The 72,089-nt window shown below is 42.9% G+C and overlaps 1 protein-coding gene and 1 long non-coding RNA gene across 7 annotated transcripts; both read right to left on the minus strand.

Moving 5' to 3' along the window:
- Positions 1–15,161: 15,161 nt before the first annotated feature.
- Positions 15,162–32,881, minus strand: ANP32E (acidic nuclear phosphoprotein 32 family member E). Of its 6 annotated transcripts, none has more exons than XM_065420335.1 (7): positions 32,644–32,881; positions 29,152–29,301; positions 27,542–27,664; positions 25,901–26,066; positions 24,174–24,331; positions 21,231–21,282; positions 15,162–18,375 (listed from the first exon to the last, which is right to left on the minus strand). In XM_065420335.1, the coding sequence occupies exons 1-7, from the start codon at positions 32,695–32,697 to the stop codon at positions 18,308–18,310; spliced, it is 771 nt and encodes a 256-aa protein (XP_065276407.1). In that variant the 5' UTR covers positions 32,698–32,881; the 3' UTR covers positions 15,162–18,307. The 6 variants fall into 6 exon arrangements, with proteins under 6 accessions (XP_065276407.1, XP_065276402.1, XP_065276403.1 ...); XM_065420330.1 differs by having other exon boundaries at positions 24,174–24,328; positions 32,644–32,777; XM_065420331.1 differs by having other exon boundaries at positions 15,162–18,372; positions 32,644–32,777.
- Positions 32,882–50,472: 17,591 nt separating this feature from the next.
- Positions 50,473–61,592, minus strand: LOC135892681 (uncharacterized). Its single transcript, XR_010562296.1, has 5 exons — positions 61,450–61,592; positions 57,189–57,260; positions 53,710–53,837; positions 51,955–52,065; positions 50,473–50,651 (listed from the first exon to the last, which is right to left on the minus strand). It is a non-coding gene; the product is annotated as an uncharacterized LOC135892681 (long non-coding RNA).
- Positions 61,593–72,089: the final 10,497 nt, after the last annotated feature.

Here is a 72,089-nt window from a genome sequence, read left to right on the forward strand (position 1 = left end):
TAAAATCGGCCTTTCCGGGTCGGACTTGGGGTAGTGTGGACGGAATTCGACGGTATTGGCCTCCGGGAGCTATCCCAGAGTGCTTCATTGTGACCGCTCTGGACAGCACTCTCAACTCAGATGCACTGACCAGGTAGACAGGAAAAGCCCCGCGAACTTTTGAATTTCATTTCCTGTTTGCCCAGCGTGGAGAGCACAGGTGACCACACAGAGCTCATCAGCACAGGTAACCATGGAGTCCCAGGATCGCAAAAGAGCTCCAGCATGGACCGAACGGGAGGTACGGGATCTGCTCGCCATATGGGGAGACGAATCAGTGCTAGCTGAACTCCGTAGCAGTAAACGAAATGGCAAAATATTAGAAAAAGTCTCAAAGGCCATGAAGGACAGAGGCCATAACAGGGACGCACAGCAGTGCCGCATGAAAATTAAGGAGCTAAGGTAAGCCTATCACAAAGCCAGAGAGGCAAACAGAAGGTCCGGGGCAGAGCCGCAGACATGCGCTTCTACGCGGAGCTGCATGCCATGCTAGGGGGTGCAGTCACCACTACCCCAACCATGTGCTTTGACTCCATCAATGGAGAAGCACGCAACAGGGAAGCGGGTTCGGGGTATGAGGAAGATGATGATGAAGACAATGAAGATAGCTCACAGCAAGGAAGCGGAGAAACCGGTTTCCCCAACAGCCAGGATATGTTTATCACCGTGGACCTGGAACCAGTAACCCCCGAACTCACCCAAGGCGTGCTCCCAGATCCTGAGGGTGCACAAGGGACCTCTGGTGAGTGTACCTTTGTAAATATTACACATGATTTAAAAGCAAGCGTGTTTAATGATTAATGATTAATTTGCCCTGGCAATCGCGGCCAGTACAGCTACTGGAAAAGTCTGTTAACGTGTATGGGGATGGAGCGGAAATCCTCCAGGGACATCTCCAGAAAGCTCTCCTTGATGTACTCCCAAAGCCTTTGCAAAAGGTTTCTGGGGAGGGCTGTCTTATCCCGTCCGCCATGGTAGGACACTTTACCACGCCAGGCCAGTAGCACGTAGTCTGGAATCATTGCATAACAAAGCATGGCAGCGTATGGTTCCGGTGTTTGCTGGCATGCAGACAACATCCATTCCTTATCTCTCTTTGTTATCCTCAGGAGAGTGATATCATTCACGGTCACCTGGTTGAAATGGGGTGATTTTATTAAGGGGACATTCAGAGGTGCCCGTTCCTGCTCAGCTGAACAGAAATATTCCCCGCTGTTAGCCACGCGGTGGGGGGAGGGGTGAAGTGATCATCCCAGAGAATTGGGTGTGACGGGGGGAGGGGAGTTAGTTGGGTTTGTGCTGCATGTTAACCCGGAAACCGCAGCCCCTCCTTTTACATTGCAAACCCATTTTAAATGGCCAACCCAACGGGTGCGTGGTATGGGAAATGAGGGCGCTGCTGTTTGAAACCATTCCCATCTGTTATGAAGGTTAAAAAAGCCAAAAGACTATGGCTTACCATGGCTGCCTGCAAGCCGAATTCTGTTGCCTGGCACTGCGTGAGTGATCTCTCACACCAAACCGGCAGGCCCTCAATATAAGAGGAAAAATGCGGCCTTGTAACGAAAGCACATGTGCTGTGTAATGTGAACAGCAAAATTTAACGTGAAAGAGTGTACCCATTGTTCTCTAAAATGTGTCTTTTTTAACCACCTCTCCCTTCTCCTCCACCAGCTGCAAATGTTTCTCCTTCGCAGAGGCTAGTGAAGATTAGAAGGAGAAAATGGCGGACTCGGGATGATATGTTCTCGGAGCTCCAGATGTCCTCCCACGCTGACAGAGCACAGCAGAATGCGTGGAGGCAGTCAATGTCAGAGTGCAGAAAAGCACAATATGAACGAGAGGAGAGGTGGCGGGCTGAATCGCGGGATGAAGAGAGCAAGTGGCGGGCTGAAGAGGATAGGTGGCGTCAGCTTGCTGACTGAAGGCAAGAGTCGATGCTCCGGCTGCTGGAGCATCAAACTGATATGCTCCAGCGTATGGTTGAGCTGCAGGAAAGGCAGCAGGAGCAGAGACCGCCGCTACAGCCCCTGTGTAACCAATAGCCCTCCTCCCCAAGTTCCATAGCCTCCTCACCCAGACGCCCAAGAATGCGGTGGGGGGGCCTCTGGCCACCCAGCCACTCCACCCCAGATGATTGCCCAAGCATCAGAAGGCTGGCCTTCAATAAGAGTTAAAGTTTTAAAGTTTTAAACTGCAGTGTGTCCTTGTCCTTCACTCCTCCCCCACCCCTCCCAGGCTACCTTGGCAGTTATCCCCCTAGTTGTGTGATGAATTAATAAAGAATGCATGAATGTGAAGTAACAATGACTTTATTGCCTCTGCAAGCAGTGCTCGAAGGGGGGAGGGGAGGGTGGTTAGCTTACAGGGAAGTAGAGTGAACCCGGGGGGGGGGGGGGAGGGAGTCATCAAGGAGAAACAAACAGAAGTTTCACACCATAGCCTGGCCAGTCACAAAACTGGTTTTCAAAGCTTCTCTGATGCGCACCGTGCCCTGCTGTACTCTTCTAACCGTCCTGGTGTCTGGCTGCGCGTAATCAGCGGCCAGGCGATTTGCCTCAACCTCCCACCCCACCATAAATGTCTCCCCCTTACTTTCACAGACATTGTGGAGCGCACAGCAAGCAGCAATAACAATGGCGATATTGGTTTCGCTGAGGTCTATCCGAGTCAGTAAACTGCGCTAGCGCGCTTTTAAACGTCCAAATGCACATTCTACCACCATTCTGCACTTGCTCAGCCTATAGCTGAACAGGTCCTGACTACTGTCCAGGCTGCCTGTGTACGGCTTCAGGAGCCATGGCATTAAGGGGTAGGCTGGGTCCCCAAGGATCACGATAGGCATTTCAACATCCCCAACAGTTATTTTCTGGTCCGGGAAGAAAGTCCCTTCCTCCAGCTTTTGAAATAGACCAGAGTTCCTGAAGACGCAAGCATCATGTACCTTTCCCGGCCATCCCACGTTGATGTTAGTGAAACGTCCCTTGTGATCCACCAGGGCTTGCAGCAGCATTGAAAAGTACCCTTTTCGGTTTATGTACTCAGTGGCTTGGTGCTCCGGTGACAAGATAGGGATATGGGTTCCGTCTATCGCCCCACCACAGTTAGGGAATCCCAATGCAGCAAAGCCATCCACTATGACCTGTACGTTTCCCAGAGTCACTACCCTAGATATCAGCAGGTCTTTGATTGCGTTGATTACTTGGATCACACCAGCTCCCACAGTAGATTTGCCCACTCCAAATTGATTCCCGACTGACCGGTAGCTGTCTGGCGTTGCAAGCTTCCACAGGGCTATCGCCACTCGCTTCTCAACTGTGAGGGCTGCTCTCATCCTGGTATTCTGGCGCTTCAGGGCAGGGGAAAGCAAGTCACAAAGTTCCATGAAAGTGCCCTTACACATGCGAAAGTTTCGCAGCCACTGGGAATCGTCCCACACCTGCAACACGATGCGGTCCCACCAGTCTGTGCTTGTTTCCCGGGCCCAGAATCGGCGTTCCACGGCATGAACCTGCCCCAGTAACACCATGATTTGCACATTGCTGGGGCCCGTACTTTGTGAGAGGTCTATGTCCATGTCAATTTCTTCATCACTCTCGTCGCCGCGCTGCAATCGCCTCCTCGCCTGGTTTTGCTTTGGCATGTTCTGGCTCTGCATATACTCCAGGACAATGCGCGTGGTGTTCATAGTGCTCATAATTGCCGCGGTGATCTGAGCGGGCTCCATGATCCCAGTGCTATGGCGTCTGGGCTGAAAAAAGGCGCGAAACTATTGTCTGACGGAGGGAGGGAGGGGCGAGTGACGACATGGCTTACAGGCAATTAAAATCAACAAAGGTGGCTGTGCATCAGGGAGAAACACAAACAATTGTCACACAGAATGGCCCCCCCAAAGATTGAACTCAAAACCCTGGGTTTAGCAGGCCGTTGATTTCACGGAGGGAGGGGGAAGCAAATGAATACAGAACAAATCTGGTCCATCTATCTTTTACATCTTAGGCTGGCAGCAGACGGTGCAGCATGACTGATAGCCATCGGTATCTTCTGGGTGCTTGGCAGAAGATGCTGCATTACGATTGCTTGCCATCATCGTCAAGACGGTGCAATAGGACTGCTGGCAGGACTGAGTCTCCAGGAGACAAAACATGTCTGCCCAGGCGCCTCTGACCGAACTCACTGAGGAGTACGACGATGATGGATATCAATCATAATACACCATCTACTGCCAAAAGGAAAGGAGCTGCTGCTGTATAGCAATGCAGTCCCACGTCTGCCGGCACCCAGATGACATATGGTGACGGTGAACTGACCTGAGCTGAGCGGGCTCCATGCTTGCCGTGGTATGTCGTCTGCACAGGTAACCCAGGAAAAAAGGCGCGAAACGATTGTCTGCCGTTGCTCTCACGGGGGGGGTGGCCAGACGACATGTACCCAGAATCCCCCGCGACACTGTTTTTGCCTCATCAGGCATTGAGATCTCAACCCAGAATTCCAATGGGCGGCGGAGACTGCGGGAACTGTGGGATAGCTACCCACAGTGCAACGCTCCGGAAGTCGACGCTAGCCTCTGTACTGTAGACGCGGTCCGCCGACTTAATGCACTTAGAGCATTTTATGTGGGGACACACACAATCGACTGTATAAAAATGATTTCTATAAAACCGGCTTCTATAAATTTGACCTAATTTCATAGTGTAGACATACCCTTAGACTGTATTAGATAAAAGCTGCAGTCCGGATTTACAGACTAAGGGCTTGTCTTCACTACCCGCCTGGATCGGCGGGTAGAAATCGATCTCTCGGGGATCGAATTATCGGGTCTCGTCGGGACGCGACAATCAATCCCCAAATCGACGCGCGTACTCCACCAGCCCAGCGGGGTAAGTCACCTCACAGCGGGGTAAGTCGGATCGGATACGTCGAATTCAGCTGAATTTGCGTATCTTAAATCAATCCCCCCCAGTGTAGACCTAGCCTTAGGCGCTTACTCCTACCCCGCTGTGAGGACGGCGGCAAATCGACCGCCGCGGCTCCCACATTGACGGCGCTTACTCCTACCTGGGCTGGTGGAGTACACGCGTCGATTCGGGGATCGATTGTCGCGTCCCAATGAGATGCAATAATTCGATCCCCGAGAGATCGATTTCTACCCGCCGATCCAGGCGGGTAGTGAAGACAAGCCCCTAGATTAAGACGTCACAGCAGGGCGTCCAGAACCCCTGCCTTCATACCCCATGGCTGTCCTTGGCATCTTCCCCAGCTGTTCCATCTCCTCCTGTCAGAAGGCTTACCTCACCCTTATTTTTGCACTTCTCCTCCATCAGTATTTGTAATGCCCCAATCACACAGACAGGCAACCAAAATCAATTCAATTAATTTTATTTCAATTCAGTAATACTTTATTGGCCTGATGAGTTATACAAGTATTGCCACAGTGTAAGAGAGACAGAACACTAAGAGCTCTATCATAAGTAGGTACAATTTGCTCAGTATCAGCAGGGGACAATTTGTCTTTGCAACCTTTCACTTCTTGAGTAACAGTGCTTATATTCATATTGAGATTACTCTATTAACAAGTGTATGTAATAATGTTTCTAAACCAGAGTTCCATTTCTGAACAGTACTGCCCTCTTTATATACAGTGGAGCTGCTCTGTGCCAGGCTAGATCTCTAGCATAAATGAGACTGGTCTAATTTGTGCTGGGCTCCCACAAAGCCCAAAATATCTCAAGACATCAAGAAGGTTGTAAGGTTAATATTCAAAGCATTTTAAATTCTTAACTATTGTGCCAATCTGTATCTAGGTTTCAGGAGTCCTGAATCAATTCGCCAAAACACAGTTTTGTAATTTAATATAATTAAGAAGCCTAAACTGATCCTTAGCCACATCTCAGAATCACCACAGAACAAATAGTCGCTACTCAGAACAAGAGAAGCCCCAAACTTGAATAGTACTATGTTTGGAGTTAGTCTGTGCTATTTACCTCCCTTTAATTAAGAAGCATCAAAGTTCCAAGCAATCGTTAATAGAATAAACAAAACAAAAAAGCTAACACAATACAGAATTATCCTTAATAAGAGTGCTTATGCAGATAAAACAAATACAAAGCAGATTTAGACACTCCTACCAATTTTAGTCTTCGGTGCGTTAAATATTCAAATGATAGTCTCAGACAAGAACAATATGATCTACTTTTACCTGATTCCTTTGGCATTATGATAATATCAGGTTTAGATCTTCTTGGCTTCATTGAATCAGTTTTAAAGCTGTCAATCTGTGTTAATCTGACCTTTAAAAAACATAAGTGATTCAGGAAATACTGTGTTTACACTTCTAAAGGCAGTAGTGAATGTGTTTGTTTCACTCAAAAGAAAATGTAAATACAACTATCAAACAGGGGTGCTGGAACAATTTTTATAGTGGGGGTGCTGAAAGCCATTGAACCAAACTGTAAACCCTACATATAATGGAAACCACTTCATGCCAGGGGGTGCTGCAGCACCCACAACACCCCTAGTTCCAGCACCTATGCTATCAAAAGTCTAAATTCAATAGTAATTGTGAGATCTGACAGAATCATAGTAAAAGCCGGGATGGACTGAGCCAGAATTTGGATGTGAGAAACCTAAGGAACCTTCTGGAAGTAGTATTGGTCTTTAAATATCTGGTATTCTTTCTTTAGAGTCAGTGCTTAATCAAATGCTCTGTTGTAGAGCACTGTACTGCAAAATATGCAGAAGGTGTAAAATAAGTTCTTAGCAATTTACTGTTGTTAAAGATCCCATGATAATTATGCTAAAGTATGTTAACCCTAATGTCCTGAATAAATTCTAATGTGGATACTCCTATTCTGCCTACCTAAACTCTCCTTTCCAGTTTCATTTTTAGAAGGTATTTTCCACTTCCTTTACTATGTTTAAGTATTATTGTTGCATGCTGCTAAACACTGGCTGAATTTCAACAGTAGATGAAGTAATTCCTGAATACAATTTGTGCCAGCTCCATTTTTAAAGTATCTTGGGTTCTTTCTGATGAAAGAAGCTGTAACTGACTTACCTGTGATATTGTGAATTTTATAAGTATTTTAAAATCAAAATACATAAGAGTTATAATATAAACATAAAGTCATTATTATTAAATGTGTGTGAACCTATCGGTTAACTTAAATGAAGTGCTATAATAAAAGTTTAAAGTGCTTCAGTATACTATCTAGATGCTAGGTTAAATTCATCCATCATGAAACCCTATCAGTTTCAGTGGAGTTTGAAAAATGGGGAAAGTGTTCCATCATTCTTGCTCACAAATTGCATCACAGAACTCAGTCTACACACAAGCTTACCTAAACCATTGAGTTTCTTTCCAAAAGACTAGACAACACTCAGCTGTGTTATCAAGTAGTTATATATAGCAGGACTTATAGTTGTTTAAAAGTTTACAACAGCTGGAAACACTGGGTCTCTATCCAGGAACAAACTTTTGTTTTTAAACTTAACTTTTTAAAATGTAAGATAATAAAAAAGACACTTTCAGCAAAACAAAGTTCATCTGAAGCATGACATTTGGTTAATGATTTGCTTAATCGCTTTCATTACATAGGGAGAATATACCTTAAAAATGCTGCTCTAGTCAAAAAATTGACTCTAAAAATCACATTGTGGTGTCCCATATGTAACTCTCCTTCAAGTATGACCAGCTCCAGAGTGCTCAGTATATATATCAAAATGATTTTTCTATAACCGGCACTGTGACCTGAAAATCCAACTGCGTTATTACTGCCTCCTTACATCATCACTAACTAGTACAAAAGATCCTAAACTCAGAATTTAAAAGATGATTCTGTTGACAATGCATACAGATCTTTCAAATAAAACTGTATTGGCTCTGCAGTGCTAACAGTATTTAAAATTTGTTAGTGTCCATTAAGTAAACAGATAGAAATTGAAGGTGCACAAGAAGCAGAAATGTAGAGTAAGAAGGTGCCGGTTTTTGATAGTCACTTCTCTGATTACAACTATGTTTTAATATAGCCTTCCTAATAAATAATAAAAAAGATTTTACCTGGTATGCATTCTTGCGACCTGAGAGAAAAGGGAAAGTTGCATAGTTTAGAAGGATATTTGTAAGACATCTTACTTGACACTCTTTCCAAATACTTTCTTTTGATACTTAAACATTTTCCATCCTTTGTTAATTAGAACATACAATCACTCAGCAGTTGTAGATTCTGAATCCAGTCTCCATTTTTATTATATATATTGAATTGTATAATCAATGTTATAAAATTAATTTTCAAAAACATGGAATCTTCCCTTTAATTTTACCAATTTTCCAATTGCGTAGTTTACTGTCATTTAGGTGGACTTAAATACTTTCATGTGTCTTTGATGTTTTAATCCTCGGGTTGGGGAACGCCTGGTTGAAAAAGGATCCTGGTGGCTCCGGTCAGCACCGCTGACCGAGCCGTTAAAAGTCCGGTTGGCAGCGCTGTGGGGCTAAGGCAGGCTCCCTGCCTACCCTGGCTCTGTGCAGCTCACAGAAGCAACCGGCATTTCCCTCTGTCTCCAAGGCAGAGGCGCGGCAACGGGAGCGCCGTGCGCTGTCCCTGCCCCAAGTGCCTGCTCCGCAGCTCCCATTGGCCAGGAACCACGGCCAATGAGAGCTCTGGGGGCGGCGCCTGTGGATGGGGGCAGGCAGAGCCCCCTGGCTGTACCTCTGCCTAGGAGCCAGAGGGAAATGCCGGCTGCTTCTGGGAGCTGCCTGAGGTAAACGCCGCCTGGAGCCCGCACCCCAAATCCCCTCCTGCACCCTAACCCCCTGCCCCAGCCCTGAATCCCTTCCCAAACCCAAACTCCCTCCGAGAGCCTGCACCCTGCACCCCCTCATGAACCCCTACTTCAGCCCTCAGCCCCCTCCCACACTCTGAACCCCTCGGCCCCAGCCCAGAGCCCCCTCCCGCACCCAAACTCCCTCCCAGAGTCCGCACCCCCTCCTGCACTCTGAACCCTTCAGCCCCAACCCCACACCAGAGCTCACACCCCCAGCCCAGAGCCCGTACTCCATCCCAAACCCTATCCCCCTGCCCCAGCCCGGAGCCCCTCCCACACTCCAAACCCCTCATTTCTGCCCCGCCCCAGAGTCCCCACCCCCTCCCGTACCCCAACCCTCTGTCCAGCCCAGTGAAAATGAGCAAGGGTGGAGGAGAGCAAGCAACGGAAGGAGGGGGGATGGAGTGAGCGGAGGTGGGGCCTCGGAGAAGGGGTGGTGTAGAGGGTGGGGCAGGGGTGTTTGGTTTTCTGCAATCAGAAAGTTGGCAACCCTATTTAATCCTGTCCTTTTAGCAGAAAATTTTCAAAATTTATTTTGTTCCTTTTATCCAAAAGAAAACACCATTTTCCAAAGGTGGATATCTTTTCCTGCGGGGGGAGGGATAGCTCAGTGGTTTGCACACTGTCCTGTTAAACCCAGGGTTGGGAGTTCAGCTCTTGAGGAGACCACTTAGGGATCTGGGGCAAAATCAGTACTTGGTCCTGCTCGTGAAGGCAGGGGGCTGGACTTGATGACCTTTTAGGGTCCCTTCCAGTTCTATGAGATAGGTATATCTCCATATATTATATTTTTTTACTTGTTTATTTAGTTAGTGTTTCTTTGCATCAAAGAGCAGAAGTCTTTCCTCCATGCAAGAATGTAGCAGACATACTGGGAAGATGGAAGAGAATGCATGTAATGGGAGATGTACTTGGGTAACTGAGGTCAGAACTGTGCCTAAGTATTCACAACAGTTACTCTAAATTCAAATAAATTATTTTTAATTGAGTGCTCAGTAGAGTTTTATTTATTCCTTCCCTACCTCTCCCCTCTGATCCTCCCCAATTTTGTGTTACCCTTCTTCATTTCTTTCTTTCCATCCAGTCTGTATTGTCACTTTCTCGTGCCTTCTTTTTGGTTACTCTATGCATTGACATTGTCTACTGTTCTCCTGACCTTCTTATTTGTTTCCTTCTTTCCCTACTCAGTTCTTGCTTTCTGTGTTAAATTCTCACCCCTCACTCAGGTTGTCTCCCCCTTATCCACTAGATCTGTTCCATTTCTACCACTCTCTTGATTTTGCTTCCAATCCGGTTCATTTTTTATTATTGTGTTCAAATGCACTACCTTACCATTCTTTTCCTTTCCTGATCTGTTTCTAAATACTTTTACTCCCATCTCATTCAAAATATTCTCTGCCTCCTATCTTTCCCGCCCACATTCCACTCTCGTATGATCTGTGTGCTGCAGAAAAATTAGAATCCTAATCTCTAAATGGCAGGAGACAGGCCCTCTCCCACTTACCCTTCTATTCTGCATGTGAGCTGTCAGACAGTGCTTCAGAGATTAGGATTCAAGTAACTTTCATTTTGCTACCCACCTGTCAGCAATGTATAAATGCAAATTTTTAATCTGACTTTATCTTTACTGTTGAAAGAAGAACTAGTAAATGCTAGAACACATCATGTATATTGTTTTAAAGCACCACATAAAAATGGCAAAAGTAACTCTTCTCTCCAACACAAAAATAAATATGTAACCTGAATCCATTTCATTTTCAGGGATAGGCTCCCATTCCCCAATGCCAGAAGCTGCCAGCTTTTATGTAATATGTGGTTTTCCTTTGATTTGTCCTGATGTCCATTAAGTTTATTTTTGGATCTTCCCTCATTTTTGGCAGGCGAGTTAAGAGGCATGAGGATAGGGTTTCCTCATCTCAGTTATTTTTTAAAAAGGGACATGGTCAAGATGGAAAGTCCAAAACTGTCCAGGCAAAATCATCAGCCCTAGCAAATTAAGGCTACAACACAATAAAATCCCAGTGTTTTAGGTGACTGGCCACTGAGCAACAAATGCAGATCATGAACCTATGCATACAACATGGTGTCATCTCTCTCTACTGTGCCAGATTGCTTCATTCTTGTGATTAAGTAGGGTATTGGATCCATGTGAACTGCAGCACTCTCACAACTCCCTCCCCAGCCACTTTAGTCTGACCTACTAGCGAACTGGAGCCATTCCCATTCTCATGAATGTACGTACATTTTTGTGTATTTTAATATAAATGGAACACTGAATTGTGTTAGCCATATGACAAATTGCAATCACACGATACATGTAATTTGATAGATGTTTTGCTCTTGACGCAGGAACTTAATTCCAAGCAATTGCTAGGAGCCCTGCCAGAATTTCTAAGTCACAGACTTGCCCAATCTCTTCTTTCAGCAGCAGAACTCACTTACTCCCCACCTCCCCTATTGGCAGCAGGCCTGGAGTAGACAACAACCATCTATCCTGAGACCAGCACAAGAGGCAAGTCCTCATTCAATTCCCCCATCCCTCACATTCCGCTGAAGTATCAGGGTAGCAACACTAACCACCTCCAACAGCAGGACCAAATGGAAGTCAATTCTTTGCTGAGCTACCCCATCTCCAAGGGCCCAATTAAACTAATTTAAATCAATGAGAGTCTATCATTAAAGGAAGTCAGATGAGGCTCCAATAACAGAATGGGATTGCCCTCTGCTTATGACCCTGCTTTTGCCCAGGGTCCCCCTTTCATAGATGGGTTTATAGTGCTGCCAACTCTCATAATATTTTTTAAAGCCCCATTTCCTTGAGGCATGTGATTAGTGAAGAATTTTGACCTTCATTTAAAGTTTCTAGCCCTTATAGCTAGAGAAAAAATTGAAAATATGAACCAAGTGCATCCCAAACTCACAGAAACCAGAAGGCAAATAAAAGGAACCAACATTGTTTTAGTTTTAATCTATTTTTAAACCAATTTCATTATTATTTTGTGGCCTGACTCATGATTTTTTTAACCCTCGCGTTTAGCAACACCAGGTATATATCCCATTTTCTTTTAAACATCTCTCCCCCAAACTGATTGCTGCCAAGCTCAAAACGTGCTACCCATCTTGCTTGTAAGGACATGGGGGCTTTTATGGTTGCCAGTTCTCACAACTTTATCACAAATCTCACAATATTTGATGCTTTTCTTAAAGCCCCAGCTCCTGAATCATGTGATTACATGAGAATCTCGGCTTGTCTTTAAAAAAGTATGTTTCTACCTCTCACAGTTGCAGAGAGAAGATTGAAAACATTACCCATAAAGGCTACAGCACCAGAAGACAAATTATATATATATATTTTTATTTTTAAAAATCATGATTTTCAAGGCAATCTCATAATTTTTGAGTGTATGGGATTGGCAACAGTGACTGGTTCAGCAGTTTTTTATATCAAAATTAAAATATATCCCTATGGGTGAAATGTTACCTGGGGTGAGATTAAAACAGCTAGCAAGTAAGAGAAACCAGAAATGAGTGCGTGTCCCACGGGGGATAAAAGCCATAGTGCCCAAATGTGCCTATGAGGGAGTACCCTACTTGACAGAATTTGCCCTTTTTTTGATATTTGGTTAAACCAGGCAGCAACTGACAAATTAAACTTAACTTTTAAATCTATGAGGGAAATGATTATTTAAAACAATCCTTGAGCTCTCTCGCCCACTACAAAAACCACATTTTTCAGTCTAGATTTGAGGAGAAAGTTCAGGGTTTGGGGGTGGGGGGAGGGATGAAAAATATTAACCAGCTGACAGGAATTAATTTATTTTTCGGACATTATGTAGCAAATGGTGGTTCAAAGGTGGAATTTATGGCACTGGGCGGGAGTTTCACCCCTCCTCCCTCTTCCCCTACAAAAATAAATCATTGAGCCACAGTGGGGCAAAAGGGCGGGGGCGGGAAGCGGAGGGGCTGGGGAGCGACCGTTGGAGCCGAGGGGGAAGCGCTCGTGCCACTTCAAAGCTTAATCCCCGCGCGCCGGCTGCGCACGAGGCTGGAGGGGAAGGAGAGGGGGAGGGGGAAAACTGCGGCAAATTTCAGCCAGTCAGCGGCGGGTCGCTGCCTAGCCCCTGCAGCTCCATTGGGGAAAACCCGTGGATAACGGCTTTCCCGCGCTCAGGGGCCAATCAGCTCTTGCCTCAGGCAGCCTGCGCTTGGCTGGGTGAAGGGGATGGGGCAGGGCGCCCCATTTTAATCACCACAGGCTTCTCTGAAAAGAGGCTGCTGTGTCCCACTTGTCAGTGTGCACTGACCCGGTGGGGAAAAGAAACACAATGAGGAGATGCAGGACAGCACTGAGACACAAGCATAGCAGGGGGGAGTGGAGAAGGACCAGGAGAGAGCAAAATATGGGGCATAAAGCGAGTCACACAAGAGAAGGGAGGGAATAGGACTAAAGAGGAAGGGGCAGGAAGTGGGGGAAGAGGTAAATAGAGAAAGTATGAGGAAAAAATATGCATGGGACTCTTGTGCAGGTTGTGACAAAATGGATGACATAAGCAACAGTACAAACAGTAATCAACTGTTCTTTAAGAGAAAGCACCGTTGATACTGACATAACTGCCCTACCCCAGGAACCCTTCCACTTTCCATAAATGTATCCAGGCAGTAATTGTAGCATAATTAACAGGGCAGACAGAAGCTGTTTTTTTTTTTTTTAAGGTTTACTAGACTAGAGAGAAAGGCACGCTAGTACAGGTCAGGACAACACACGAGCCTGTAAACATGGCACTCATTTTCAGAACACCTATCCCCATGAATGTCTCAAGTCTTCACATTTTTATATCTAAAGGGAAAGTACTGTGCACTACAGTTAAGTTTTCCCCTCTATATACTGGCATATCACAATGTAATGTTTTTACTTTTTTGCAGACTTACAAGGCTATGAAACTGTACCAATTCACACCCAAGATATACTCACCTACCCTTTGCCATTATAAAAGCCTCATATTTTACTCAGTCCCAACCATCGACCCTCCCCCCAAAAAACAAATCCACTGGGGAAATAGGCACATAGGATTTTGTGAAGCTAATTTAATGCCTTCAGTGCTTCAGAAATATATCAAGGGAGTAAGCAGTTGTCTAGGCCAGAAACAAGGGAGGTAACTAGCTTGATCAAGTGTATCCAGGGGACTTTTGTCAAGGATCCTGGCCCAATCTCAAAATCAAAGCAATAGGATCTCTAGCTCCTTGGAAAGTAGAGGGAGTAGCTTTTTAAAGTCTTACCTGAAGGAGACCTCAATGTTTCTACATCAGAGAGTAAGAGACTGAGCCAGAAATTTAGTTCCAAGAGATATCTAGCTAACCACTTTTAAAAAAAGCAAGGTCCAAGCTCTTGACTGTTCTCCCACTATCGATTTTACTTCACAAAATTGAACCAGATTTGTCTATTTACTGTCGTTGAATTGCATCAGTTTACGGAGAAGGCAGGCAGCGCTAACACTTGCACACTCATTTCTGCATTGAGTTTATGTGGGAAAGCATTTCAATTCTCTTGACATCATTTTAGGTTTATATACAGGTGTCAAAAATATCTCAGTGCAGAGAACTGACAGCAACAAAATTCAAGAACTAAATTTCTTGGTAAAATGAGGGCTAAGCTTAGGAAAATACAATTCTACAGAAAGTTATTTAATTAGAAGTTTCTTTCAGGAAGCCAATATGAATCTGGGTGGTCGGTTACTTAGAGTGTAAGGTCTTTGGGACAGTGACGGTATGGCATGTAGCAAATAGGACCTTGGTCTGTAGGAGCTACTGCAATGTAAATAAATATCAAAACCTGTTAACAAGTTCACTTTTTAAAAAAAAAACACAGCATGTCAGTCTACTATCTTCTTGGAATCATCGTTTCACAATTGTAGTTACTTGTTTCTCTGAAATATGGAATTCAAAATGCTATTGTGAAAAATGCTATATAAGAGCTAGGTATTACTGTATTATACAAGGAAGAATTGATTCCCTCCCGCCCCCCCAACGACAACCCGACTGACATATGAACAACACTTAATGTATTTTAAAACTTGAGGGAAGTGCTATTACTTCAATAACAACATTACAAGGACAGGTAGTTGCGGTTACAAAAAAAGTACAGTGTAAGTTTCCATTAACTGAGAACAATACTGGGAAATAGCAAATACTGCTTATTCCTTTGATACAAACAAAAAATGCAGTTATTGCATGGAAGCTATATGCTAGAAAATTAATCCAATACAACAATACATTTTCAATTTATTTGAAATAATTCAGTTTGAAAAACTTTAATTTAAAATTTACAGCACACAGGGGGAAGAAACATTTTGTTACAACTAAAAGTCATCAGAAGAGTGCTGCAGGGTTTTTTTTGTTTTGTTTTATTTAACACTGTCATGGCTTTATTCAAAACACAGTTGCACAAAATCAATTACTTCAAAGTTTTTAAGGAAAGGGTTGATAAGGAACTGAACACACTATATACATACTGCCATACAAAGAGCATTAAAATAGGACAAAAACCTCTACAAAATATAAAACCCACCCTTACATATTTGCATGAAAAGACCACCCACCAAGCAAAAAAATTTTAAAAGTTATCTGGAGGCTCTATGTGTTACCTTAAAAAAAAGCTGTACTATCTTGGTTACGTGTCAAGCTGACTGGCAAATGTGGGAACTATATTTAAAATGGTAACACCGTGGAAAAGACTAAGTTACTTAGAAAGTCACAATTGCATGTGAGGCTCAGACTTTTGTCACCAGCAGCTGATGCACCACATTGTGAACTGTTTTAAAAAATGTAAGCCTGCGTGTTTTATGGAAGGATCTACTAAACCCTCCAAAGATAAGTAAATAGTTTAATCTTTATAACATTGGATGATTTAAGGCAGACTTGTTGACTGAAACAAGACTGCTGATAATTTTAGTAATTTCCATCAAAAATCTCTTAATTTCAGTTTAACTCTGTATTTAAGTACAATTTATGTATGCCTCAGTACAAGACAGTCTAGTATAACCTTTATATTGAGAGATTTTTAAGTACATATTTGTAAATAGGAAGGTTTTATCATTTGCTGAGACTAAAAAAGTTAACATTCAAAGAAACATATAGGGGGAAAACTTTGAGATAGTAAAGATGAATACAAAGCAACTGCATTGAACACAGAGCCTCCATGACAAAACAAGGGGTGTGCACTTAATTAAGTTTTTTAATTCATTTAATATCCATACAACAAACATGGGAACTTAGATTGTGGTTGCAAATGTTGTTTCACCAAGTACTTTTCTAGTGTCTTTACAGATATCCATTTAAATTTTTAACCCATTTAATCAATATATTTCCAAATCTTTTGCCAACTGCCTCATACATTCCATTCAAATGCCTTTAAAAGTTGGCTATGCTTTACAACCACATGAACTATGATTTAAGGCTCTATTAAGGAAGAAAACCAACAAGAAATTGGGCTTTGTGGACTTCTTTGCTCATGCGGTTTGTCTTAACTTGATTCAGGAATCACGTATCACATATAGGCTGTGTCTATACAAGCTAGGAATGTGATTCTCAGTAGTTCAGCCATGGCATGACTATAGCATGGGCAGTAACAGTAGGGTTTAGCAGTGCTGAGTACAAACCCACCTGAACCCTATGGGTACATACTCAGCACAGCTAAGTCATGCTGCCATGCTAAATACTATTTATATTCATGCTAGCTCAATGAGAGCTAGCACAAGTATGTGTATGCAAGCTGGAAATCACACCCTTAACTCATGCTGTAGACGTAGCCTTAAAGTCTGCCAGTGTGTGAAATGCCTTATTAAATATTTACAGGTAACTGTGCTATATGGGTGACTCCACTATACAGGTCCAGGAAATACCCCTGGTATCTTTCCACAGTTTAATCGCAGTTACTGTCAGCCAAGAAAGATATATAATAAAAAAATAGAGTCTCTTGAATAAAGCTGTGTGTGATATTTGGTTGAGTATCTATTTGAAACAATGCAAGTTAGTGTTGCATTGAGATGCCTTGTTTGAAATCCAAATTACAACTGCAAAAGAGGAGTGCTGTGTCTCTGAACTTCTATTTCGCATTGGCTCAAATGGGAAGTGAGAGAGGCCATTGGGGCAGAATTTATTAAGATCTGCCAGTCACAATTAACAGTCTGCCAGAGAAAAGCCTGGCCTGCGCATCTTCTGCACTTGCAACTGACTACGTGAAGTAGAACAAGTTCCTGTAGCTTTCCAAGATAGAAAACTAAGAACTATTTACTGTTGAAATAGGGCCTTTAATGATTAGCTGCAATCAGATACAAAAATTTAAAAAGTGACCTGCAAAGATGAGAGAATTGAGCTCACACTCATTTTTTGCCTTTTTATGCTTTATAAAGGCTTTAATTTTTTTTTTTTTTTTTTTTTTTTTTTAATTTAGAAGAGTGTTTGATGGGGATACCTGCTTGTTTTTACATTAGAAATTGAGGTCCTGTCTCACCTCAAAGACTGATAATTGGGGAACTAATGAAATGACAACATAATGAGCCAAGTGAGTGAAAGTTAAGCAAGTAGCAGGGAAAAGGAGTTTTGGTTAGACTGTTAAAAACTTTGGATTGTTTTTTAGTTTGTTTGAAATACCTATTTAAACCTCAATGACTAAACATTTTGAAGAAAGAAAGCCTTTGTTAAGGATGCCACATCTCCACCACTTCAAATTAAAGCATGAGAGCTAATATACATCCTCAAACATATCCAACAAGTCCTCCAAGCACAGTTGAAATTCAGAATAAACAGGGAAAACTAGGCCTTAAACATGTTTAGGCCTTCCTCACAAGTAATAACATAGTAAAAGAGGGCATAAGCTTCCTTCCCTCCCTCCAAAAAAATAATTCACAGGTCACTTTTTTTTTTTTTTTTTTAAAGTTAAAATAATCAAGTTGATTCCAAGTAGGACCTGTGGTCAGCTCAATTGGATATAACCAACTTTTCATTTGAAATAGACTGTTGACTTTATCACATTACAGCATCTTTGATTTCAGTTTATATATAACTTTAAAATCTTACATGAAATTCACCATATTAAACCCATGTAAAAGTCTGTCTTTTTTAATTGTGGACTAATAATGACAAACACTGCAAGCTTGTATAAAACATAAGAAGTCCAAATAAAATTCTAGGGGAAAACTTGACAATGGGTTCAGTGATTATAGGGTTGAAAGTTGTTTTCTACATATGTTCACTACCAGGCTATTACATCTTATTTGGAATGATAAAAAGGGCAAAAATAGTAAAACCACACCTTTCCTATAAAAAGTTAACATGTTATCTTCTGTAAGGACATCTATGGTACATGGAGACATACAGATCTGAATGATCACTATTGCGTATTCTGTAACTTAAAGAGTCTGGTCCTATTTATTTCTATAGTGACTTAATCATCCTCTTCCTCGCCCTCATCTTCAGGGTCTCGTTTCCTCTTCTCCCCTTGGACACCCTCTGCTGAGAAAAAGAAGTTTGTATATATTTGATTACACTCAATTTAAACATCAAGAAATTAACACGTGTTGTGCTCTTAGCTATAAAAACTAGCAGACTACTTCAAATTATCTTTCTTCTTCTTATATGCACTCATTACTATACATCTTTATGCTACTGATGGATTTTTTGAAACAACCAGTTTCTTATTTATTCTGAGTAACTCAAGCGAGACATATTAAACTGAACACTCAAACTGAACATACATTTCATACTGGAAACAGGTTATTCTTCAGTCTGATGTACATCTGAATCCTTTCATGCCTAGACTGTAAGTTACCGTATATACTCATTCATAAGCCGAATATTTTTGGTAAAAAAGTGATGCATCAAAGAGCGGGGGTCGGCTTATAAACGGGTCTACACCAAAATGTGATGATTTTAAACTCTATGGAATCATTGAATTGAATATCTAATACATTGTCGTTTTGTTTACCTGGAGCATCTGCAGGTATGGAGCCCCTCAGCTCCCTGTGGCCACGGTTCGCTGTTCCCAGCCAATGGGCGCCACTTCCCGCAACTCCCATTGGCTGGGAACAGCAAACCGTGGCCACTGGGAGCTGAGGGGCTCCGTGCCTGTGAACACTCCAGGTAAACAAAATGTCCAGGCCCGCTAGCGGCTTACCCTAACGGGCCAGGAGCCAAAGTTTGCCAACCCCTGAAATATAGGGTCGGCTTATGAAAGGGTTTTTGCTATTTTTACCTATCCATCTTGGGGGGTCCGCTTATAAACGAACGGGCTAATGAATGAGTATATATATATTCAGTAAACCAGATTATATAGAGATTTAAAATGGAGAGAAGACACATTTAACTTGATTTTGCTTTTACTAACCTACTTTTCTTAATTTTCAACAGTTTCATATAGGAAATGTGGCAATAATTAATCCAAGTGGCCTATTATGCACTCTTGTGGCCAAAATATGAAATGCAATTAAAAAAATTTAAGATTTGACATTCTCAAGCAATCATTTTCTGGCCATTTAAACATCCTCACTGACTGCTTTACTGTCACGGTAAATAAGACGAAGTGGACTGTTAACACCTTGAATGTGTCTTGAATGTCCCTTGAAATGTACATTAACTACTTATACTAAACAATCTGTTCCAGCTTGTATTTAGCTGTGACACTCTGAGTACGTTTTCCAGACCTGAAGAGCTCTGGGTAAGCTTGAAAGCTCATCTCTCTCACCAACAGAAGTTGATCCAATACAAGATATTACCTCACCCACCTTTCTCTAATATCCTGGGACCAACATGGCTACGACACTGCATAGTTCAATATCGGTGATTTTAAAATCCAGATTACAAATCTCCAAAGAGCTATTCAGTTAAGCCAAGCGTGTAGAACAAAAGTCTACTAATGCAATCAAGAATTTGTCTTCAAGTCTACATTTAATATAGAAATTGGCTTCAAAGGGCTACACAAAAACTCTTTTCACCCTGTAAATCTCTCTAAATCTGGCCAGTCCTTACTGAAAATGAGCAGAACCACATAAGTAACTCACCCAACCCATCACTGTACGTAGATGTTTACTACACAGTAGCAGGATTACACTACTGCCACTAACAGAACAATTATTATTAATCTAGTATTCAAAAACATGCTGGGCATTTTATAAACATATAAACAGACACTCTAAAAGGAGGGAAGGGGTACAATCCAAAGTTTTTCTTTTTTGCACTTTTTTTTTGGCCACCACTTTTGTCTATTTGCCATTTGATTGGCAGTTTGTTTGTAGCCTTTGCCTATTAAGTGTAAGGCTTACCCAATTTCTCGTTGATTCTTTTCATACTTATTGTATGCATAAATATACAGAAGTATCCCATTGGTACCATGCAAAGAGAACTCAATATTCTCAGACAGAGTTTAAGATCATTCCCTCTAACAATATGACATGACACTATTCCTTGATACTAGCAATACACTTCGTACCAATATATTCTCCAAGTAGGATGAATTTCCTTTATTTTTGTTAGTTAACAGGCAGCTCGTCACTTTGCTTGTTTATATTCTCAACGTTCTTAGGTCTCGAGATGAAGTCAAACAGAACTCTTTTCCCTCAGACATCTATTTCCAAGCCTTTGTCTATATTTATAGGAACTACATAAGACAGTAATGTATGGAATTTCACTTAAACTCTTTAAGAAGCTACTGAAAGAGACTAGTTGGATTTTTTCCCCCCATCTAATGGGAATGCAACCCTTAAACAGGACATTGGGTTTTGTTTTTCCTTAAATGACACCCTCTTAAAATATTTTATGCAGACGCCATGGGGGTGGTTGGGGTGGGAGGGCTTTGCAAGGGATCCCAAAAGTGCTGCTTTTAAGCCCTAACCAGGGAATTCAGACACTTCTGATGCATTATTAATGAACCTCTTTTAAACCTGCGATAAATGAAGTTTACAAAGTTCATGCAACATCCCCACCTTAGGAAGTTAGATTTTTGTAGCTCCCTCATTTGGCAACTTTCCCCTTATACACTTCAGGACACTAAAATACTTCTATAAAAATGCTTAGAAAATTGTTTTTGTTCACTTTTTCTCAAAAGTTAAGTGTTAAGATATACTGGTTAAGGGAGAAGAGATAGCTGAGCAGCCGTGCATTACTTCATATGCTAAATGCTTAACTTTTGAAATCTTTCATAACCCCATATCAGGATACCTTCTTTCCCTGTGTTTACATACCTTCAAACAGACCAGCTAGACAGACATAATTTATACTAAATGGACTGCTAGTCTCAACCTCCTAAATTACAGAAGTTGAAAGAATCAATTCAGAAAGGTTCTGAAACATGCTACTTTCACAGTGAAACTTACCTTCTTCCTCATCACCTCTTTCTTCAACATAGTCGTCGTCATCTTCTTCATCCTTCACAATATGAAATATTTAATCAGATTTTTAAAAATTGCAGTATACCTAGGGTTAGTTTAAGCACCCTATACTTTAGAGAAAACTGAACAAAGCATTTATTCTGTTTAGTGATCACATTCTGTATTTACTTTCTTTCAGTTTATTACTATACAGCTGTATGAAGACAGGAGGCCAAATTCTTCTCTATATTGCACTTAACTGGGTTGCACAGATATATAAAATCAGAATTTGGCCTGTAGTCTGAGTTTTTTCTGGTTACTTCCCATTTATCAGTCCTTTGTGATGCCACCAGGAACTTCCTTAATGTGTCATTTTGTAAGACAGTACAACAAATAAGCTTTTATCAAAATGTTACAGAAATAGAGGATTTGTGAAAATATATGGAGAAACTATGGCAGCAAGAAAAGATGAACTAGGAACAGATCTAATTTTTTGCTACTAACGTCAATAAAGAAAAAAAAATAGTCAATGTCAGAGTTGTTTCTAAACAAGGAGAAGCAAGTTGCTCTTTCAGATTTGCAGTTGGCAAATTGGCTTAAATTGGACCAACTTGTTACTGCAAACCCCAGACAAGATCACACAACGTTGTGAGATCTCTGCAGTACAGCAAGATTCGATGAAAAACTGAACCTTATTTACTAAAGCAGTAACTGCTAATGTTATACACATTAATTACATTACACCATCTGGTAAAAATTTGAAGGCATTACAGTTAAAATTTTATCTATAATTTTGTCTTTAAACACAAAACAAATTTAAGACAGGCTCTTGCTGAATTTATAAGGGAAGCTTTGAATTAGACTACTTATTTCAAGGTCTGGTTTATATGGCATATAATTTGGCTGATTCTAGCCCTCATTTATGCTTTCCAAAATATGATAAAAATCTGACCAGCTTGGACTTCCCGAATTGCATGCTCAATATAGGCCACTATCAGTAGCAAATAAAAAGCATCCTCACTATCTAGCTCTGTTGTGCTACCATGGTTTCCAACTCCTCTAAAGCCCTTTTTAATGCATGCTGTAATTCCTTGTCGCCCAAAAGCAATTGTATAGAGACGCTACTGACTCATTGAAGATTTTAACATTGAAGAATTTCTGTTCTCTTTCCAAACCCTTGTTTGTCCATTCTCCAGAGGAATTTCCAAAAGGTTCTTACTCAACTCCTCAAATCAAATTTAGTTCTACCTTCTTGTAGTGACTTTCAGCGATCACCTCCTCAAAACCTTTTATCAGAGCATTGAGATTACAGAATTCTGTAAGACTATACAAAGCACTGAAAGTTCTATAAACACTTCATTATGATTAATAAAATGAAGACCACCAAAGAACAGGGGTTCTCAAACTGTGGTGTATGTATCACTGGTGGTACATGCACAACAGTCATGTGGAATGCAGGTTGGTTTGAAGAATAATATAGGTTGAACCTCTCTAGTCCGGCACCCTTGGGACCTGACCAGTACCTAACCAGAGAATTTGCCGAACGACGGGAGGTCAATATTGTAGCGAGCGAGTCTCTCTTTATTTTTATCTCAACGAGGCGAATAAACGGAACAACACTTGTGATGCTGCCTGGCCAAGGCTTACCAGCTCTCTTCATAACAAAGTGTTAGTATTGTTACACAGTTTTACTGTATTGGCACAAGGAAATAAATAGATAAAGCATAAAAAACACAAAATAAAATCATGCCGGACCGAGCGTGCCGAACTAGAGAGATTCAACCTGTATTAAAATAAGAATCTGTTATAACTACACTGAAAAGTTATGAAGGTGGTATTCCAAATACTTTTGGTTCTAAATGTAGTACAGAAGGTCTCAAGAGTGTGAGAACTGCTGCTATACAGAAACAAAAATAAATACACTTCCTCCATACAAAAAACAGGTTAAGTGTCTAGTTGTTAGAGACAGGATTCCTGTGTTTTATTGCTAACTGCCACTGATTCATGTAGCCATGATTAGGTCACCTCACTTCTTCCTGCGCTTAGTTCACACATCTAAACTTACCAGCCTCTCTCAATAAGCTTGTGTTAGTGAATGTTTGTAAAGGTCTCTGAGATCCTTGAATTAAGGTGGTAATTTTGATACTAGCTTTGCAGAAGTGCTGAGAGGAGTTACAGATGAACCAAGGGGATAAAAATTCCACCCCATGTAAAATAGGATTAGTTACAAAAAGCTTGATTCCCCCCCATGTTTAATTTTAATGTTACTCAGATAAAGTAGCATTGACTATTATTGTTGCTACTGTAGATTACCTAGTCAAAAACAAGGATATTTTCTTCACTTTGTCTATAAAAAAAAAAGGGGTTATCTACTTTACTCCAAAAAATATTCTAATCTGACAGTTTAGTTGGTAGTAGTGTACAATTTCAACATGGGGGAGGGGAGAGAGGGTCTTGATTTTTCTAGCTTACAGAAATTGCAGACATTTTTCATTTTAGGTGGTGGGATGGAAGTTTAGAAAAATCAAAGCCATATTCTTGAGAGACATGCAGAGATATTTAGTTGATAGGCAACATTCATGCTCAACTAAGTACACTGGACCCTCGCTAGAACGCGTGTCTATATAGCGCGAATTCGCATATAACGCGGTCGCGGCCATGGATCCCAAATTTAATTACTTTAATTGCAATTCATTTTAACGCGGTACCACGCATGGATCCCAAATCCCGTGTTCTAGCGAGGGTCCAGTGTACTTCAGAGAAAGAACTTTATCAGCAAAATCTAAAGTGGTCTGTTGCTTTACATACAATGCTAGATTTATAAGAATCAGTTTCTACAAAACGCACCCGTGTTTAGCCATATAGCCTCACGAAAATCCTAAATCCCAGAAACAGAGTTTGTGAAATTAAAACTTCTTGGACTGAGTAGCTGAAAAAGTATAAATTTACCTGAATCTCCTCTTTCATCAGATATGAAAGGCCCACTTCCTCCTCCTCTTCTTCACCCTCCCCCAAATCTGAACCTCCATCATCTTCATCATCATCCTCTTCATACTCTCCTGGTGGACCAGCTTCATCCTCATCTTCATCATCATCCTCATCTCCTTCTGAAAGAAAGGAAATAGTTCCATATATCCTTGCTTAAAACTTGATGATTTGTTCATAAACTCATCTTACATGCTTCCCAAAAACTTAAGACAACTCAGTTAAGAGGTCTTCTCCGGAAATTTTAAAAAATGGACAGCATCCTGGAGAAAAGAGAGACTATTTAAAATATATGAAGACTATAAATGTATAAAACAGAACTTAACAAGCATTTAGATACCAAGGGTGATAGGGCAAGGTCCCTGATCCTGCAAGTGACTCTTCTGCACATGCAGATCCCTAAGCCTGCAGCGATCCTCAGAGAAGTCAGAGGGAAAGGGGGAGGAGGGGTGTCTGCTGCACAGAGTCACTTGTAGATCAAGGTCTAAAATTTAAAAGGACAGCCAGCTTAACACAATACTCTTGACTGAATTTTATTTCCTATTAGTTCCAGGAAACACCTACAGTCTAGAGAAGAGATCTCATTTTTATTTTGTACATTTGCAGCAGCACATAGCCACTTTGACAGTTTCTCTCAAATAGGCAGTTTTGTATAGGGTATTTTATGCAGCTACAGGGAAAGACATTTTAAATGCAAGTGTGAACCACAAAGGCTGGCAGGTGGAATTTAAGGACAGGTTTAGTATCAAACTATTTTTTAAACTTTTTTTAAATTTACTAAAATTTCTGGTTGATGCCTATTAAGAGATTTTCAGATGCTATTAGGTTTACTTATCTTTTGTTTACACTTTCAAAATAGAGCATTTGACACATTTAGCTTCTCTTTGGTGACATTCTCTTAAAGCACACAATTCAGATTTAAGTATGAAGACAGATCTAATTTAAAGCGAAGTACAATCCACCAGAATAGCAGCATGGAGACACTCATGGACAGCTCTATGTGAAACAAACATTTCAGATGTCTTTCATAACTCTTCGGACCACGATCACTAAAGCTAACCGTATTTAAAGAAAGGCTTGCATTGAAATCAATGCAGAAATTGTAATAACTTTGCACTTCTACAGAGCCTTCCATCTAATTTCAGAACCATTTATAAACAAACATGAATGAATTAGCCCTCAATAGCAACGAAGAAGGTGGTATCCCTATTTTAGCAATAAGGAAAACCGATGCTTGAGGTCACAAGGGGATTCCAATACTAGCTCTGCCACAGGCCTCCTGTTCATTGACTCCCACTCTTGTGATACAAGTATGCTTACTGAAATATAATTTCCACGTAGATCAGATACGAAGTGAGAAAACCCTCCTCAAAACAGCTTTAACAAAATGGACTACCACTAGCTCGCTTACTTATTACTTTTAACGTAATCATATCTTTACTCAAGTACAAGCCTCTCTCATCTAACAAGAATTGCAAAACATTCTTGACTATGTTCTGAGTGCAGTTCTTCCTATTATAACTCAGCATAAGCATCATTTGAATGAGTGAATGCTACAGATCTATACTGCAAAAATGTAGCTTATGTTATTGTGCTACTGAAGTCCAAGAGTCACTCTAGTCTCAACTTTAGATATTGATAATGTATAGTATATTTTTAGTTATTAGCTATAGCACATTTAGAAAAATTACCCTCATCTTCCTCCTCTTCTGAGTCAGGTGCCTCGTTATCTTCCTGATCAAATCCATCTAGGTATGTGATTTGGTGAAGCAGCTCAAAAACGCTTTCTCTGTAATCCTCCAGGTTTGTGATCTCACAATTGAACAAGTCGAGACTCTTCAAGTTTTTAAGATTTTGCTGAAAATGAAGAATTAAGAGTACTCATCTTTTTCTTCCAGTTAACACACACTAACTACTTGGTACCTTGAACCTTTGTCAAGTTGCAAGTCTTAGCCTAAACATAATAGGCTGTGTACTCAGCTACACAATTTACTTTGTAGTCACCACCTTGGTCCTCCATTCTCTGCAATGACTCCCCTTTATATATATACACACAGAGTTCAGTATAAAGTCTCTGTTCTGATAATTATAAAAGCCCCCCATAAGGTCACTAAGATATCACTTGTCCCTCTGCATCCATGAGCTTTCTTAACAGCTATCTTCCACGAGAAGAGTGAAACTATTCAGGAGGTGGCTTGCGAGGGCAGAAGCGAGAACTTAAGACAGGCACTGGACCTACTCTGTGGAACTTACCCCTCATTTCTACACAAATACAAAACTACTCACTCACACAAGCCAATCCCTAGGAGCTAATCAACCTATTTCTCCTATAAACTTAGAAGAAATAAAGGTGGGGTTTTCCCCCCCCCTGTTTTTTAGATACCCAAGAGTGGCTCCGATCCTGCAATTAAAGGGGTCATTACATCAAAACACACTACAGAACTTGTAGTGCTCCATGGAAGAGTCTATAACACCAGCTGGCGTGCAGCAAGCCAGGGTACACCTAACAGACCTTGCAGATAAGCTTAAAAAGAGTTCTAGTACAAGTGACTCCCAAACTTTTCCCATACTGCAGAACATCTCTTCAAAAAGATAGTGGGAGGTGTCCATGAAACTCTCAGTCACTTAACATTCTTGTAGCAACTATAACTGCTTACACAGAAAAGTAATTAGGCAAGTAATTATTGTATTTTTAGTTTCTTTCGGTGTATTTTAGCAACTGAAAGACAAGGAGGATCAGCAATATATAGATAGCCAGCACTACACGGACTACAGACCACAGTTTGACAACCTCTGATCTGGTCTATGCCCCGGCTAACACAGGATAGCTTCCGATAGTAAATTTTCAAATACTATCTTGATTGAACTATGGGATGATGAATTTATTACAGCATAGTTATTCAATACAGGACTGATTGGGATACTGACAAATTTAGAAAGAAAACACCCAAGTGTTACTTGAACTGGCAAAAAAACCTGAAGTATGGAAAAAGTAAACAATATTTTGCTCTCTGGATACCTTTCAGTTTTGTTGAATCTATACACAGGCAGCTAAACCACCCAGTTCATTATTGTTTTGTATTTTACTGATCTCCTATGTAACACTAGCTTAAACCCCATTTATTGCATTTATTCATTGTACTTGTAAGGCATTCCTATTGTCAGCCACTTACAACCAATACTATTGTGTTCAATATTATGATCTCCTTTTTTTTTTTAACCTTTGATACTTTTTTTTTTTTTTAAATTTAGAGATTTAACAGTGCCTTACAAGTCTTTAAAAACCAAAACAAAACACCAAAACAAAACCAAAAAAACTACTTTATACTTACAAGGGCTTCCACAGTGCTAAGATCTTTGATTTTGTTGCCACTTAGATTTAGGTATGTGAGATTCGGACATTTTTCTGCCAGGACTTCCAGGCCTCCTGAAATGATGTTGTCACTCAATTCCAACTATTATACACAAAAATTGGATAATTAGATGGTTGGTTTCACTGCTGTCGAAATTAAGAGCTTGTATTTTATTATAACAATATTGAGGGGAGGGATAGCTCAGTGGTTTGAGTATTGGGCTGCTAAACCCAGGGTTGTGAGTTCAATCCTTGAGGGGGCCATTTAGGAATCTGGGGCAAAAATCTGTCTGGGGATTGGTCCTGCTTTGAGCAGGGGGTTGGACTAGATGACCTCCTGAGGTCCCTTCCAACCCTGATATTCTAGGAACAATAAATGCATCACAAGACCACTTGACTTCCTATAAAACCTTCAGACTACTTACATAAAATAAAGTTTGCTTAAAAACAAAGGAACCTATATTGTTATGTGTACATATTTCCAAAGCCTAACATATTACTTATTTCCACAGCACTTTACTATGTGCCTGGTCCAGATAATTCATTTAAGTTTCATACTTGGGTCCCCATCCTTCACTTTAAGTCTGTGTGGTCCCATTGACTACAACTGGACTATTCACACTTAGCAGTTAGTTTATCATATGCTTAAATTTTTTCAGGATTGGGACCTTACATTTTTAGCAGGAAGTGAAACCTGACATTAGATCCTTGTACAGGTTTTATTTAGACATAATGGGCAAAATCCTGGTTCCATTAGTCATGGGTGAAACTCTCAGTTACTCCAATAGAACTGATGTTTCATCCTCTGGATGGGTTTTCACCTAATATATTTCATCTCCAGCCCCTCCCTCTCTCTTTCTATTCAACTGCATGAAATATCTTTAACCTAACCATAAAAGTAAAAAGTAATATTGTACTTTTGATCACTGCCTCAGACATTAATCGGTGCAAGTTACATGTGTTAATTGTCAATCTGTTTGAAAGACTACTTTGAAGTTTACAGAAATTACAAAGGATAATTTTTAATTTGAAGCAATTAGGTTCAGGATCTCAGATCTCATTTTTAAATTAGTTATGCACATGACAGAATACACACATGAATGACCTTGTATGAATATTATCGGTGTATTTTATTAATAAAATAAATAATTAAAAGCCACAGCATCAATGAAAATGCTACTATCATGAGAAGGATATACCAGAAACTAATTTCTAGTGTTGAATAGATAAGCCACTTATTGTTCCAAGAGTTCTTGGACAAGAATAATTTGAACATAATTTAAAAATACCCACAACAATTTTAAATCTTGAAAAGTTTAAACTGGTATAATTTCACAGCCCTGCAAACACATTTTAGTAAGACATTTCAATATGACGCAAATGTGATTGTGAATACTGAAAGGGTACAAGAAGCTGTGTTAACCAAAGATTTTTACATAAAGAGGTGTATACATTTGGCAAAAGAGAACTGACTTTTAGTCTGGAGATACCAAGTATCAGAGGGGTAGCCGTGTTAGTCTGTATCCACAAAAACGAGAAGTCCGGTGGCACCTTAAAGTCTAACAGCCTTTAAAGTCTAGAGATACATACCTTTCGGAGCTTACTTAAGGTGGGGAGTCTGGCCAGTGATGTCAGTTCTACATTGGCCATACTGAGAAACTCTAGCTCTTTAAATGACTCATTCAGGCCTTCAATTTCACCATTGCTGGATCGACAGTTATCAAGTACCAACTCTGTCACCTTCAAACAGAATATAAAGTCATTCTTAGGGTTAATGAAGACCATTAAGCATGCTGAACTTTATCTAAACCACCAACAGCTTGAAGAGTTAACCAATTAAGACAACATGTTTTATTTTTCACTTAGGCAAAAACTGAAATTATCAGAGGCCTACAGTCACCACAATTAACATTGCCAACCTACTAAAAAAGTACATAGTGTATATTTGCAGCAGTCGAGTCTGAAGCATGGTCATATAAAAAGGAATATATGTAAGAGGCAAACTTTAACATGTAAATGGTCAGAAATATATGGCTTCAGACAACACAACCAAAATGATGCACGTGGGCCTTTATATGGATAGAAACATAGGAGTTGCCAAACCAGATCAGATCAATGGTCCATCAAATAAAGTATCCTGTTTCAGATAAAGGACAGTACCAGATGCATCAGAGGAAGGTGCAAGGAACCCTATGCACACTGGACAATTAAGGAATAATATGCCAATAAAGGAAATGCCATCACTTAAGTGGTTAGCTTATATCCAGAAGCATGAACGTTTAATATCCCCAAATTTTGTTAATTCTACTAATTTAACTGGATATTCTCATTACCCATAAAAGAACCTAATCCTTTTCCAAATCCTACTAAAGCTCTTCGCCTCAATATCTTGTGGCAGTGAGTTCCACAGGTTAATTATGCGTTAAAGTATTTCCTTCTATGGGTTTTAAATGTGTTACTCTGTTTCACAGAATGTCTTATATTTACCCTTTCTCATAATAAGATTGCCTAATTAACCTTCTTTATACCATTTACTGTTTTGTATACCCCTCTTGTGGGTTATAACAGGCATGGGCACTACATTTCCCCACAAAACTCTGACATTTTAAATGTCCTAGCTGGGGGGGGGGGGAGAGGGAGAGGGAGAAAGGATCCAGCCCAATATTAGTATGTAAAGTTCAGCTTTGAAATAAGGGTGGCTCTGAAGAACATCACACTTGTTGACTGACGACTTATTGGTCATTTTGGTGGATAATAGACAAATAAGAGGTACAAAATGTAGAGCCTTATTTCACATCACTACAGAGAGGGGAAAGTACAAGTGGCATCTTGGCTTTAGTCTTACTTTTGTGAGTTTGAGCTAAAGCCTCAACATTGTTTTAAATAAAATGTGTAGAGGTTTTTTCTGTAAAAACAAAAACAAACAAATATTTTATAAAACACTGGAACTATTCTGTTGGGGCTACTCCAGTCTCTTCAGTTAAATGTTTATGCTAATCTAAATGCATATTTAGGCTTTTAAAAACATCTGGCCCAGAAATTATCAAACTATGTATTGTTTATTCAACTAATGTTTTTTATGCACTTCTACATTCACAGTAAATCAGGTCAATCTCTCAGCCTGGCACTAAGTAACAACACTTTCTGATATCAACCTATCTGGACTTTACTCTTGGGGCACCTAGACATACTGGTCAATAGCATTCTTACTGACCTAAATGCAAAAACATCTGCTGGAGCCACAAATCATTTGTTGGCTGAGTTCAACAGCAGGGAAGCGAAGACTGCAAGTTGATCACACAGCAGTCAATGAAATTACCATAGGAGATTAACTGTACCTCACCCCCCTAAAAAAGTAGAGTGCACCAAAATCCTTCCCAATGCAGAACACAACATATATAAATGAGTATGATCATCTGAAAATGACTGCCTTAAACTTCTGTTAAATACATTTGTTTGAAGTTCCAGACAAGCTATAGGAACACACTTATCTATATACAATTGAATCTTACAATGTAAGCACACACCCTGGGCTCCCCCATTTAAGAAGAGGTTCATTATGATTAGAATTGCTTTTATCTGCCTGAAGAGGAAATAAAACGTTAAGAAAAATATTTGACATGCAATCTGCACATTGCAATGCACTTCAGCACTTTCATCCTACTTCGCTATACAAGAAACAAAAAGTTTCACTATAAGCAGGTTCCATTTCCACTGGACTTTTGTTTTGAAGTTAAGTTAGAGCGGCAGGGGCTGGCGTTCTCTGCAGCACTCTACACCTCCAGTCCACTCCCATCACAGAGTTACTTAGAGGAGCTACCTGACTCTAGCTGCATGGCGGGCATAGAGACGCGAACCCTGTTGTACGTGACCTCGCAAAACCGAACCTTATTGCTTGGTGGGTGGAGGTACAAACGAGAAGCCTATCTTGTCTCTGATGACTGAGCAGGACCTAACAGCAATCGCCTTATCTGCCTTTAGCCATTAGGAAGGCCGGTTATAAGCAGTATGATTTCAAGGAAAAGAGAGGAGGGTGCCATTACCCCATCATGCGCTCACTGGGCAGAGCTGAAAACTCAGGGAAGGAAGGGGTGGGAAGGAGAAAGAAGAGAATAAAAACGATGTAATTCAAAATAAACAGCTCCAAATGTCAGAAGAGAAAGAAGGGGGGGAAAGCATTTTACAAAGAGGTTTTATAAAAATTGCCTGCCTCTTGCAGATTACTGGAAAAGGACTGCAGGAAATCAGTCATGTACCCAGACAGTTCTAAAATGGATTCGGTGCAACTCTGACCTGTTTACAATATCCACGTAGTAGAAGTTAAAAATAAATAAGGCAAATCACGGCAGCGATGGCAACCAGAAGAGGGATCATAAAAGTTACGGATTCCAACGTGTTCATCAGCCCCAAAAAGCAGCTCTAGCTTGAAGGGTCGTAAAAAACCTCCCCAAACCCTACAGATACTGAAGCATGGTGGGTGACCCACATTTTCCCGTGCACAAGAGTTAAGTTAGCAGAGAAGGCGGGGAAAGGAGAAAGAAGTTCTCACTCTAAATCCAGCACTGACACCAAACGGGGAAACACCCTTAATTTCAATCGAGAACTAGCCTGCAAAAAGCTAAGAAGGGAGTCCCCCAAACGTGGGCGACCCCGATCCGCAGCTCCGAGAAGGGGCTGCCGGGGGAGGGTGTTAATTTCTGCTCTCGGGTCACCCCGAGGACCCTCTTAGACCGTGCCAATCGCCCGGGGCAGGGGGCCCATCCCAGGCACGGGCTGCCCCACTTGTCCAGCGCCGCGCTCGCTTTGCCGGGGCTGGACGCCCGGCCACGGGGTGGGAGTGGGGGGGCAGGCGGAGAGGGCTGCGGAGACACCGCGGCGGTCTGCGGAACAGCCAGGGGTTACGCGGGTGCACAAGCCGCCTCCCCAGGAACCTTTCGAAGCTCGAGGCGGAGGGAAGGGGGGGGGGAGGAAACGCAGCGGCCTCGCAGCGCCGAGGCGCCCGGCCCCACGTGGCGGCTGCCCCCCGGGCGATGTATCAGCTGTTCAGCAATGGGGAGCCGGGGGGGCGTCACGTCCCCTCACCTTCTCCGGGGCCCGATTCCTCAACTCCAGCGTGATGCGCTTCTTCATCTCCATCTCCCCCCCTCCCTGAGGCCCCCGCGCCGCGAGGGAGGGACGCGCCGCCGGGCCGACGCCGCTGTTGCAAATGGAGGCAAGAGTTGGGGCTCGAACTCCTCCAGCAGCCGCCCCACCCCCTCCCCTGGTACAAACACGCAGCTCCTGCCTCCTCAATGGCCGCTCGCGCACTGAGCCTCCATGACACGGCGCTCGGGGCCCCCTCCCGGACGCCCCGCCTTCGCGGAAGCGTTGCCTCCCCGCCACCCATTGGCCCAGAAGGGCTTCACTTCGGGGCGAGGGGATTGGCTCCTCCGGACGCCCGTCAAAGTGCGCCTCTTTCGAGCCCCGCGCGGCGCGGCGCTTTTCCTGTCTTTGTGGGCTTGGCGCGCGGCTAGCCCATGTGGTCTCCACCGCAGGGGTAGGGTCCTGCCTAGTGCACGCGTGTGTAGACAGCTGACGTAAGGGGTGCCTTGTGTATGGCCGTGGTACAGGTATGCGCGAAACTTGCAAGGCAAAACTACATTAAATAAATATCTGTGCCCTCCCAGGCTCGGGTACAAACTGGTTTCTGGCCCCAGTGCCCAAACTCCATTGGCTAAATTGAGACCATTTAGCACTTATTTTGTGTTCTACAAATTTAGGGTCAGGGCTGGGGCAGAGTGTTGGGGTGCAGGAGAGGATGGGTGTGCTGGCTCTGGGAGGGGGCTTAGGGCTGGTTTGGGGTGCTGGCTCTGGGAGGGGGCTCGGGGCTGGGGCTTGGCGTGCAGGAAGGGGTTTGGGGTGCTGGCTCTGGGAAGGGGTTGGGGGTTGGGGTACGGCCTCCCGCTGGGCAGCACTTACCTTTAAGGCAGGCTCCCTGCCTACCCCGGCCCCACGCCGCTCCTGGAAGGGGCCAACATTTTGTGATGATGCTCCTTTGTGAGAGCTGTGGCAAGCAACAAGAGAGTTTGCTCTCTGCCTTAATCTCTCTAACTAGAGTTAATTCTTGAGTCAGAATTGCTTTCTAGGAAATGGGTATTAGTGTTTGGGCTGAAATTCCTGAAATGGGATCGCCTATATGCTGTTTGTGATCATCTCTGTTCAAGGATTTATATAGTGTAAAATAAACAATTTGCACTAAGAATATACCCAGAATCCACATCACTGATTTCTCCTATGGACAGCGGACCTGCAATGTCCTGACATCTGCGACTGCCTTGCACACGGGCAACATAAGGACCTCAAAGCATCTTTTAAAAAGATTAACATATCTACGAGAAAGGTATTATTAGACACCTTTTACAGATGGGTAAACAAAGGCCTGGTCTACACTGGGGGGGGATCGATCTAAGATTCGCAACTTCAGCTACGAGAAAAGTCGACTTCAGCTACGCTAATCTTAGATCGACTTAAAATTACTTACTTTGCGTCCTCGCGGCGCAGGATCGACGGCCTCGGCTCCCCCGTCTACTTTGCTTCCGCCTCTCACCGAGCTGGAGTTCAGCAGTTGATGGGAGAGCGATCGGGGATCGATTTATCGCGCCTTCGCTACCCAGCGGGTAGTGTAGACATACCCAAAGGGACAAATACATCAACTTCTCCAAGCCCATGTAAGTCAGTGGTAGGACTGGGAAAAGAATCCATAAGCCTTAATGGCTAGCCTCCCTGCTCTAACTACTACACAGTACACCACCTTAGAACACAATCATGTGCAGGTGACTAAAACTATGCAGGATGTGGCATGGGGAAAATAGATGTATAAACAAGCCTTATATTCAGCTGCTTTTGCTAAAGTACTTAAATGAGGATGATTCTTTCCTTTTTAGGGTAAAAATATACATGAAACTTTGACTGTGGCTAACTTTTTCTACCATTTTAAACATTGAAATTTTCTAGTCCTCTTTTTTTAAGGCTTCAATCCTGTAAATTGCTGAGCTCTCTAGTACAATCCAGTGGAACACTGAAGCATGCGAATAACTATGCCCATAAATCATTGACTTCAGTGGGATTACTTGCATATTTAACTTTAAGCACATGCTAAAAGTGCACAGCGTGTTGCAGGATTTACCCCTAACAGATAATGTAAATATTTCTTTATTGATTTCAGTAGCCTTACAAGTAATGATTTAGACATGAATAGACTGGGGCATTTCAAGAATTCTATGTCAGTACAAAAAAATGGAAATGTCAGCAGTTACGTCAGACCTTGTAGAAAGTCGGTGGGAAAATATTTCCTGTTTCATATACAATGTGCTTTTAATATGAAATTACAGAAGGGTGCATCTGGCAGGGGTTAAGAAATGCTATGGCAAAAAATACTGATTATTCTGTCACTCCGCAACACATTTTGATTAGAAAGCGCTCTTTTTTATCACTCTCAAGAGAATAAAAATTCACTTGCTAATGCAACAAAAATAGTGGTGTCTCATTTTTGTTTTAGGAGCAAACTGTGAAGACATTTCTTGTTTCCTATAGTGTAGTGGGGAGGTAGCATAACTTTAGTTAAGGTTGAGACTAGCTTACTGTTTAACAGTCATTATTTTTAAATCCTCTAAAATCCACATGCTTACTTGGATGTCTTGAAAATTGCTGTACCTTATGGAGATCTGAGGTAGGGTTAGTGAACCGAATTTGAGGGAGTTTGAGCAAGGGATTCCCGAAATAAAGACTCTACCAAAAGTTACATGACACCAACATTTTACATCTTACAAATACGATTTTTTTGCACACCTGTGGAACTGAAACTGGCTGTGATCCTCCATAAACCGATATCATCCACTCAGGATTGATTTCAGCTATAGTCTGCATTCCTCTGCTCCTTTGGGAAGCAGTATTTTTAATATTCAAGGTAATATTGGATCTACAATGTGGCTCTACCCAAGGTAACAAATCTGAGAACTGGAATCCATACAGAGTATCATAAAACAATTACAACCCATACTTGATGGGGACCACATCCTGAATGAAAACTTTCTTGAAAGAAATCTGGCCTTCAAACAACCCCCCAGCCTTGCCAAGCAAGCTCCCCAAAGACCAGGACTCACCAACTCAAAATGGCACTAGACCCTGGCAGAAGCAACAAATGCTACGATGATCAATATTCCCCACAACACACTTTTCAAGTCCCAGGGGTTCCACACATGCTTATCACAACAGTGCATCAAATGCCCCAACAACAACTGTGCAGGTGAAACCAGACAATCACTGTGCTCTCAAATGACCTCATACAGAAAAATTATAAAAGACAAAAACACCTTATCATCTGTGGTCACAAAGCGATCATTCCACATGTGACCTCTCAATCCTCAGAGGAAACCTGAATAACAACTTCAAAATATGAGCTTGGGAACTTAACTGTTGGACACTAACAACCATGGATGTAACAGAGACACTGTTTTTTGGTTTATTACAACAATTTGTAACACAACTTACTTCCTGTGTAATTTCTCACTTCATTTTAGAACCCCTCTCAAGTCTCTCATTTGTTCTCATGCAGCAGGCTTGAGGCTCTGGCAAACCACAATGTTTGCAGGCAGCCTTAAATGACAATATGTTGGTGGCTTGAGGTGCTGTGCTGTGACCATTCGATTTGCCCAATATCCTTATACTGTAAGTTCAAGTCCTATCTGTGGCAGCTTTCTGAGAATGCATATTTGTTGCTCTCTGTCTGCCTTTTGAAGAGGTTCCTTCTTGAGGTTTTGCCTTGCGAGCAAAGCTTCTGGTTGAAGAGCCAGTATTGTAAATTTCTCTAAAATCCACGTGCGTATTCAGACTTTACTTCAGAAGAATTGTAAAAGAAAATAAATTTAATTCCATAGAAGGAAAATGAAAGACTCTAGTAAGCAGCAGCATCATTCTCCTCATCCATTTCCTGAACAATGGGACTGCCTTTATAAAAGAAAATCAAGTCGCTGTGATTCTCATTGATGCCAGCATGATCAAAGAGGTTGCTGAGCATCAGAAAATGCACCCAAATAGAGAGCTCTGTTTTAAGGTCTACCATAAAGTCAACATTGACTAATATGGTACCAGGATACGGTTGTGTCAGTCAAAACAATAACATGAAAAATAAAAAGAAAACAAATTTCAACTTTGTACAACAATTCATCCAATCAACATAAACCAAAGGTGCATACCTATCAACTTCAACTGTGAGAGCAGTAGTTTCTGTCAGATTTTAGAACATTTTAGTCTCATGGCCCTTTTAAAAACACTCATAGTAAACATCAAGCTGTATTTTTCTTCCACAAACTGCTGTAGAAAAATAAGTAATACATAAGTGACAATAAAATCTAAAAATGAAACACTAAACCAAAAGAAAATATTTGTAGATCTTTTTTTCACCTCGTTTCAAATGGAAATCCGGGTGCAACCGTAACTGTGGCACTACCACCCCACCATAGTATTATTGTACTGCTTTACGTCCAGGAGTAGAGAGAGGGGTGCAAATTGAAGCACTTGGTAAAGGAGTTCATCAGGTATCAGTTATAATAGATTATTTTAATAATCAAACGGAGGTTATCTTAAAAACTGTTATGTCACAAAAGGAGCGAGAGTATGTATACCTCTTGGTGGAAATCTGCAGTAGTTTGGTCAAGAGGTTCCTTAGGCCTTGGCTACACTTGAGAATTCACAGTGTAGTCGCGCCGCCAGTGCTGCGAGAGCTCTCTTGCAGCACTGCAAGTACTCCACCTCTCCGAGGGGAATAGCTTGCAGCGCTGCGAGCGAGCGTGCAGCGCTGCAGGCGCTGATTACACTGGCGCTGTACAGCGCTGCACTCGCTGCGCTCGGGGGGGGGGGACGTTTTCACACCCCTGAGCGCAGCAAGTTGCAGCGCTGTACAGCGCCAGTGTAGCCAAGGCCTTAGTTTAGTATATTCCACCACGGGCTGGGGTAGATTTTGAGTTAGAGGAGAGGAAATCACCCATTGGAATGAATAGGTCAGTTCACATCTCTAAGAGCTATTGTGGCAGGTTGTATGCATCTCCATGGGGTTTTCTGATTTATATGGGAACATCCTGTTGCTAATTCACACCTCTGCAATCCCATGCTGCAGCAGATTATGCAGAGCCACTTCTCTTTATACTAGCCTTTGAAGTAGAGACCAAAGTCTAATGCTCCCACCCACTCTGAGTTTCAATGGGACATAGTAGGCTCCTAAGTGCTCACTTCTGAAAAAGGAACCTAGACTCCTAAAGCCTACACTACAGATCTTAGAAGAGCACAGCTGCACCCATGCAGCTGCCCCGCTGTAGCATTGCTAGTACAGACTCTCTAAAGTTTAGAGTCTAAACAAATGGGAGAGAGATCTCCCATCGACTTAATTCCTCCAGCTCCCGTGAGCGGTGGTAGCTGTGTCAGCAGGAGAGTTCCTGACAACGTAGCGCTGTCCACACCATTGCTTAGGTCGGTGTGACTTACATCACTCAGGGGGGTGGCTTATTCACACCCCGAGTGATATAATTTATGCCGATTTAAGATGTAGTGTGTACATAGCCTAAATCACTTATGTACTTTTAAAAACATTGCCCCTTATTCACTGAGAAACTGAGAGCATAGACCTATTTTATATTGAAAAATTCACGTCGTAAGCACTGTAGCTAGGTTGATGTAAGGATTCTTCAGTCAACCTAAGTACCCCCACTTGGAAAGGTAGATTAACTACACTGATGAAAAAACTCCTTCCATCAGTGCCAGAAACATCTACACCAGGGGTCGGCAACCTTTCAGAAGTGGTGTGCCAAGTCTTCATTTATTCACTCTAATTTAAGGTTTTGCGTGCCAGTAATACATTTTAACATTTTTAGAAGGTCTCTTTCTATAAGTCTATAATATATAACTAAACTATTGTTGCATGTAAAGTAAATAAGGTTTTTAAAATGTTTAAGAAGCTTAATTTAAAATTAAATTAAAATGCAGAGCCCCCCCTGGCCAGGACCCAGGCAGTGTGAATGCCACTGAAAATCAGCTTGTGTGCTGCCTTCAGCACACGTGCCATAGGTTGCCTACCCCTGATCTACACTATGGTGCTGCAGCAATAGCCGTGCCACTGTAGCAGCAGTAGTGTAGATATGGCTTGAGTTTAGAAAGTTTGAGTTTAGGCCTTTGGTAAAAGCTTCCTTCTTTCATGAAAACAGTTATGAAAGTCTTCAAAAACAGAAATAGGAAAATCCTCTTTAGAAGTAAAAGCTGATTATAAATTGAAGGTTTTGTCAGTCCTGGTTTTAGAACCAAGTTGCAGTAGCTAGATAGTTAACAGTGTGGGGAACAGTAAAATAGAGTATGTTTGGTATTCTTTATTGCATAAACTGAGCAACAAAAAGGTGTAAACATGTATAAACAACCCTGCTAGGAACCAGAATTGTTAAACATGGAATGATAGCCAGATTCAATGCAGACACTGGCTTCACCAACTGGCTTCTGATACAGCACTGAACAAAGAAGAATTTTTAGACAATGTTCTTTGAGAAAGGAGTCCAAACAACTTTTTTTTTCTTCTCATTCCAGGAATGTGCAGCCATACAATTCCACATTAAAAAAAGTTCGTCTTTTCAAAGCAATGGTCTAAGGTTTTAAAACATCAAAAAATCACCTGTGTTGAATTCAGTACATTTAGTAAATTGTCAATGTAATGCATTAGACCAAAGATCCCACAGCAGAAAAGTTTGTTCTTTTTTTCCCCCTAATAGAAGCTTTATGGATTGGACTCGTAGTATTAAGTACTGGCTGAGGATAAAGTATCACAGACAGGATGCAACGCAAGAGGCCATCTGGCCTAAGCATTAGCAGATCTTGTTAACTGTCCAACTGCAGGCATTGGTGCCTGTCTCTGATGGTGGCAGCCGGCAGGAGGTGGTGCAAGAGAGTTGTAGTGCTGTGTGTGTGTGTGTGTGTTTTGGTTTTTTTTGCAGGATCCAAGAAGAGCTTTAAACCTGGCTGTACTTTTAGAAAACTACAGGATCTTTTATGCTAGTCAGAAGGTACTGTATTAGCAGCATAAATCGTTGAATAGTTTTTGATTGGGCAACCTTGTAAATAGATGTGTTAGGTCATTCAAACTTTTATTTACTAATAGTGTGGTGATAATACTAAGTTTTCTTATCAACATATGTTTCTTCCTTTTTTTGCTGATACATAAACAGCTAAGACCCTGTGAGGTAATTTTCAAAAGTAAAACTTGTTAACATTACACTATGTGCCAGATATTTGAACACAACAAATTACACTTCTAAGTCTTTGTGAAATTAATACAGATATGTACATAACCAAGCATCTAGCAGCAATATAATACAGTTTAAAGACCTGTGTTCCTCCACACGCTGTGGGGTGTGGAGGGGAGCAAAACCATAGAAAAAGTCGACAGTAGTGGGGATATGTATAGAGAAATCATGTATTTTTAGGATGTTCCTCTCCACCTTGTGTAACCATCTTCGTACCTTTTCCAAAAGAACTGGGCAACAGATGAGACATGAGGGAAAAGGAGGCAAGAGAAAAAAGAGATGATGTCAGATAAGATTTTAAATGAAGTGGCAAAGTGAGGATACAAAGATATAACAGGAGGATGTGGATGCGAAGAATCCTACACCAATAGCTTTGAGATTGTATGAAGAGACAGAGCGAAAGCTAGTGTTAGAGTAATGGAGGGAACACAGAGGGTATTTGTGTAAGGAGAAACATATATACTTATGTCATCACAGGTAACTTACAGGCTATCTTTGCAAGTGGTAGATTACATTAGGCCATAGAAAATCATAGAACCCTGGTGTTGGGAACATGTGTTGCTCAAATCTGCCACACAAATGCCCATCCGCTGGGATATATGTCTTTATATTAACATCAAACATTAGTTTGCTTTGGTTTTTATTTGAAATAACTATGTTAGCATCTTGTAAGTTTGTTGCAGACATGCTGTTCAGCTTCATTGTCTGCATGGACAATCAAAACTTCCCTCCCTGAATGACGTAGGACAGGATTCTGTGCAGTCTCTGACTTTATTTAATGTCTCAATATCATATCTCACCCAAAGGACAGCCCCAGATTCGTTTATGCTGGTCTCATGGCCATGGCAGTGCAAATCAAAAATTTGGAAGAAGCCGCTACTAAGTAGCTAACCAACAATTTACTTCAGGGTGGACAGTACTGTCAGACCAGAAGTTTGTGCTCTGCCTCAACCAAAGCAGTTATCAATGAACCCCATCTGCATAGTACAGTAACTCCTCACTTAACATTGTCCTGGTTAACATTGTTTTGTTGTTACGTTGTTGATCAATTCGAGAACATGCTCATTTAAAGTTGTGCAGTGCTCCCTTATAATGTCGTTTGGAAGCCGCCTGCTTTGGCCACTGCTTGCAGAAAGATCAGCCCGTTGGAGCTAGCTGGTGGGGGCTTGGAACCAGGTGTGATGGGTTGGATCACAGAACCCCCCCCGGGAGCTGCCAACTGATGTGCCAAGACTACCCCTGCTCCTATTTTCCCTGCCAGCTCAGGACTCCAGCACCCTGTCTTGCTGAGCCAGACACTCCTGTCTGCCCCAACACAGACCCAGGGTCTGAATTACTTGCCCCAAAGCTGCAGGTTTACCTGAAAATAGCTCACAGAAGTGTGCTTGTCTTTAGCACTCAGATGCCCAACTCCCAATGGGATCTAAACCCAAATAAATCCGTTTTACCCTGTATAAAGCTTATACAGGGTAAACTCATAAATTGTTCGCCCTCTATAACACTGATAGAGTGATATGCACGTTGTTTGCTCCCCCAGGTAGTAATACGTACTTTGAGTTAATTAATAAGGAAAAAAATGATTTTATTAAATACAGAAAGTAGGATTTAAGTGGTTCCAAGTAGTAACAGACAGAACAAAGTAAGTCACCAAGCAAAATAAAATAAAATGCGCAAATCTATGTCTAATCAAACACTGAATACAGATAAGATCCTCACCAGTTCCAGAATGCTCCCTTTTATAGGCTAATCTCCTTTTAGCCTGGGTCCAGCAATCACTCACACCCCCTGTAGTTACTGTCCTTTGTTCCAGTTTCCTTCCAGTATTCTGGGGGGTGGAGAAGCTCCTTTAGCCAGCTGAAGACAAAATGGAGCTGTCTCCCACGGGTTTAAATAGACTTTCTCTTGTGGGTGGAGACCTCACTCCTATGCAAAGTCCAGCTCCAAGATGGAGTTCTGGAGTCACCTGGGCAAGTCACATGTCCCTGCATGACTCAGTCTTTACAGGCCGAAGCCATTGCCCACATGGTATCTTGTATGTCTCCAGGAAGACTTCTTATGTGGATTGGAGCATTCCAAGATGCATTGTTCCCCAAGTGCTTCCTGATTAGGTACTTAACCTTGCGAATTCCTTCCTAAAGAAACTGACCAAATGCCTCACAAAGCTTACTTAGAAACCAAGCAAGTATACAGCCCATATTCTTAACCTCAAGTAGAAAATGATATATGTGTACAAATAGGATGAATAGATATAGTAGACCATAACCTTTACGGAGATATGTTACATGGCACAGGCAGCACAAAACATATTCCAGTTATGTCATACATACATTTATAAGCACCCCCCCCATAAAGCCTTATGGGATACACTGTCACATCAGGGTTGACCAGAAGCCCCCGTATCACCTTCCCTAAGTTCCCTGTGCGGCAGCTGCCCAGCAGGCTATCAATTGCCGGGCAGTTCAGGTGTCCCTCCCTGACTTTTTCTGGAGCTGGTGGGTGCTCGACCCCCCTCTCTGCCCCCCGGCCCCACCCTGACTCCACCCCTGCCCTGCCCCCTCCCGCCCCCATTCCAACCCTTTCCCCAAAGTCCCCGCCCCAACTCCGCCCCCTCCCTGCCCCTATTCGACTCCTTCCCCAAATCCCCGCCCTGGCCCCGCCTCCTCCCCTGAGCGGAGGGAGGAGCGGAGATGCTGCATGCTCAGAGGAGGAGGTGGAGGCAGAGGAGGAGGTGAGGCGGTGGGGCTGGGAGCTTGGCTGCCGGTGGGTGCAGAGCACCCACTCATTTTTCCCTGTGGGTGCTCCAGCCCCGGAGCACCCACGGAGTCGGCGCCTATGCTCTTGCCTTCTGCCTTGGAGCTGCTCCTGGGAGCTTCCTGCTTGCTGGGCGGGGGTGTGTGGAGGGAAATAAGAGGTGCTAATGTCAGCGTGTCTCCCTCCCCCCGCTCCTGTACCCCATCTCCATAGAGCGGGGTGAGGGGAGAGCGGAACACGACAGGACTGATGGAGCTTGCTGGCAGCAGCTGCTGTCTCAATTTGCAAATCTACTTAAAACTTAGATGGGGCCAGCGTACTTAAAGGGGCAATGCATGTCTGTCTCTCACACACACGGTGTGTGTCACACACACACACACACACACAGTGTGTGTGTATGTGTGTGAGAGACACACATGGTGTGTGTCTCTGTCTCTCTGCCATGCTCTGTCTCCTCCCTCCATTTGTGCTGCCTTGTAGAGTGTGAGACTACATTAACAATAATGTGTTAACCCTTGAGGGCTCAGCTGAGTGCTAGTTCATCATTTAGCAGTAAGGCTCCCTGGGAAATATCCCACCCTCTGACTCCACCACCTCAACCAAGCTTCACAATCATCATTGCTGTGCACAGTATTAAATTGTTTGTTTTGTTTGTTTAAAACTTATACTGTGTGTATATATGTGTGTGTGTGTGTGTATGTGTATATATATATATATATATATATATATGTCTTTTGTCTGGCGAAAAAAAATTCCCTGGACCCTAACCCTGCCTATTTACATTAATTCTTGTGGGGAAATTGGATTCGCTTAACATTGTTTCGCTTAAAGTAGCATTTTTCAGGAACATAACTACAACATTGAGTGAGGAGTTACTGTACTAGCTAATCAAATTATCAGTGATGTTCTTTTGCTGTCAGCTAACTCAGTCATCCGATTGGGAGAATCTTTGATTACAGTCTGATGTTCAGTTGATTCCTCAGAGATGGGGCAGCAAAGGTTGAGACAACACTGTCATCTCATGCCTGTTTGGGGCCATAAATGTTTAATGCTGGTGAAAGATGTCATGTGGACAGAGACTGATGCCTGCTGTTTAGAGGGGCAGTGTGGTTTGGTGATCATGGAGACAAGAGCTCCTAACTTCTAATCCTGAGTCTGACATTATTTGGGAAAATCAATTTATCTGTCTATGACTGAGTCTCTTGCCTGTAAAATGGAGATAATACTTAGCCACCACCAGGGATAGGAGGATATATTAGTTAAAATATAAGGCTCTATAGAAATGACAGATTACACTGCTCTACAGCCAAAATGCTTCTGAAATAAATGTAGTCAAACTGTACTAATTCTGGGTCACTGAGAACGAAAATGATGCTTAAAATTGTTGATTGGCTCTAGTTTTCAAGATATGCTATTGGGTCAGTATATACGACCCTTGACTTGGGAATGGCGGAGGATAAGTGAGTTATAAAGGGAAGGGATCTCAATTTAAACCAGAAATGACTAAAATACATCTTTGATTGGATCTATGAATAAATCTATGACTGGGTTTGGACAGTACTTGCTTTTTAGGCAAAACAATGAATGATGCAATCTGAAGCTGGTATTGCGTCATACATGATATGAATTGCATCATGTTATTCCTAGAAGTCATGGATGATGCAATCATAACGAAGCTTACATCACTCTGCTGAACAAATTGCCCTATATCAGCTCTAGAAATCATACAGTGTCGTGCTCTCTTATTTGTCAGTGTTTGATTTTGCAAAGGGACACATTTCTGTTTAGCCAAAGTGAGCAGAGATGCCTCGTACTTGTGTGAACAGTGCAGATAACTTCTGCTATGTTTGTGGTGAAGTGACTTTTGCATCACAAAAGCGCAGTATAACCACTATGGTTAAGAAAGCCTATCACCTTTATTTTGGCTGCAAAATTGGAGATCAGGACAAGAGGGGGGCCCCACACATATGCTGCAACACTTGTGCAACAAATCTTCGCCAGTGGTTGAACAGGAAAAGGAAATCTATGCCTTTTGCAGTGCCAATGATTTGGAGAGAGCCAACAGATCATACCAGCAATTGTTACTTCTGCATGGTGCCTCCAGTTGGGAAAGGTGTGTCAAAGAAGAAAAAGTGGACTGTGCATTATCCAAACATTCCATCAGCTATATGCCCAGTACCCCACGGAGAAGGACTGCCGGTTCCTGATGCACCAGAATCATTCTCACTTGAGTCAGACGAGGAAGAGGATGAAACTTCTGGTCCTGAACCATCAATGTCACAGGACCCACATTTTCTCCCATCCTCCTCCTCTGAACCACACCTCATAACACAAGGTGAACTGAATGACCTTGTCAGGGATTTGGAACTACCCAAGAGTAAGGCAGAGCTGTTGGGCTCCAGACTACAGCAGTGGAATCTCCTGGCAGGTGATGTTAGGGTTTCCATGTTCCGTGACCGTCAAAAGGATCTTGTCCCATTCTTCTTCATGGAAGGTGATCTTGTAGCCTGCAACAACATCGATGGTGTGATGGCAGCCCTCAACATCGTTCACGATCCAGATGAGTGGAGACTGTTCATTGATTCATCGAAGACGAGTCTTAAAGCTGTTTTACTGCATAATGGCAATGTTTTGCCATCAATTCCAGTTGGTCATGCAGTCCATATGAAGGAAACCTATGACAACATGAAACAACTTTTGAGGTGCATAAACTATGACCAACATCAGTGGCAGCTTTGTGGCGATTTGAAGGTTGTTGCTCTCTTGCTTGGTCTGCAGACTGGATACACAAAGTACTGCTGTTTTCTCTGCGAATGGGATAGTCGTGCAAGAGATTCCCACTACATCAAGAAAGATTGGCCACTCCGACAGTCATTGGAGCCTGGGAGGAAAAGTGTTCAGCATCCACCACTTGTTGAATCAAGGAAGATTTTGTTACCACCCTTACACATCAAGCTGGGTCTGATGAAGAACTTTGTCAAGGCCATTGACAAAACACAAGCAGCTTTCAAGTACCTCTGTGGAAAATTTCCACGGTTAAGTGAAGCTAAGATAAAGGAAGGTGTCTTTGTTGGTCCTCAGATTCGTGAACTTCTTCGAGATGATGCATTTGACCATGCACTGCGTGGCAAGGAAAAGACGGCATGGAAAGCCTTCCAGTTAGTGGCAATAAATTTTCTCGGAAACAACAAGGCAGACAACTACAGGTTGTTGGTGGAAAACCTCCTCAAGGCATACAAAAGCCTTGGTTGCAACATGTCACTAAAGATACATTTTTTGCACTCTCATCTAGATTTTTTTCCACCGAACTGTGGAGCAGTGAGCGACGAGCACGGTGAGCGATTTCACCAGGACATTGCAACAATGGAGAAACGCTATCAGGGCAAATGGAGCCCATCAATGCTTGCAGACTGTTGCTGGACAGTGACAAGAGATGCTCCATTTAATGAATACAAGAGACAAGCCAAGAAGTGCCGAGTAGACACTGAATAGGACTAAACTATGTACTTAATAGTTTTTTGCCTTTTGTTTCATAATAAATTTTATTTATATAACCCTTTTGCTGATTTTTAAAGTGTTACATAAACAGGACAGGTGAAATATTATCATGTAAAGCAACCATAAATACATGAAAAGACCTAGGTTTACAATTTATGATTAAAACTCTACTATCTACACAATATACATAGACATAAAATGTAAAAACTTAAATATCTTAGAAACAGTAGCCAATCAGTTGTTTTAATTGTCATATTTTAATTCAGCACATCAAAATACATAATAAAATCGCACATTTTATCTCTGAAGCAGACGACTTCTCAAAAATTGTAGACCAGTGTTATTAATCAACAGAACAGATAGGCTGCAATAGCATCCTCTGTAGTTGCTCCCCCACTGTGTCTTAACCAGAGGGATCACATGCATGAGTGAGAGGAGAATTCACTCTCCAGGGTCCAGTCAATCCTTGAATTCTCTGATGTGATTGCCAATAAGGAAGCCAGTTAGCGCCGAATGTGGAGGCATTTTTTGTGACTTGTCTACTAGGAATTGGCCAGAGACTGACTCATCAACTCATTTCACATAACTAAACAGTAATGACTTTTGATTGCTACTGTTACAGGCTGAATTTGAACTCATGATCTAAAAATAAAGAGACTCAATATCCCTGAGCCAGCCAGTCCCCTTATTTAAAGACATTAATCATTTCTGTAATCACCTTATTTCCATACATCTTTAGTTTTCATTTGAAGAAAGCAGATAATATAAAACATTAACTTCATTGCCCATGATTAAATATGTATTTATGGTTACATACATTACATTTATTTTAAAACTCTAACATTACATTTACAACTATGACATTATTCTTTTTGCTATCTCTGTTATATCACTTCCCCCCACCCTGTGCCTGTCTTGTGTATTTAGAGTGTAAGTTCTTTGGAACAAGGACTGTCTATTATTTTGTGTTTGTACAGTGCCTAGCACAATGGGACTTCATTCTTGGTTGGTCTCTAGGCACTACTGTAATAATAATAATATAAATGCTAAGTCTGGCATGCTTTGAACACATGCATTTCTTGCACATATTCGACTGACAATTCTTTACTCACAAAACTGCACCTGTATCATAGGATAGATAGGTAGATAGATAGATAGATAAAAACTGTTGAACTGATGCGACATTCAGAAGTGTTTTATTTCTTTTTCTAGTCATTATAGGCATAGGTCAAAAGATCATAATAGTAATTCATTAAAAACCCAGAAGGTGGCGCTGGTAACTAACAGAAATACAGTACAGCATGAGCTGTATTACTGGAAACCGATGCTGAAGGAACTGGGACTTTGTTGAATGTGGGAAATGACTAAACAGACTCATGTCATTTTCCTGAAAAATTCCCCCTTCTACTCTGAAGGGACTGATGAGCCCAAAATGTTGATTCTGGCCTGAGTCAAGTAAGGTCTGACGTGTGAACCATATTTACAAACAGCTCCTCTGCTACAGTTATGTTTCACTCAGGACATTTCTCCTGCTGTTCTTCCTCCATTCTAACCAATACCCACCTCTCTTACTACTCTGACCCCTTCCTGAGACGACTTCTGCTGCTCTGCCACACTTCCAGGTCTCCAGGTGCCAGGACCTCTCTCCAGCTGCTCTGTCTTTACATTCGTCCAGGCCCAACAGGATGGAGTTCTGCTCCACTCTGAGTTTCCTGACCCTCCTGTAAAAACAATTGCTACTGAAATGAAAGTCCTCACGACTCTGCTTTTGTTTACTTTCTATTTCCACCCTGTACTGGGGTGGTCACCCCGTTCCGGCCCTGAAGGGGTTAAAGCAGCCCTGGAGAGGGCTGTGGCGGGGAAAAGTCAGGCTGATTGGGGGAAGCAGCCGCAGCTGGGGCCATGCCCCAATCAGGCCGCAGCTGGGGCCATGCCCCAATCAGGCCGCAGCTGGGGCCATGCCCCAATCAGGCCGCAGCTGGGGCCATGCCCCAATCAGGCCACAGCCGGCCCTATAAGAGGGCTGAGGGCCAGCAGCTGGAAGACACTCTCTCTCTAGCTTTAGGGAGAGAAGGACCTGGCTGCCTGGGAAGCTGAGGAGGGTACCTAGGGTGGAGCAGTGCTGGGGAAGGGCAGAGGGAGCTGGGAAGCTCCAGCCTAGCTAAGCCCCAGGCTGCAGGCCGAGTTAAGGCCCACAGAAAGGGCACTAGGGCTGCAGAGGGGCAGCCCAGGAATAGGCAGAGGCAGCAGGTCCAACCCCCCCTTGCTGATGATGAGGGGTTTACAGACCACCATCTGCTCCAGTGAGCGGGGGCTAAATGGAGTCTGGCAGTAGCCACTGAGGCAAGGTGGGGACAGGGGGTTGGAGGTTCCCTGGGGTGGGGAGACCCAGAGTGAGGGGGTACTGTGGTGGGCAGAACCCCTGAGCGAAGGACACAGGGCCAGCAGCAGGCAAGACATCAGCTGGCAGAGGGTGCTCTGGAGCTGGAAAAGAGCTAATTCCCTGGACAACCAGCAGGAGGCGCAGCGCCAGTGAGTCGTTGCCCCGCCACACACCCTCTTTTCATATGTTGCACAGATGTATAAGCCAGATATGTATTGTGGCAAGACTATTTTTGCTTGATTAGAAATAAAACAAATAGGCCCAATACTGCAAATCGTTACTTGCATAGGAATTGCCATACCGGCTCAGATTGATAGTCCCACTAGACTTGTATTCCCTCTCTATCAGTAACCAGTTTCAGATGCTTCAAAGGAAGAAGCAAGAAATTGTTATGGAAAGTTACGCAATAACCTTCCTATATGGGAAATTTCTTCCTAACTCCAGTCTGTTAGTGGCTGGTTTATGGCCTGAAAGAGGTTTTATATCCTTTTAAAAAAAGTAGTGTGTGTAAAATAACTGTGGATGTCCTCATTATACAAACAAATTTCCATTATTTAACTCTACTAAGCTCTTGACCCCAGTGATACTATTATTAATCATGTTTATTATAGCAGAGTCTAGGGACCAGCCAAGAATGGAGTCCCATTGTGTACAAACACAAAGTAATAGATAGTCCCTGCCCTGAAGAGCTCACAAACTAAATAGACAAGACAGACATGGGATAGGGGAAAGCAGTGCTTAATTTGTGCCAAGGCTTGCCAGGGCTGAGCCCGCTGGCACCTCTAGGCTTGGCAGTTCATAGCTCCGGCACCTCTGGGCTTGCCACATCAGTTATGAAAGTAAAAATATTGCTTGAGCCCTGACACCTCTTTCATTACACTTTAAGAACTGGGGGAAAGGATATAACTTGGAAGCAGTATGAACAATGTGATTGTGGGAAACATTACGTTAATGTTGTTTTAGAGTGAGGGTGTTCAATTAGCAGCGATTAGCTAAATGGAAAGACAAGGAAAGAGAGAGGAGTGATGGGAACAGAGCAGATGAGAAGAGAGTCAGAAGGAGGCAATGAGGGGCAGTTGTTGAGTGAGGCAGCTGTGGCGAGACTGAGGGAGGGGCGTGGGAAGGGTTGGAGCAGACAGCCAATCAACACAGGAGAGAATCTCTTGAGAGATCTTGCAGCACTGAGTTCCACATGTTAATTAGGCCTTGTGTAAGAAGGCATTGTCTTTTGTCAGTTACATATTTCACTTGAATGTTCCCTTGATCTTATACTATGTGAGAGGGTACATGGGAGTGCCTGAATTAGATTCTCCACCATTTTTTATTTTGTATGTCTCAATCATGTCCTTTCTTATTCTTCTCCTCTCCAAAGCAGTCCCACTTTTTTCAGTCTCTCCTCATATAGAAATATCTAATCATTTGTCATCTGTGTCTGAGCCCCCTCTCTTTCTGACATATCTACTTACAGGACTACTCATGTGAGAGAGTTTGCAGGATCTATGGTCAATAGGAAGCCAGAGACCTGAAACTCTGTCTAGAGTGAACAGGAACACAGACATAAACATGATTAGCCAGCAACATCCATTTTAAATGTAATGGGATGGAGGTGATTGTTTTAGGGGAGGTGAACCGGTAAGTACGCTTACTCTATAGTCCCCTTTATATCTTGTTTGTTTCAACTGTCTATAAGGCAGACCTTTTCTGGATGCAGCTGAAACTTCAAGAGTGGATCCAAAGGCTAGTATAGTTCCCTTTGCATTCCAGGGAGATATCATCAGCTGATCCAGTGATGTCAGAACATCAGATAGCACTAAAAGATCTGGAGTGATCAGCCAGTGCTTCATTTTATTGGCACATATTTCATATTTACAATAGAACCCAGTGAATGATAGTGAGGAAATGTGAGAGGAAGAAATACAGAAGATACGAAGAGCTAGTCAACATTTATGCAATTTATACTAATTGTGAGGAAACATAGCTGTTACATTTATTTTATATTTTTGTGTTTCTACATAAATACATAAACTGCAATAAAAAAAAAGATGACTGATTCACTGTAGGGGAAGTAATTTACAAATGTGGCAGAGTTCTTTGTTTTCCTCCTTGAGGAATGTTCTAATTCAAAGCAAAGCTGTTCACATCTGAAATAAAGGGAAAAAAATAAACAAGTTATAATGGTGACTTTCAATCTATTTTTAATTTACAGTATACAGTGATAAGGGACAAATCTTCAACTGGTATGAGTTGTCCATTGAAGTCAATGGAGCTTGGATTTTATTATGAACAGTTTGCATAGCTGTACCCCAAACTTAGTAAATTCTAGGAGCAAACATCAAACCAGATTTAGTGGAACTGAGCACAGCTCAAAGAATGCAAAGGACAATAAAATTGTTCCGATAAAGAGAAGTCAACATTTTATATAAGAGACCATTTGCTAGGATCTAATGAAGATGGATTTTTTTTTTTTTTTTGAGGATGAGATTTACATATAGTCACTGTGTGTTTGGAAGAGCCTTGAATCATGACTACTGAAATCTCAGAGGCAAATCCTCACCTGGTGTAAATTGTCCATTGAACTTGATGGAGCTATGACAAAAGTTTTGTTCCAAAAGTCAATGGGAATTAGGCTCATAAATCACTTAGGTGATTTTGAAAATTTTATCTTAAATGACTTGTCCGTATCCTACTAAACTGTGACATTGACTATTGCGGACTCTTCTCTGGTCTTCGGGGTGCTTACCATGTCTCTCCTCAGTCCATCCAAAACTCTGCCACCAAATCATCTTTCCCACCTGTCATTTTGATCATCTCATCCCCTAATTCATATCCATCCACCAGCTCTACTTTGCACTACATATCAATTTCAAGGTCCTTACCCTTGCTTTCATCTCCAACCTTATCTCCCTTTGCATTCCCCCAGTTTTTTCCATTCTGCCATTGATATCAGCCTTGATTTCCCCCTTCATTTCTTTCTCCCATTCCCAGCTTTTGTAGCTTCATTTGCCAAGCCTTCACTCCAACCTCATTTGGATCCCTTCTAAGAACTCGCCTCTGCCATTTCACTTGCGAAAGCATAGCCAGTTACCCCCATAACTGAAATTAATGGATACACCAAGGTGTTTCCATGTCTTACCAAATTACTGCATAATCTAATTTTTGTACTCCTTTCCCTTCTTTCTTTCCCCTTTTTTGTCTGACTTTGGCTCTCACTAGTGTCCTATCTGGTTTTTACATTGCAAGCTTTATGTAACAGGGACAGGATCCTTTCTTTTAGCTTTGAAATTCCTAGCACATATTTGGGTGCTCAGAATGAGTTGTAATTTCCACTTGGAGTTATAGCACACAGCCTGCTGCTGCCTTGGAAACTAGTGAACTGTTTGCTGGATCAGGAAATCAACAATGATGACACACAAATACCCAAGTAACAATACAGAACCTCAGTACCTTCTACAAAAGAAATGTGAATTGTTGTAGCAAAAAACATAGAAGATGGAGAAGGACAAATAAGAAGGGAAGATGGCCCTGGAGTGATGATCCTGCAGACTCTGTCAAATCCTGTAAAGTTAACAAAATCAGTTATTCTGAATACTGTCGCATCAAAGCTAGAGTTAAGGTTCATTGCCCCTTGTCGTGTCTGTAGGACATAACTGGGGAGAGTGGTTCAGCTACTTTGGAGACTCATTAGCAGATATTTATTCACTGTCTTTAAGAGTAGCAAGGCTGCTGAGTCTTGCAGTGGCATTGAGAGGGGATATCAACAGATTATTAGATACTTGGAGAGGTGACATATCTTTTTCCTATCCCCCTTCTCTAGAGCCCTTCAATAATCATGCACTTGGTTTATGCAGTGTAGTAGTAGCCATATTGGTCCCAGGATATTAGAGAGATAAGGTGGGTGAGGTAATATCTTTTATTGGACCAACTTCTGTAAGATGGTCCAAAAAAAGGTATTACTCATCCACCTTGTCTCTTTAATGCACTTGGTTTGACTAACGACACCCTAACCATCAGCCTGTCATGTGGTCCTACTGCAGAACATAAGAACGGCCATACTGGGTCAGACCAAAGGTCCATCTAGCCCAATATCCTGTCTTCCGACAGTGGCCAATGCCAGTTTCACCAGAGGGAATGAACAGAACAGGTAATCATCAAGTGATCCATCCCCTGTCACCCATTCCCAGCTTCTGGCAAACAGAGGCTAAATCCATGTTATGACAAGATAAAACTGAATCCATTCTATGCTAGATATGCAGGAGTGTCCATGATTTTGGGTGAGTTTGATACTCTTCCATTATACAGCCGAACTAGAAATTATTGCAGTAAATATTTTTCCTGACATTTGCTTTTTCTGCATTAACTGCAAAAATAACCAGATCTACAGCATGTTTGTTATGGGTTTCAGTTTGAAAATTTGAGGAATATTTTGTGGCCAGATTTATTTAATTTAACATTTTTGAATCAAGAATTTGGTAAGTGTTTTTGTAAATAAACCACCTGTAAGATGCATCTACTGGTGGCATAGTGCAGTGCTGCAATTATGTCTCTGCCTCAGTTTCCCGCATTGGGCTTTCAATAAGTCCAATGAGGCTTATGTATATTGAACAGTACCCCTTCAGGGGTCGGGTTTATTTAACCCAAGAGTGGAACATTTACACAAATAGGGCTCCACCCCAGCATCCTAGCTGGAGGTGGAAGAGGCTGAATTAATCTTCATCCATCTACCCCATTTATGTCCAGGTCATTGACCAGTGAGGCCCTATTGACCCAAACCTCTCTTCTGGAGTCAGGGTCTCTTGTCATCCAGTGGGGAAGGTTCTCTCCTCTTGAGTCAAGGTCCCCACAGAGGTCATACCATGACAACCCTTCCTCGGAGCAGCATGTAATTTCCTGGTGCTCCTGCTGCTGTCTGATGAAGTCTGTCCATTGGGACCAGTTTTTGCGGGGACTTGGCATTCATAGCTCCCTCCAACCTCTCCCACTTACGAGCATTCTGGGACTTAAGTGATGCATAGTCTTTATGCTGGCCCTCTGCATACAGGTGACTATCCCTCTCCTTGAATAATTTGATTTTCTTAGCATATTTTTCAAATAGATTTCTAAAAATGGTCAGATAATTTATCCACCTCATTGCAACAACCTTTACAGCAAATAATTGCATCTTTGTGTTTTGAGGAATAGGAAAGAAACTATTTAACCTACCTTTCCAAATGAAGTTTCGAATTCACCATAATAATCTGTGGGGTATTCTGGAGAATAATAATCTGTGGGGTATTCTGTAGAATAATAATCTGTGGAGTTTTCTGGAGGATAATCATCTGTGTAATTGTCTAAATGACAAAATGGTTTTGGATGAGTCTATTTGCATCTTGTACAAATATATTTAGAGTTATTGAAGGTGCCTCTCACATACCCAGAGTATCTATGTTCTATTTAAAATCACACATCAGAACAGATGAACACCTTTCCCAGCCTACTTTGTGTTCTATGCATGTCAAACATTTTGAATGTTGGAAAACACAAGAAGCCCCCAAACAAAATTATCTTTGTTAAGCTGGAGTTAAGGATATGAGCACATACAGTAAGACAGAAGAGTATAGAGACAGTCTTGGTCTTAGACACTGTGATGTTTTCTATTAACACTTTAGACTCTCAAAGTTGATCAGAAAATTCAAAACTGATATTTTTTGATACATGTAAATATTGGTACTTAGCTGTTTGTTAGCTCTTTCAGGAACAATTTAAATATAAAGTTTAAATATTTTATTTTCCAAATCAAGGTACAATGTTCATATTTAACTTGATGTCTGCACCAATATTTATATTCATAATTGCACAGGGTAATACTTCAGAACACCCAGGGAGATGCCAACAGACCTTCCCGTAAGTGTGATATGCATGTGTTGAATGGGGCTGGGTGGTGACTGCGCTTCATACAAGCTGCTGATTGCTCTCTGGGCAGTGTGTCCTCATAACCAAATTTCCTCGTGTCCTTAATGTTTGAGTTGCTTTTTGGAGTACTTGAGCAATTGTAACTGTTACACAACAGAGGGTTTTTCTCCTGGGATATTTTGAAACTTGCATGCAACCACAGCATTCCTGGGGTTGGAGTGTGTATTAGGATGGGGATATAGAGAAAACAAAGTAAAATAATTAAGTAATTCAAGGGTATATGTTTTAACAGCCAAACTTTAATGTTTCCCATCAGAGGGATGCCATCTGCACCTGTTGCACATGTGGTACACATTTTCACATTCAGAAGGTACATTTCTGTGTAAGTAGGCTCTGAATGAGCTCTCCCCTGACATCTAGTGATGAACTAGAGGAAAGATCTGAGGAGAAGACTTTGCAAACACACCTCTTCCTAGAGAGGATCAGGAGAAAGACCCACATTGCCAAAGTCATCTATTTTGGGTTAAAATTCACTTTGAATTTTGAAGTATTGAATACAGGAATAATGAAATGTTGTTATCCTTATTGTATGAGTAAATGGCAGCAGGTCTGTACTTAGCATGCCCTGATTGAGGGGGTCACCCTCCATTTAACTTCATTCAGTAAGAAGGGCATAGTGATGCGAAATCCAAGTAAGAGTTCTTACCTGGTGGTGTGGACCTGTTTAAAGGGTCCTAGAAGCCTGGTTTGATTTTTGCCCCCACCCCACCCCAGTGTTAAGAGCCAACTAGATTCATTTTTCCTGAGTGACCACTAGAGCTGAACTCGTTGTTAATTGATCTGAGGGGGATGAACCTTAGCCCTAGTATGGAGACAGCATTGTGCAGAAGAGGCAATCAGCAGAGAGGTTCCCCACTACCCAGTGAAATCATTGAGAACTGGGCTAAGTGGTGGAATCTCAGAACAGCATCGCAGTGAGAGGCGGTGGTGATGACTGTGGCAGGAAACAGCAGCAGAGACAAACAGCGGCAGAGACTGCAAAGACACTGATGAGCAGAGGAGCCAGACGAGGGGCTGCAACCTGATACACCCTACATAGATGTGTGCCAGGCTCTCTCTCGCCACAGAAGGGACGGGTTGTGGGAGTTTGTGAACCATGCCAGGTACGTGCCTGTGCTTATGGCTCCGTGGAGGAGCCTCCAACTAATATTTCTGGTGGGCCGTGGAACCAGAGTGGAGTACAGACTGACCCACCTGGGTTCCTCGCCCTCCTCAGGTGACTGCAGGTCCCACCACTCAGCGTCAGGGCAGGACACAAGAGTGAGGAAGTGGATGGTATGAAGCATGAGCACATACAGAGGTTCTCTGGGTGCAGTTTGGAGGCAGACTGGCTGGGTATCATGCTGCTGGCTCCTGTGGCATTTCAGGGCATCTGGAGAGGCTCCTAGAGGTGATGGGCGGGGGGGGGAGGGGATGGGACAGTGGTGTAGTGGTAAAATAAATGCATAAACTAACCTAAACTAAACTCCACATTCCCCAGATGAGAAGTGGGTGAATTCCATTTACCCTTGACTGCACTATGGGTCAGGGAGGACTACATAGAGAAGGAAGAGAACTCATTGAGGAAGGAGACCCAGGAGAGGAGGGCGAGGGGAGTTCCCTCTCTCTGGGAAGGGCCTGGGGAAGGCAGGCTGCAGAGAACTACAGAAGGTAGGTAAGGCTTCTGTGGGATACCTGGCGATAGGGCCTGAAAGAAGTAGGCTGGTCTCTACGAGAAGTTGCCAGAGTCCCTGGGGAAGGGAGGGGAGGCAAAGCAGTGGGCAAACCTGCTAGGAAAAAAACTGGCTAGGAAGTCTGCAGGGAAAAGCCCTGGGAGACAGAGTTCTGCCAAAGGAGCAGAGCAGAAATTCGGCAGTCCCTGGAAGAAGTAGCATAGTCCAAGAGGGGCAAAAGGACCTTTTGTTAGGATGTTGGTGTGGATTCTTTCATTGTACTTTTGTTACCCCAGAAGGAGACAGAACTGGAAAGAGGTGACTTGGCTGGAGGGCTAGACCATAGAAGACATAGCCACAAACAGGCCATCACAGGGCCCAAGAAGTGATCAATAGGGGTCGTTAGAGGCTAAGACGACTGTAACACCGTGACCTGGCGCTAGGGGTTCAATGGCAGTGAATGTAGCTATAGGCGCTGACTCCATGGGTTCTCTGGGGCTGGAGCACCCACAGGGAAAAATTGGTGGGTCTCTGCACCCACTGGCAGCCAAGCTCCCCTCCCCACCTCACCTCCGCCTCCTCCCCTGAGCGTGTCGCGTCCCCGCCTACCTCCCAGCGCTTGCCACCGCAAAACAGCTGTTTCGGGCGTAACAAGCTCTGGGAGGGGGAGGAGTGGGAACGCGGAGCGCTCAGGGGAGGAGGTGGGGCCGGGGTGGGGATTTGGGGAAGGGGTTGGAATGGGGGCAGGGTGGGAGGGGCAGGGGTGGAGTCGGGGCAGGGCCAGGGGCAGAGGGGAGGTTGAGCACCCACCGATGCAGAAGTCGGCGCCTATGAACATAGCCACTTACACTCCCTTTCAGTCATACTGTAAAATCTGTGCCTGTTCTTTGAACAGCACGGAAGCTGTGAACAATACATGTCAAAAGAAATTTGAAAACACTGAAAAACAAATATATATATATTTTTTCTAAAAGAATGCAAGAAAAAGCTTAAATTCAGGGTAGATCGTCTTGACACGTTTTATGATCTGTTTACATATTTTATACAACTTGATCAAAGTGCCGTATATTCTCTCACCGTAGAAATAAAATGTGTAGTTCCAAAAGGAAAAATTGTTATATGATTCCCATCCTTCTCCAGCAGCATTTCCTGGCGGGACGTGGGGAAACAATACATTAGTGCAATACAAATACAAGTGCAATACGTTTCCAGGCAGGGGGGAGGAGAGGGGGAAGCAGTACATTAGTGCAAAAAGCAATACAAACCTGTCTTCATACATCCTGAGAACTGAGATTCTCATAGGGTCAGATTGTGAACGCCTCACTCCCACTGGTGAACAGCTACTCACATGAATATTGACATTGATTTATTGGGATTTCTTGTGCCGGCAATTGCTCCCTAGTGGGAGTAAGGAGGTCACAGAATGGCCCATAATTAGCTTTGAGAACCTTGGATGAAAGGCATCATATTACAAAATGATTTAGAATTGTGTGTGAGAACTCCTAGTTTCCTGTAAAGGTATGTATTTGGAGCTATTGAGCCATGCTGGGCAATGATCACATATCCAATGCTAAAGTTTTTTGTACTCTTCTATGGGTCAGTGTAGCAGGGTGGTCACCCGCTCCTGGCCTGAAAGGGGTTAAAATCCAGTCCTTGGAGAGGGCTGGGGCTGGGAGCCTTAGGCTGGGCTGATTGGGAGGCAGCCTCAGCTGTGGCCATGCCCCAAACAGACTCAGCTGGCCCCATAAAAGATAGGGAAGCCAGGGGCAGACCCATAGTCTTCTCTAGCTGTAGAGGGAGATAGGCCTGGCTGCAGGGAGCTAGAGAAGGTACCTGGAGTGGAGCAGGGCTGGGGGAAGGCCAAGGGAGCTCTAGCCTAGAAACCCCCCCAGGCTGTGGCCTAGTAGAAGGCCAAACAGGTACTGAGGTTGCAGGGGACAGCCCAAGGCTAGGTGGAGGCAGAAAAACCCAACCTTGCTTGTAATGAGTGGCTTATATTGCAGTATGCCCCAGGGAACGGGGGCTAGTTGGTGACTGGCAGTAACCTGACTGAGGCAAGGTGGGGATAGGGGAGTGGGGGTTCCCTGGGGAGGGGAGACCCTGAGAGTGAGGGGTTACTGCCGGGGGCAGCACCCCAGATAACAGGGCATCGGAGTCCAGGGACGTGGGGCCTAGCGGCAGTGGGGCGCTCCAAGGCTGGAAATGAGCTAATTCCCAAGACACCAGCAGGAGGCGCTGCAGGGGTGAGTCCCACGTCGCTACAGTCAGTATGTTTAACATGGATATCAATTTCTCTGATCTGTCTATGAATTTTAAAAAAGTCTCCCATTACCTTAGTATCTAGACACCATAACCTGGATTTTGAATAATATTACTGCTTTCTCTTAAAGATCGAGCCCTCTCCACTTCCTTTATCTCAAGCTTCTTAAAATGAGATTACGCTTCTGATTGGAATAAGCTTTCTAAATGCCTAGCCTTACTGAAATTGTACAGTTTTAAAGACTCAAGAAAGGGGAAATGGCTAAATATCAGTCAAACTCAGGCTTTTGAAAAGTTAGTTAAACTCCTTTTCAGGCGGTAATATTGCAAGGCAGTTGGATTTTGGGGAAAGGCCCATTTGTGCAAACAGTTACTGCCATGCATAGGCATGCTCCCATGTGTAGATCCCAACCTATCAGGGTTGGGGTGTGGTTCAGTGTCTTGGGTCAGTATTTTTTTCTCTTCACCCCCCAATGGTTGTTCATTGTTCTGTGAGGGAGTTATCAATTTACCTACCAGATAAATTGATTTCTGCATGTTTGTAAAAACCTTTGGCATGAGAGTTATTGGTGTTTAGCCATGCCTCTTGTATCTGTCATGATAGTCCTGCTATTTCATTTCATTGGGGTTTAGGTCTAGTGTTCTGTTACTCATTAGGCAAATACACATGCTATCAAGACAGGAAATAGAAGAACATCACCTTGAGTTTGATGCCCATATTGACTTTACCTTTATTACACTATTTGGGATAAGATTATTAATTGCTTACATATTTACTATGTGATTCTGATGAGAGGTGGACTGGCATCCCACATTTTGACACCCTCACACTTTAGAGGGGTTTGAAATCCGTGCTTGAATTTTTTCAATCAGAGTCTATATAGCAGCTGACCTAGAAGCCCAAATCTAAATAAACCTAGTCTGTAAAGATGCTTGAAAATTGGACCCAAACTCAGATCTAGATTTCTCTGTGAGCCAACTTGTAACCCTGTGTTCCAAAGCATCCCAGAACTTGGGAGGAAGCTTGGAATCCCCACAACTGAACCTGCATCTGAATTGTGTAGCTTGCACCCATCTCCAATTCAAATGTAAATAAAGCCCTAAATAATTGTTCAGTCTTTAAAAATGTGCTGTCCTGTTTTGCTTTTATAGTATAAACTTTAACCTCTGCTCCTAGTTACAAATTCTTCCATGTCTTAAACTTGCTTTAGCAGCCTCTCTTCAAAAGCATTGTTCCAATCCAATCCCTTTAAAAATATTATATTGGAACTATGGATATCGCCTTGTAATTGTGGCACAAATAAGTGTATTTGTTATTTATTAATTGGCTGATGAAGGGTAAGGAAATGAGAAAAGAACTTGTAATTTGCATCTGGAAATCCCCAGCAAGTGAGGATCTGACATCAGTGCTTATAACAGCTTCTTTGGCATTTTCTTCAGCAGAGTCAAAAGTAAATAAATTTAAAAACAGGAAGTTGAAAGTATGCAATTAAAACAATTATAAAGCTAAAAGAAAAATGAAAATTACATTTTAAGACCTTTTTCTTTTTTGTGTGTGTATCAAATACAATTAAAAACATACCAAGAGCGACTGAATTGTATAGGTGAAGCAAAGTTAGTTTAATATTTTGTGTTGTGGGGAAAAAAATACTGAAAATGATAAAGGTGTTTCTATAACAGAAGGATCATAAAATGCCTAATGGAGTTCACCAACAGACTTTTATACAAATCTATTAATAGTTGTGCCCATCATTGAAAAGCAAAAACCTCTGGGTTGAAATGTGGCAGGTGTTTAACAGCACTGCCATCAAACAGATTAGGAAGAAAAGAATGCTTTTCCTATTAGAAACTGCTAGAGGAATTTAGGAAGACAGAATGTAATTATCTAAGGTGGCGTTTGGCCAGAACCCCTGGGTTAACAACAACCCCACTCTTACAAAAAGGTTTCACAAGATCTTTAGTGAATCAAGTTTACAGGACATTGGCTTTGCATCTCATTTGAAAGGTGGCAGGCCCTGCAGCACAATGCCATCTATCGCCAACATAGGGCTTTGGTGCTGTGCTGATCTACAAGAGGACCTGATGCCTACTTACTTTCTGAAACTGCTTCTGACACTTTAGCTTGAAGGACTCCCATCAAGAATTGCACCAGCCAGTCTGACCCTAGCAATCTAAGGGATCCTAGCACGTGGCAGTTTGACTGCTGCGGTAGATTTTTCCACTTTCTAAATTTCCTTTCAGTTTGGAAAGGTTTTGTTCCATTTCACATTCAGGTAATAGAGGAGAGTAGTGCCTCCCAAGCAGCATCTATTGTGCTTCATCCTTCAGAAGCAAACCATTGGCTGGGAAGTCTTCCCCTCCTCCTGTGTGTCAGAACACCCTTCTGAAGACACTGCATGTGTCTTTTGGGGCACCTAGTAAGACCACATGCATCACGCCTGTGCTAACCCTACTCTGGTTTTAAGATCCAAATTGCCCCCCTTGCTTTTAAAATACTCTATACAAATCATTCCAGTCTCTTACATACCTTGTTGCTCCCTGTTGTCCTCCTTGCTCATCTAACAATGGTCTCCTTATTACCTTTCCTCACGGTGGTACAAGAGCCGCCTTCTCTGGATCATAAGGCTTTCTGCATCTCTTCCTCAGCCACCCTACAGCTTGCTTCAGATACCCACTGAAAACCTCTCATCTGCCTTTCCTGTGCCTCTTCATGTCTCTGTCTCCACTATTATTTAACTATATTATATGCAGCTATTCTGTAAAGTATTTTAGGATACAATTTTACATGGAAAGGATGGTATAATGTAAAACTGTACCCTGTAAGCTTACATCCATTGCACTTTACTCAGGTGGTTTTTGATCCCTGTCTTTCACTTATTTATTCACCTTTCCCTCTCCTTCATTTGTTATGCTAATCACATGGCCAAATCAAAATAAGAGTCCAAACAAATGATTACTAACTGCTGAAGAAACAACATTCTTTTATAAGCATCTGGTAGGTACGATTTCTTGATCAGTACAGTTAACAGTATCACTTAATTAACTGCAATCTACAGAAAAGTAAAAGTAAAATATTTACCCAGTAAAGTCTGGAAAACCATGGCTGCTGTTAGTAAAAAGGCCATTCTGTCACAGCTGGTTCAGCCCACTGACTGCTTCTTATCCTTGTCCTATCCTGTAATTTTTTGAGGAACCAATGCAGGTGCTTGGTGTATAACAGGAAATGACACTGCTCTAAGGGTTGGAACAGTGTATTATGAGAAAAGGCAGGACAGTTTTGCCCAAGTTTTTTTTCCCCCCAGAAGATTGCCTACAGCCATACACTGTTCTGCAAACTGAGCTGCAGCTCTTCCTGTTAAAATGCGTTAACTACAAGTGGAAACAGAGGGAAAATCCAGTGAACAGTGCCGGGAAGGGCACTGCTGGAAGCGTTTAATTTAGGAAGAAGGTTTCCAAATGAAGACAGGCATTGATTGCCAGCGTCATGGCCTTTAACAACAATGCCAACTTTGTTTGGCAAGAGACAAATTGTTAGAGGTCAGGAAGTCAGCTAGCAAAAGTGAAAAAGTTATGCAGGGCCATCCTTACCCGTACACAGCTGCGTAGGGCACCAGGAAACTTGGGGCACCAAATTTCCTGGTGCCCTGCGCAGCTGCGAGCTGCTCCAGCTCTTCCCCAGGGCCCCCGCCTCTTCCTGACCCGCCCCACTCCCCTGAGGACTCCAGAAGCGGTCGGGCCTGCACTCACCGGTAAGTAGAGCGACCCAGCCCCAGCCTGCTCTGGTCCCCTGCCTCCAACCCGCGCTGCCGGGGCCTCCCCCCAAGCCGGGGAGCCAGGGGAGCAGAGCAGGGTGGGGCCAAGCCCCTCCCCGCTTCCCCTCATGGGGGGGCTGCATCAGGCACCAAAATAGCTAGGGACAGCCCTGAAGTTATGAAAAGAACAATTTTAAACAAGAAAGAAGGTGTGAAAAGCCTTCTTTAGGAAACTTTTTACTTTCAGAACATTGAGAGAAGGCAACCACAGAGGAAAGAAACTGGAGAAAATATCCCTTCTACAACTCTGGGAACCACTTATTCTTAATAAGACAAAGTCAGTGTCACTAGGTAACTTACCGTTTAGTAAGCAGTCCTACAACAGATTCTCCAATGTTTACATTTTTTGATCTTCACTAGTGACCTTGACTTTTTCCATCAAATACATTTTTAAGTACACCCTGTAGAAACAATTATGAATGCAGTCCCTGCCACAAAGAGTATAAATGTAATGCCACGTAACAAGTCAGAGGCATGAACAGACAAAAAAAGGGGGTGGAAGGAGAGAGAAAGGATCAGGGGGTTGAGGATGAGTTCATGAGATTGCCGAAGTCCATCAGGTGTGGACCTGTCTCCAGGGCTGTGTTCCAACTTCTGGGTTTTGTTTTTGGTTTCTCACGTTCCCTGTCCCCTCATTTCTCATAGATGAAGGAGATATGAGAAACAGCTGTGCAGAGGTCATTCTATGCACAAGGAGCTGCAGGGAAGAAGGCTCTGAGATGTGCATAAGAGAAGACAAAATGGGTATTGAGGCTGGTGGAGTAAGAGGGCGGGTGTCGGTATTTCCTCTAATTTTGTTATGTGCACCAATATGAAGGTGATGTGTGCCATGGCAGGTCCGTGCTGGGGGAGAGGCATCTCTCCCCGCCACAGCCCTGAGCCCCTGCACGTGGCTTAACAGGCAGCTGCGCGGCCACGCAGCTTAGAGGGAACTTAGGTGGGTGTGTGGGTGTAGAATGAGGAATGCAAAAAGAAATGAGGTCAGAGATGTCAGAAGGGTGCTGCATGATGTTTCTTTTTTTTTCTTTCTCCTTTTGCTGTTGCCACCAGGTAAGCACTGGGGCTAGAAAAGCTAGCCTTTTAAACTAATAATTACCATATGCATAGAACCTTGTGCAATCCAAATGGCTCCCAAAGCATTCTACAAACTTCAGCTCAGACACAGTTCACACAGGGATAACTTAAACTGCTGTCGTTCTACCCTAATGGTGGATTAACAGTCTGCCACAACATGAAACCTCTGTTTAAGGAGGGGACGTGAATACTCACTGAACCATATATAAATTTAAAAAAAAAATCAGAAACAAAAGAACCCTCCCCCTAGCAGGGTTTTGACCTGTAAAGGGAGAAGTACCAGAAACTCTGGGAGGTCCACTTGGGAATTTGCTATTGCTAGTGATTTTTATGTGGAAGATGCTTAGGTGGTACAGTGATCAGTGGCAGTTTAAAAACCTGATATAGATAGATAGAATGGAATACTGCTATATGCAGTTGAACTGTAAAGGGAGGGATGATCTAGGTAGGCAGAATTCAATGTTTCCTTCTTGGAATTAGGCCAGCATAACAAAGTTAACACACTATGTTTTGCAAAGAATTCTATGGTATCATTAAGGACCACTAGGGTCTCAGGACCTTAGTTTTACATGTCTAAAAGACAGTGCCTCCTTACACGGTGCTGGGGCGTTAATGAAGTACTGAATCAGGGAAGAGTGTCACTTCTTCCATCAACCTGTTTTCTCTTTGGAGGTCCTCCATTCAGGTACCCTGCTTTGCTTGCGACCTCTAAGAGCATTACAGCATGCGGCTGCAGATTTAATATGTTACTTCTGGTTTCATTTTTAAAAGACGTCTGGAATTCAAACCCGCTTCTGTTTCCTTGGGTTTAGTTTCTTGGCTTTGATGGGCTTGTCTAAAACTATGGGTGCTAGAGTAGCCCAGCTCCACAGCGGTGTAGCTATGCCACTCTAGAGCTGTGTGACGTTCCCCTGGTGTTATCCGGACTGGTGATCTGCTAGGTCACTCCAATCCTTGACTCTGGGAGCCAGCCTTACCCTGCTCTGCTGTGAGAACCCCCACTCCTGGGCTGTTCACGCACAGCCTCTGGCATGTAAGCTGCTCCTTGGATCGTGTAACCGAATGACACTAGCCAATATCTCCGGTCCCAGACACAACCCTAGGAACCTCCATCTTGCAGTGTCCAGTTATGGCCGCTGGACGCTGCAAGCTTATATGAGTTTGTCAATTTAACAAAGAAATTGATATGTACAGGCTTGTTATCCCAAGGGGAGTCCGACATGCTTCAAACCAAACACACTGCTTCAGGTAGAATAAACAAACAGATTTATTAACTACAAAGATAGATTTTAAGTAATTATAATTAATAGGCAAAAAGTCAGATTTGGTCAAATGAAATAAAAGCAAAATGCAGTCTAAGCTGATCTTAACACTTTCAGTGCCCTTACAAACTTAGATGCTTCTCATCACAGGCTGGCTGGTTGCCCTTCAGCCAGGCTCTCACCTTTGATCAGCGCTTCAGTCACTTGGTGGTGATATCTGTTGATGGAGGTGGAAGAGAGGAAGAGCATGGCAAACGTCTTTCCCTTTTATCATGTTCTTTCTTCCCTCTTGGCTTTGCACACACACACACCCCTTCAGAGTCAGGTGAGCATTACCTCATCCCAGTTCCAAACTGACCAAAGAACAGGGGGTGACTCACTCAAGACTCCAACAGATCCTTTGTTGCTGCCTAGGCCAGGGTCCTCTGTTCCTGTGAGGTTGGGCTGGGTCTGTCCCATACGTGCCCTCATGAGGTGTGAACTGCCTCTCTGCTCTTGGAGAGTTTTTTTTTCCTGGGCTTGCTTTAAGCTATGAGGACACATTTTCAGCCTCATAACTATATACATGAAATTACAACCTATAACATTACTGTAACCTTATTGTAACAAGGATTACTATAACATCACTATAACAACATGATGCTCAGTGCATCATGAGCCTCCCGAAGACACCCAACATGACAAACTTTGCATTGGATACCACACAATCATTTTACAAGGATGAACATGGGGGTGTTGGGTGTTCCCCCGAGGTACAGAGCGTCACAAAACTGTAGTGTAGAAACTTTCTACAGCAACGGAAGGGGGGTTTCCGTTGCTGTAGGTAGTGTGCTTCCTCAAGCAGCGGTAGCTAGGCTGACAAAGATTCTTCTGTCAGCCTAGCTGCATCTACACCAGGGGTTAAATGTGGTGTAGCTAGGTTGATCAAAATTTTAAGTGTAGATCACACCTTAGTTTTAGGTTTTATTCCCCTTTACAATCACAATGCACAAAGAACTAGAAAACATACTATAGGGAACAAGCAGGATGATAGACTAAAGGACCTAGGTCTTCTCCATCTCTGATCCCTGCAATTCCTTTTCAGAATCTGCCCTGGATTTTCTCCATCGATGGTTTTCACTGTAGATTTTATTTTGTGAGTGTTTCTTGAGCTACGTGCCAGAGAGAGAAACAGTAAAGAGACCCTCTGTTGGGAACTGACTGTACTAGGCTTCATTGTGTAATGAGGAAGTTGCATGTTTTGTCTCAATATTTTAGCTAGAGCAGAAAACACCTGCTGAATGGGGAAATAGTCTTTTCCAGGAATAGAAGCAAGCCAAAAAATTCACTCAATCCGAGAATTAAGTTTATAACACTTTCATCCCAGTCAGACAAATTTATTAGGCCTGATACTAAGTTGCTCTAAGGCCAGGTCTATGCTAAAAAGTTAGGTTGACCCAACTATGTCGCTCAGAGGTGTAAAAAATACACACCGCTGAGCAATGTAGTTAAGCCGAGCTGACCCTCGGTGTGAACAGTGCTAAGTAGAGGGAAGAGCTTTTCCGTCGACCTAGCTACCGCCTCTCATGGCTATGGATTAACTACAGCGAGGGGAGAACCCTTCCTATCACTGTAGTGAGTGTCTACAAGGCTCTTTATATCACTTCGGCCTTAAAGTTGGTGGAGACAGCACACCCTAGCAATTCCTACTCCACCGGTGGCTTCCCTGGCTGGTGTTGAGCTGTTGTAATGGTTCTGCACTGATACAGCTCCCAGACCCTGGCATAGGGAGCAGATCAGGGGTGTGTCTAGAGCATACTGCATTATAGGTATTCTCTCCTACCCAGGGCCCATAGGAGGCCATGGGAACCAAGTATAAGTTAGAGCAGCCTCAGGACTGCTCTAACTCCAACAAGGGGTTGGACAGTAGCCTGCACAGCCCCAGAGTACAGGGGCCACTTTTGCTTCCCCACCGTGCCTACTCCAAATGCAGAAACAAAGTAATTGAAAATCAGGTCCACTCTTTGCATTTTGTAATTTTCCATAAAATCATAGTGTTCTTGAAGGTTTGTTGTTTTTTTCTTTACTCAGTCTTTAACGTTGTTTCACAGTTCAAGCTGGAGAAAATGACTCAGAACAGCAGGTAAAATGAATCTCTTACGCAAATGGACCAATCAAAATGTTTTCACTCTCCACCTTCCAGATATCCCTGGCATATCTTCATGTGAGCCAGTGGTCCAGTACTTAGAACATGCATCAGGAATCTTAGCTTATATCCTCATCCCTGTTGCCTTGACTGACTGTAGGACCTTGGGAAAATCACCAACTCTCATTGCCTAATTTTACCTATTAGTGAAATGGAGATACTAATACCTCAATTCACCAGGTCTTTATTGATATTAAAGATAAAACCTCAAAAGACCTTTAAGATTTCCAATTCAAAGGTGCTAGAAGCGCCAATTCATCCAGATGGGTGAGACATATGGGAAAAGATGTTCAAACGTATCCTTCTAATATTTTATTCATAATTATCAATTTACCTGGTGTGTTTATGCTTCATACCCACTGTGACACTGTATGGAATCTGGGGAACACTTTAGGATATTATGAATATTGTAAAACTGCAATGAGTTATGCCAGATATGTTGTGTAAGATATCTGTGAAAATGTTATAATTTGCCAAATATGATAATCCTGTTTATATGTTCATATCACCTTTGTATTAGGTATGTCTGTATTACAAAACTTGTGCTATGCTTCTGGGTGACACCCCCAGACAGTTTGGTATCAGCACTGCCTAGCCTGCTTAATGTCCCATTAAGGACCATCAGCTATACAATTGACCCATTGAGAGAAGGCAAGGTATACACCTCATGACTCAGCAAGGCATGCATGAACATGCTTATGGACAGAAAAGGCTTCCAAGCTATGTGCTGGGCAGCTTGTGTTTGAAACAAAGGAAGCACAAGCCGCAAGGCAAAAAACTATAAAAGGCAGCTGCATCTTCACCATTTTGGGCTGGTCTACACTAACCCCCCCACTTCGGACTAAGGTACGCAAATTCAGCTACGTTAATAACGTAGCTGAATTCGAAGTACCTTAGTCCGAAGTTACCGCGGTCCAGACGCGGCAGGAAGGCTCCCCCGTCGATGCTGCGTACTCCGCTCGCCGAGCTGGAGTACCAGCGTCGAAGGCGAGCACTTCCGGGATCGATCCGGGATCGATTTATCGCGTCTTAACCAGACGCGATAAATCGAACTCAGAAAATCGATTGCTTACATCCGGACCCGGATGTAATATACTTGCATCTGAAGAAGTGAGGTTCTTACCCACGAAAGCTTATGCTCCCAATACTTCTGTTAGTCTTAAAGGTGCCACAGGACCCTCTGTTGGTTTTTACAGATTCAGACTAACACGGCTACCCCTCTGAATTTTGTCTTTGTTCCTGCTTCTTACCTCTGGAGGAACTTTGCTACAAACTGAAGCTCTGAAAGGACTGAATGACCCAGCTGTGGATGTATTCCAGAGGGACTTTCAAGTAGGGTTACCATACGTCCGGGTTTTCCCGGACATGTCCGGCTTTTTGGTCCTCAAATCCCCGTCTGGGGGGAATTGCCAAAAAGCCGAACATGTCCGGGAAAATACTCCCAGCTTTCTTTTGCCAGCATCCCTGCCCCAGTCCCCTGCTTACCTTAGAGCGGCACCGGCAGGCTGTGAGCTGCAGGCGGATTCCCCCGCGGCGGCGGCTGCTGCTCCCCCCAGACACCTCAGCTTTGTGTAGCTGAAGAGCCGAGCTGCCCGAGCGCTACCGGCTTCACGGTTTGCCGGGCAGCCCCCAGACCTCCCGACCTTGCGCCCCCGGCCGGGCGCTTCCCCTCCCGGGCTCCGGCTGCGCTGGGGAAGCGCCCGGCCGGGGACGCAGGGTCTGGAGGTCTGGGGGCTGCCCGGCAAACCGTGAAGCCGGTAGCGCTCGGGCAGCTGTTTCGCGTGGCTGGGAGGGAGGAGGGGGAATGTGGGGTGCTCAGGGGAGGGGGCGGAGTTGGGGCAGGGTGCTCAGGGGAGGGGGTTGAGTTGAGGAAGGGGCGGAGTTGGGGCGGGAAAGGGGCAGGGCCCCGTGGAGTGTCCTCTTTTTTTTTTTTTTTTTTTTTTTTTTTTAATGTTTAAATATGGTAACCCTATTTCAAGCCAGCAAACTCACCAATACTGCTAGGAACCTGATATATGGACTTTGAAGTCTTTGTATGTATATGACTGTTTTACCATTTAGCATCTCTCTTCTTGTTTCTTTTTTGTTTATAATAAATCTTTAGTTTTAGACATTAAAGGATTGGCTGGCAGTGTGGTATTTTGGGTAAAATCCAAACCTATGCTGACCTGGTGATGTGGCTGACCCTTTGGGGTCAGAAGAACATTGTGTATATGTGATCAGGGTTTAAAATAACTTCTCACTGTACAGGACCTAGATGCTGATTGGGAGCCAGAGACTGGAATGCAATAAAGGGGGCTGGCTGATTTCTTTTTTTTTTTTTTTTTTGCTTGATAACCAGTGTGGGGGATCAGAGGCACAGTTTGTGACTGGTTGGGGAGTTTAACTTCAGTGTTATCCACCAGTCTTGGGAGTATCTATTCTCCCTTTTGCAGCTTGCCCTGACCTTGGCATTTCCAGTGAGGGCTGCCCCAGGCACCTCGGGTCACACCCACTACTCTTACTACAGCATGTCCTGTTAGTATTTCATGGTTTTACAAGTTACGCCGATGCCAAGAACAAGCAGGGCTTCATTTTGTGAACCTCTCTAGGACCTGTCTTGTCTTAATTATAAAGCACAACCCAATGAAACCGCAAAGATTTTGTTCATGAGACCCAAATGCCATTTTTAAAGTATATGGAAATTTTATGTGAAGTCTGATGCACTCAACCACATGTTGTTCTTCCTACACAAAGTTTCAATGGAGAGACCATGGTATGGGCATCAAAGATATGTTGAGGACCCTTTGGCTTATTAGATAAGAAGCTATCACTGCTCTTGAGAACAAAGGAGGTAGGCAGAGTAGCTAAAGAACCATGATTAGTGAGTGCTTGATTTGCCAGTGGTGGTAGGTTTAATTTTAGGCTGAGGATGTGAGGTAGGGTGACCAGACAGCAAGTGTGAAAAATCGGGACGGGGGTGGGGGGGGTAATAGGAGCCTATATAAGAAAAAGACCCAAAAATCAGGACTGTCCCTATAAAATCGGGACATCTGGTCACCCTAATGTGAGGAGATGGCTGTGTAGATGATGATGTCGAGCACCCTTTGCTTTAGGAAGCTGAACGTCATATCCCAGCTTTAACAGAGGAAAACAAAACTTAAAGGGAAATTAAAGATTGGTTGGATGAGTAAATGTGACTATTCTAAATTAACAATGAATCAAGCCCAAGTGGATTACATTACAACATTCCTGAGGAAGTAGCTGAGGAAAGACATTGTTCGGTGGTTTAGATAATAGGGGACAAGAGGTGGGTTTTGTTAGTTACCACAGTATAACGTTATGTGTAGGAAGGAAGCCTGAAGAATTTCCCCCCCATCTGAACTACCTTTCTCTGTTTCTGAAACTAGACTTCCGCTTCTCCTTAGTTTGCGTCTCTCAAAACTGTTGTGTTTATCGTTTCCTAAGGGTGAGGCAGATCATTGAAATGCAGTTTGATGGTCTTTCCAGAGGCGTCTTTAAAAACCAAGATCCTGTATGCTTTCCATCATTCTGAGGGAAATCGTGGTACTTTCCATAAGAATAGGGGTTTACCACAGTGTCTGATTAAAGTTTTGCTTTCCTTAACTCTTTTGTAACAAGTACTTGCTTGGATGCTGTGTCCTCCACCCCAGATGAGGCTGTATTTCAGTGGTGCTATGTGTGCAAATCTGCAAGAAATGATTAGATTCTTTGGGACGCAAGGTGCTAGTTTTTACTAATTATAAAAATAACTTTCCAAGTCAGGAATGTCATTTTCTATTCTCTCACCTATATATGTATGGCTGCCATTGTCCTTTTCAAACTAGGACTACAACATGCTGTTTACCTTGGGCCCACAATTTCAAGAGCTTTGTTCGGCTTTTCCAATTTTTTCTGCATTTTTCCACCAGCTCTCCCTGTGCGTCGCTGCTGGCAGCTTCCTGTCCCAATGCCATTTTGGAGCCCACTAGCGAATGGATACTGCTGCTTCCTTACGGCACACGTAACTCAACCTCTCCTTCATATGGGCCTGACCAAGTGGCCGGACTAGTGTCATTTCCAGACCCGTTTGGAACAGTTGGAGGATAGATTGCTCTCCGGCCATAGGAGGGGTGTGCTTCTTTTCCCCATGGCAGTGACTTTTGTAATGCTGAGCCACTCTCACTTAGGAGGCAACTACCACAATGTTCTGATACAGCCAAAATGAGAGGATTCATGGCCAAATCACCAAGACCGGTTTGACACTGCTATTTGTCACATCCATGTCCAGGAGAGTATTTAAAAACTGCACCTTCAGACCACTTCTCTCACTCCTTCCCCCCCCCCCCCCAATTTGTCCCATTCAGTTATCCAGCATTGCCACTCTCTTGTGTGGGTGTGGATCCTCCTTTGTAACAGGGCACATAAACAAATTACAGATGTTCTCCCCCAGTGGCAGCAGGGGCGGAGGTGGATATTGGGCTGACCGATGAGTTGCAGAGTTTACTGGAACCAGCTACCCCAAGTAGTTGATTGTTTTGCTAGTGTTCTCTATTTTTGTCCTCTTTCAGCAAAAATTGGTGACCTTAACTTTCAGGCACTAGGTTAAAGGCGCATTCTGGGTTTTCCCTAGAGAAGCTGAGCCAAGTAAATTGCTGTTTACCAAAGAAGGAAATGTTACCAGGGCAAAAGAGAATCGCTAGCTGTTCTATAGGACTAGACCCTGGTCTAGTTCCACAAAGCAAACTTTGCCCCACATCAACAGTTCTAGGGAACACACAGAAATTCCAGCATAAATGGATGCCAGAATTTTTCTTTCACTACCCACAATTTACTGCAGAAACAGTGTAGCATCTACTGTGCAAGTACAGAGACCTTTCGTTAGTCCACCAGCTATATTCAACTGCCTGTTGCGTGGAGGTGAGTATCCTTGTGCTATGGGTACCTGCATGGCCCCACAGTATGCCAAAATTTTTATGGCTGACTTAGAACAACGCTTCCTCAGCTCTCGTCCCCTAGTGCCCCTCCTCTACTTGCCCTACATTGATGACATCTTCATCATATGGACCCACGGAAAGGAGGCCCTTGAAGAATTCCACCTGGACTTCAACAATTTCCACCCCACCATCAACCTCAGCCTGGACCAGTCCACACAAGAGATCCACTTCCTGGACACTACAGTGCAAATAAGTGATGGTCACATAAACACCACCCTATACCGTAAACCTACTGACCGCTATACGTACCTACATGCTTCCATCCAAGACACATCACGCGATCCATTGTCTACAGCCAAGCCCTAAGATACAACCGAATTTGCTCCAACCCCTCAGACAGAGACAAACACCTACAAGATCTCTATCAAGCATTCTTAAAACTACAATACCCACCTGGGAAAGTGAGGAAA

Source organism: Emys orbicularis, chromosome 20 (assembly GCF_028017835.1).
Source record: "Emys orbicularis isolate rEmyOrb1 chromosome 20, rEmyOrb1.hap1, whole genome shotgun sequence".
Lineage (NCBI taxonomy): Eukaryota > Metazoa > Chordata > Testudines > Emydidae > Emys > Emys orbicularis.

Coding starts and splice junctions, on each gene's coding strand:
- ANP32E (XM_065420335.1), bottom strand. CDS start 32,697: ATGGAGATGAAGAAGCGCATCACGCTGGAGTTGAGGAATCGGGCCCCG. Junction 29,302..32,643: donor GGAATCGGGCCCCGGAGAAG/GTGAGGGGACGT, acceptor TTCTGTTTGAAG/GTGACAGAGTTGGTACTTGA. Junction 24,332..25,900: donor AGAAGAGGAGGAAGATGAGG/GTAATTTTTCTA, acceptor CCTTTCTTTCAG/AAGGAGATGAGGATGATGAT.